At 37.4% G+C, this 72089-nt stretch overlaps 2 protein-coding genes across 5 annotated transcripts; one reads left to right on the forward strand and one right to left on the reverse strand.

The window, feature by feature from the left end:
• The first annotated feature begins 2266 nt into the window (after positions 1–2266).
• On the forward strand, positions 2267–44166 carry LOC110796354 (187-kDa microtubule-associated protein AIR9). 3 transcript variants are annotated; one of them, XM_022001420.2, is made up of 38 exons: positions 2267–2507; positions 3215–4110; positions 5695–5766; positions 6730–6795; positions 6956–7027; positions 7138–7203; positions 7304–7366; positions 7456–7521; positions 9909–10008; positions 10103–10204; positions 13498–13724; positions 13828–13942; positions 17011–17131; positions 17656–17831; positions 20533–20668; positions 22168–22268; positions 22357–22404; positions 24402–24586; positions 24683–24800; positions 25123–25250; positions 25350–25518; positions 25888–26006; positions 26224–26392; positions 27623–27707; positions 27799–27872; positions 27938–28057; positions 30047–30242; positions 30334–30455; positions 30921–31128; positions 31817–31890; positions 34804–34942; positions 35358–35539; positions 36890–37045; positions 37943–38074; positions 38460–38518; positions 41687–41719; positions 41806–41937; positions 43731–44166. In XM_022001420.2, the coding sequence occupies exons 2-38, from the start codon at positions 3256–3258 to the stop codon at positions 43905–43907; spliced, it is 5163 nt and encodes a 1720-aa protein (XP_021857112.1). In that variant the 5' UTR covers positions 2267–2507; positions 3215–3255; the 3' UTR covers positions 43908–44166. The 3 variants fall into 3 exon arrangements, 2 of the variants coding, with proteins under 2 accessions (XP_021857112.1, XP_021857111.1); XM_022001419.2 differs by having other exon boundaries at positions 2287–2507; positions 3212–4110; XR_008920922.1 differs by lacking the exons at positions 37943–38074; positions 38460–38518; positions 41687–41719; positions 41806–41937; positions 43731–44166 and having other exon boundaries at positions 2278–2507; positions 3212–4110; positions 35348–35539; positions 36890–37028.
• A 13391-nt stretch (positions 44167–57557) lies between these two features.
• On the reverse strand, positions 57558–67548 carry LOC110796353 (cationic amino acid transporter 1). 2 transcript variants are annotated; one of them, XM_056828416.1, is made up of 4 exons: positions 67056–67548; positions 58619–59232; positions 58390–58533; positions 57969–58139 (listed from the first exon to the last, which is right to left on the reverse strand). In XM_056828416.1, exons 1-4 carry the CDS (start codon positions 67474–67476, stop codon positions 58104–58106), a joined length of 1215 nt encoding a protein of 404 aa, XP_056684394.1. In that variant the 5' UTR covers positions 67477–67548; the 3' UTR covers positions 57969–58103. The 2 variants fall into 2 exon arrangements, with proteins under 2 accessions (XP_021857110.1, XP_056684394.1); XM_022001418.2 differs by having other exon boundaries at positions 57558–58533.
• Between the last annotated feature and the right edge of the window lie 4541 nt (positions 67549–72089).

A 72089-nucleotide genomic window follows, 5' to 3' on the forward strand; every position in this document is an offset into this window, starting at 1 on the left:
AAAAACTACAATTTCTAAGTATTTCCCACCGCATCCTAAGCAACCCAAAACACCTCTGCATTACTTTTGTAGCACCAGAGTGTTTCATGTTGAAATACTCCTCTAGAGTAGATGGTTGGTAGCCCTCCCTCCATTCCTTAAGATGATACCTTTGAATCCTATATGGGGCAAGAAAGCCTTCCCTATTCGTATATCCAGCATCAACCAAATAATGATTTCCTATAAATATTGTCAAACGTTTAATAAAAGTCAATTATTTTAAATGGAGCTTAAAGTCAAACTAAAGAGATAATATCTCACCACGGGGAAGTTTAATTGGATATCTTCTACTAATAGCGTCCCAAAGAATTCTACAGTCTGCAGCAGAACCTTCCCACTTAGGTAAAACATAAGTAAATTGCATATCAATGGAACAAGCGGCTAAAACATTTGTTGTTATATCCCCTTTCCTTGTTTCGATATCTAGGTTTGTCAATATCTGGAATCCTGAATTTGATGTATGTTCCATCTAAAATCCCTTTGCAGTTCTACAAGCAATCCGAAAAATAAAACAAAAATTAGCTAATGGAAGAAAAATATTACCTAAATAGAAACCTAACTAAAAAAATATTTATGTACCTTAAACCACTTCCATATCTCATTCGTGCAATCATTCTGGATAGGCTCTGGAGTCTTTATTAAGATTTTGGTGCAATCTCAAAAGTCAAAACACATCTTAACACTTCACGAAAGTTTCTGGTAATAGTTTCTTTTGACCTTCTTAAATTCAACCTTTGTTTTAAATCATGGCCCAATATATTCAAAAAAATTGCAACTCTCTCTTCCATAAACATGTTTCTTGATTCTTTTAAGCCACCATGGTAACGAAGCAACTGACATAATGTAAAATGTACGGCCATCCATTCCAAGTCGGTCAACACACCTAAGTACATCTCGAAGAAACTCCTTTACATTCTTTACTCTTAGAACAAGGGTTCTTTTAGCAGAATGCACATTTTTACGTGGTATTTTCATTGATTCAAGTATAGACATAACATAAAAATAAAAGACAATCATCATCACATCCCTCACCCTAATACATTAAATAAGAAAAACAATCACATTTTGACGTTTTGATAGTGGCATTCGAGCCATGGCTGCTTATAAGAAGAATGACATACCAAATAAATAAATAAATTAGTAGCACAATTTCACAAATACTAGCAAAGCAAAATGAGAGTAACATAAACTACATCTCTGATAAGGGTGAATCTCATAGTGTACCAAGCCTACTTGAATATACAATTTAGCAGGAAAAATAAGAACCAGAAGGGGAAGAAATAGAACAGAGAATGAGAGAATTTAGGGAAGAAGATTGTAACTCATTTCACATGCCTCAAACTACAACTTCAACGTATTAAATAGCATAGCAAGTAATTAACTTGTCAACTATTTTTGGTGTCATGTTTTCCACCTATATCAATCTGCTAGCTTCTTCAATAACACATATGTATGATCAGAAATTAAATCATGACTAGGATGAACAAGCTTAAATGTACAAGACTAAGAAGAAAATAAATGCAAATTAACAAAAATAATCACATACTAAATTAACATAAACCCAAAACCCTAGAAATTAAAATATTCACAAATTAACGAAAATAAATTATCGAAAATAATCACATGGTTAACGAAAATAGTCACAGATTAACTAAATTAATGTTAATGCAAATTGAAAGTAATTACCTAGATTAGTTGAAGGTAATTGTAGATCAAAAAGACCAAAACTGGGCTAAAATCTGCAATATAAGATTTATAAAAAGTTACCAGATTATAATGTTAAGAGATGCTTTCGAAGGAAGAGACAAATAGAAAGAGAGAAAGAGAGAGAAAACCTGATTAATCAAACCCTATGGATCTACAATTTCGAGAGAGGAGAAATTTACAATGTCGAGAGAGGAGATGGATGGAGTAGAGTGAGCGGCTGAACAAGATTCGAGAATAACAAAGAAAACCTAAAATTTGGAATGGGTAACTTTTATCCTGAAAACAATTACTCTAGAGGGACTAGGGTAACCCGTTACCCTCTTTTTAGGGAGAATTATTTTGGGCTCAATTTGTTAACCACATTCTAAACTTGATTTTTAACCTATAAAATTTACCCTTTGAATTATTCCGGCCCATTCCATCTCTACATCAAAACACAAACTCGCCTTGGGAACGCTGCCGACACATGGGTAAAGGTCCGATTTTCCCGCCCACTCGTCCGAGTCTTCAACTCGTTCCCATTTCAAACTTTTCAAAACACCGCAGTCCCACTCCCACCCTTTTTTTTAATATAATTTCCGCCAAATTCATTTTAATTAATCAACCAATAATTTCATCTTTCTTAGCGTCACTCTACTTTACTCGACTCACTACAATCCACTCTCTCTTACTCGCTCATCGATCTGCTTTTCGACACCATTTTCATGGCATCCTAGGAATTCCAGCATTTCCAGATCTATTTCTTCTATTTTTCATGTTTTGTAAGTTTCAATTTCTCAAATTTCCTCACTTTTCAATTGAAGTTCTGAATTGCGGTTTTTGTGTGTTGGTTTGAATTGTTTGTTCCACTTGAAGTTGTGTGTTTCTTTCTATTTTGGTAAAAGATACTGCACAATTGGCAGCGTGGTGGGTGTGACAATTCCGGGGAATCATTCTTATTTCTTAATTACGATTTTGATGTATGCAACCCTAGTACCCAAATATAAGCATTTATTATACCCCGTGTTTCCTAAAATTGTACTTATTGAGTTATTGTTGTAGGAGTTTACAAGTTATAGTCCTTACTCCTTAGGGCTGTGTACATCATTCTCGCCATTAATATTATATTTGAATAGTTTTATAAGCTGACATGTTTGTCCGAATGAGCAATACAAATTACTAACTGGGGAGGAGAGGTTCGAGCCTAACTTGTTGCGAATGATAGCCATGAGCTGTTTGGATTGTTGTTGTTATTAATTATGATTTGCTATACAATATTGAATTGGTGGGATTATCCTGTCTTTTTTTTCAAGTGTGGGACAGGGTTTATTAGAAATGACCTAACAGTGACAAATGTGGTGGGTTTGAAATGCATTACTCAAACTTGCCTAACTGGATAATGAATAATAGTGTGGGCAATGTATTGATTAATTTGGTGGCGAATAATGCTGTTTGAATAAGGCTATAACTTGTTTGTTTCTGCTAGAAGAATTGCTCGACGCGTTCTTGGAGGTTGTGTTCTGGGTCAAAATGGAAGAACCTGCTGTGCAATCTGAGCTTCTTATGTCTGAAATGCCAGAGGAATTGTGCAATGGTTCTGCTGGTGGCGGTGAAAAGGTCATGGCAGCAACGAGAGTAGCTGTTGGGTCTACTAATAGGAGAGCAGAATCAAGGAATGGTTTAACTTCGAAAACAGCTGTGGCTAAATCAGGAGTAAGCAGGAGTCCGCAGAGTCCAAATGTGGTACCTGTAAGTGCAAGAAGGATTAGCACTGGTGGGTTGGGTGAAAAACAGTCAATTACTGTGAAAAAACAGCAGACTGGTCCTGGTTTGGCGGAGAAAAAACCCGCTGGTCCTTCAGTTTCACAGCCGTTAAGGCGATCAATGCCAGATTTGAGGACGTCCAAGCTTTCTGATGGTGGTAGAAATTTAAGCACTGTGGGTGTCAGAGACATGAAAAGGTTAGGGACAGTTTCACCTGGGGCTGGAACTTTGAAGACGCCTACAAGCACGAGTTCAAATAAGAATGATTCTGCTAACAAGGTGGCATTTGTACGAGCTACAGGTTCCTCAACAAAGAAGGTTAATTCTTCTTCACCAGTAGATAGTACAGCAAGCAACATTACCAAAAAGTTAGTATCAAAGAGCTCCACGCCTTCAGTTCAATCCCCTTTGATTTCAAGTGGATTGAAGAAAAGCAACAAGCTTTCTTCGCCTGTAGCTCGGTCTCCATCTGTAAGTAGTGGTATCAGAAAGGGTACTGTGTCAGCATCACGGGACCAGAGTTCAAGTTTATCTGGTCGGAAGTCGGCAGCAACCCCTGAAGGCCAGGATTCTCGCTTCATAGTTCTGCCACAAGTGGAGACCAAAGCTGGGGATGATGTGGTAAGTTACTAAAGCGCTTATTTTCAATCTACTCACAAGTCAGCTTGCGTTACTTAGGTCTATTTGTAGAAGATATAAACATGATCATAGTCTGGGTCCTGTGATTGTTAGACTCTTTATTTATATACAAGGTTGCTGCTGTTTGGAATGGACAGTTCTTCTCAAAATGTTACCATATTACAGTTGATATTATATATATGGGGTACAGTGACCAAAATCATCATTTAGCATATGTAAAGGGTCATGTCGCTTACTGTGCCTACAAAGAAATGGACATTAAATTGACCCTGTACGAAAAATGGGCATTATATTGACACTGTACAGAAAATTACCTCATCCTACCACCACTACCACCAACAACGCAACAGTTTGCGTGATCTTACTTAGTCACCCACTTACCTACTTTATACAATTAGCTGTTTTACATTATTTGAAAACCAGAATTTGTGCCGGGGTTTCCCCCCTTTGGCTTTTAATCATTAGCTTTGTTTGGGATGAGCAAGGTTCAGCCTTGTGATATGAAGTTTCTCTCCTAGCTTAGAATAGAAGGATGAAGAAAGATTGGTTTAGTGAAGTGTGGTTTAATTAAAGATTTGGTGGTGCATTTGTTAAGGAAGAAACCAACGGTTTGGAGGGTATTAGACCCAATGTCAAGGTTTCAAGATCGGAAAACAATGACATAAAGTTTCCTTATAAGATGCTTAAAATCAACCTAATTGCACCCTCAATTAAAGTTGATCTCCTCAAAATTTGAAAGAAAATGAAGAGAAGTGACATAAACTAAATAAACAAATAGGAAAAGAAGAATATATATGGAGGTAAGCAAAGTAAGGGTTCTCATTGGTGACACAGAGAATGGGGACGAGTCATGAAGGAAGAAGGAACAACTTTGTGATCTAACACCTCCATGAGAGAATTGACGGCATTGAGAATTGGCTTAAAATGAGAAAAAAGGATTGTGGACATCATCAATGGTTTAGGTTATCTTCGGTTTGAGCTTAGGCCCGAGGTGGTCAATATTTTAAGATTGGTGGTTAATGTGCTAGGGTGGCGGTCAGGTTTGGTGGTGGAAAATTAGGGGGTGCTAAGCTAGGAGTTGATGGCTGTTCCTGGAGGCTTGATGGGTGGAGAATGGAGGTTTTCAGGAGGGAGAGAGCGATTGAGTGAGTCATTACGGAGGACTTAAGGGTAGATGGGTTATGTTGGTGGGTTCTTTGTGGTGTGGTTTGGATGGGCAAGAAAGGGGTAAAAGTTATGAGAAATAAATGGCAATGATCGGAAATATGGACTACATTCCGTTTGCCATCAATTTCTTTTGTCTAGAATAATGATTCCATTATTGTTTGCTATGTTGCATTACATGAGGTGTAATATTGTCTTGTGGTTATAAGTTATTTATATTTTATGGCTATCTGGTAATTTGTTTAAGTTCTAGTATTTCATTAAGTTGTTCAATTCTTCTCTGCTAACGTGCAGAAACTTGTACTTCTCACCTTTTTACTTGTCTGTCCCAATGCGTAACATTTCTCTTCTATTATGATGACATGTTTTCTGCTTGATGGTTGCTTCATGCTGTGGTTTCAGAGGCTAGATTTGAGAGGTCAGAAAATCCGTAATCTGAACGCTAGCGGGGTGAATTTGTCTCACAATTTAGAGGTACCTTTTCTTCATGTGATAAAACCCCTTCTAAGATTGCATGCATTTAAATTACATTTTTAATACTTAGATTTGAAATACTATTATAATCAAGAACTTTTTATATTGGATGCAAGCTCCAAGGGAAAGTTACAACTTATTGAATGTGGTGCTATTGGGGTAGATTATAATGCTACTTATCTTAGACATATCCTTAGAGAAATAAATGTGAAATCCTGTAGTATTTATGACTTATCAACTTGAAAGTCCACTTCCCCCTCTCTTATCCAATCAAGTACTATTTGTAAGACTTGTAAACTTGTTTTGTGATGTAAGTGACTATTAACCACCTTGACAGAATTTTGTATGGAGATGCAATTTCCTATCTTGTGCCTTTTTCTCTTAAAGATGGAGCGTTATATGGGATTTCTCCCCATGTCTTTCTGTACATGTATGCAAAATAAGCAATGACGATACTAAGTGTGCGAAATTCTCATGCTTATTATTCCATGAAAAATTCGCAGGTGCGGAGCCTTTGTTATAAAATATACAAATCTAAATGGTCTTCTTTTCTTTGTTGTGGATTAAGGTTGCTGCTGGTGGACTAAACGTTAATAGGAGAGTATGGTGTTATGCCATTAATGCTATTAAAAACATTTAGTTGGCTTCGTAAACAACATTATGATATTGCATTTGGTGCCGTCCGCTCATTAGTTCTTTTCTTCTGTTACCCTTTTATGTGAATTGCAATTGTTCAGATATGATCTGTGTGTTTTCATTATTATGCTTTTTAGTTTTGGTTCATTAAAACATTCTCCTCCGCAATGACAATTATGGACTGGTCTTGCACATTTAAACCTCCCTTGCCCCCTTTTAAGGCGGGACTTACAGGGGCAGTTATTTATGTATGAAATACAACATATGTACTTCCAAAAAGTATCTTAACATCTCAGTGATCTCACCCATTCATGTTATTTATGGCAGTTTGTTTATCTCCGGGACAATCGATTATCTTCACTAGAAGGCGCTGAAGTACTGAAGAGAGTTAAGGTCAGTATCCATTACGGACGCTGATATAGCTGTTATTGGTCCCTAGTAGGCTAGTACAACTCTGTTAACCATTTACTTCAGAAAGCATACTCGTGACATTTTTGCTGTGTCCATATGCAATTATTTAAGTAACTAATTTGATGCATCTTTTAATGACCAGGTTCTTGATTTGAGTTTTAATGATTTCAAAGGGCCATGTTTCGAACCACTTGGTAATTGCCAAGTCCTACAGGTCTGAAAATTCTTTTTTCTTTTTCAAATATAAATAAATCTTGCACTTGCTTTACACGAATACACAGATCTGTTTGGCATGGTATTGAAAAGTCTCTATGTTTCATGTAGCAACTTTATCTTGCTGGGAATCAGATTACATCACTTTCAAGCCTTCCTGAGCTTCCTAATTTGGAGGTTAGTAGTCTACTTGCCTTTGACCCAATATATTTGTTGCACGTGTTTTACACTTCACCGTCTATGAATTGTTTTTCTTGCTTTCTTTTTCTTTCTCCAGTTTCTTTCTGTTGCTCAAAATAAGTTGAAGTCTCTCTCTATGGCGAGTCAACCACGGCTGCAGGTTTTCTTTTGCTGGAATATGATAAAGTTAAGGCTTTCTATTGTTCTTGTATTTGTTTAGTTTCTAAAACTTCTTGGTACTCTCTTCAGGTGTTGGCTGCAAGCAAAAACAAAATCTCATCTCTAAAGGGTTTCCCATATTTACCAGTTCTTGAGGTTAGCTTTTCATCTTTTCCCCCACTTCATAAGAGCGTTATCTTTCTTTGTTAGTAACATTCAATATGTTAATGCCAAATTGGTTTTGTTTCCTTTTTTTTATAACATAAACAAGAAGTATTCGTTTTTCAAGTCCTAGACTCTTATGGAGAAATTAATCCTTGTGTAGAGCTTTATGACATCGAACCTCTAAAGATCTCAGTCTAAGTAGTTAGTGTATTACCAAGAATAACTCCATTTAACAACGTAGAACCACTATTCACAACGATCTTACGTAGATGCCAAAGAAAAACTCGTAGCCAAGTTAATTTTTTTTATAGCCAGAATAAGTTTTATAGTCTGTGACTCTGTGTAGATATCCTTGAGTCATTAACAATTACTTTGAAATTCAATCTTGATTATCAAACAATAAAATGAGTCCATATTATCTCCAATCTTGAGAAATCAGATTGATACATAAAAGGAGTTCCATGATTTGTAACCAACAACAATTCTTACCATACTACTTCCGCTACATAATTTTTTTCACACATTATCTATTCATGTGGTCAAAGTTTATTTTTTCTTTTATCTTAATGGGTAGTTTTGGTATTAGGAAAAAAGATTTTAGGGATTTTGTTGGATTCGTTTCAACGTAAGTTTCCAAATATCAAACTTTTATAATTTTTACTTACGTAATTAAATATATAAATGGTCAAAGAAGTTGTACCGGAGACCGCACAAATGTGAAAACTTTATGGAATGGAGTAGTATTCTACTAAAGCTGGCAATGTCTTGGGTTGGGTCGGAATTAGGTCTACCCATTTATAAACGAATTGAGATTTTCCCGACCTAACCCGAAGTAAACAGGTTGGGAACCCAACCTGAAGTTTGACCCTTAAGGTATTTTTCCCTTCAAGTGTAAATTGACTTGACTTTAAAACTAAACGGGTAATATTTTCAAGGCAAATCTCGTAGCAAAAATTAATACTATGGAGTACAATATGTTTTTGGCAGAAACCGAAACCTCAAACAAGTATTCAATATTGAAGGAAAAAATGAGAAATAAAATCTTTCAAATAACGTTTTATAGATCTATACTACATCAATTCTTGAATTTTGAATAATTGGTGAATTCATTGAGCAAATCAGCAATAAGAATTCTGAATAATGGAAGGAAAGTCATTTGAGTAAAATTGGTCATCCATGTCTAAGAGTAGGCGGCACACATAGGCTAAGAAGGGACACATTATTTACTTTTTCTTCTCGTCTTGCTTCGTTGTTATTTAGCAATTGACCATAAATTTGATGCTTTGTTTGTTGATGTAGAGAATACATAGAGAACAAATTTAGGTTGAAAATCTTTGAGATGAGGTAGAGAAGATAGATATTGAGAGAGAAGAGTAGGTAGTGGCGGCTACTAGGTGTTAGTTTAAGTTTTTCATATTTATAAGTTGTTAAAGCTAGAAAGACCCAAAATTAGATTCTTATACAGATTGAGTGGAATTAGTTATATGGGGTAGGCGGGTTATTTTCGGGTTGAAAATTTCAACATGATCTAACCCATTTATTCAAACGGGTTGGGTGGGGTTCACCCATTTAATTAAACGGTGAAAATCTTGACCCAACCCTTTATTATTTGGGTTGGGTTTGGGTTTGGTTGGTGAGTTGGGTTGGCTTTTGCCAGCTCTATATTCTACCATGCAGATAAGAAATACAATTGAGACAAGAAGTTATGTTAACCAACCAGTTCCCTCGAAAAAACAATTAAAAAAAACAAAAACCAACCAGTTGTCATTATAGTTTATCAATAAAGATATAATCAAATAGCTCTAACTAGTTTGCTTTTTACCCAGTGACAAGTTGTGTCTCAAATTGTACTTATCTCGACTGGGTAACTAATTTTTGTAGCATAGATATGGTTAAAAATTACTTGAATATTGAAGATAATACTAAGATCTTTGTCCTTAGTTTCATTGCACAATTAAATGGTCACGAACAAATACATTAAAGTGGACATCTTGAAGTCCAAGTTCTGATATGTAAGTGCCATACTCCCAAACCTTTTTCCCCTCATAAGTCATAACCATCAAAAGCAGAGATGTTTTTTTTTTCTTTGCAACATCAGTGTTTGGCAAAACCTTTTCTGCTGCCAAAACTAGCTTTGTGAGGAAGACTTCTGAATTAAGTTACAGATATGAGTAATAACCTGGCATGTATTCTTTTATGATCCTTGGCTTCTTTTTATGGGTTCTATGGCTTTTAGAATGTAAGTTCTTGAAACACTTTATTTCAGAAGTTCCATTAATCTGAATTGGTTGTTATTTTTTTAACCTGTGTTATCCTCCTTTTTTGACTCCCCATATCTTTGTAATGTGCCATGCCTTGGTGTCACTCACATGCTGCAGCATTTAAGAGTTGAGGAGAACCCGATTGTAAAGATTCCTCATTTAGAAGCAGCATCAATTTTGCTTGTAGGTCGTACGTTAAAGAAGTTCAATGACAGAGGTCAATATTTTCACTTCTTGGTTGATCCTAATGTATGAAATTGATTTCTATGGTTATAGAATCTCATTTCAATTATTTCTACTGGTTGTTTCAGACCTGTCTAAGGAAGAAGTCACTATTGCTAAGCAATACCCTGCTCATACTGCCCTCTGCATTAGGGATGGTTGGGAGTTCTCCTCCCCTGAGCGTGCTGCAGGTTGGTTTTCTAAGGTATATGATCAGTTATGGATTAATATCTGTAACCACTTTAGCATTACTGTAAAACTGATTGAATACCCCTGACGTGCTGCTGATTGGTTTTCTAAGATATATGATAACTTCTGGATTAATTTCTGTAAAACTTAGCTTGACTGTCAAACTAAGCATGGTCAAAGCCATTAGAAGGTGTTTGTTTTTTGGGAGATGATTTTTTTTTAAAAGGAATACAAAGATTTTATATGTAAAGAGAACTAATTCTCATAAATCTTTTTGGAAAAAGTATATGTGCCTATTGCAATAAATATTAGCCAAACTTAAGCCTAAAAAAACACCCGTAGAAAAGCCCCATAAACAAGTAAGCAAGCCAACTTTATCTCAGAAGACTCTTTAAGTAGGGATGGTAATGGGTCGGATCTTGATCGGGTTTGGCAAGATCTAGACCCATATCCGCCTTTTGGAGGTGGATCCAGATCCGACCCATATTCTTTGTGTCCAAAAAAATTATATCGGACCCAGATCCATTGTGTCCAAAAAAAATATATCCGGACCCACATCCACTAGGTCTAGCGAGTCTAGGGTCAGAAATGAGTCCAAAATGGGTCTAGGTGTATTTTTTTTCCTAAAAAGTATATCGTTCATTTTTCGTATTGTATGTATTTTATTGGCCCATTTTTGTTCAAAGCACTTCTTCTTCCAAGCCTTAGTCCCAAAATGATCGGGGTCATATAGAAAATTCCTAACGTTTGTTTAGAAAAAGAAAAAAACATACTAGCTATATTACAATAAAAATTAGAAGTTTCTAATATTACTACTTATATGTCATGTCAAACAAATTTTAAAAAGTATTTTTAAAGTAAAATTAATTCATTAATAAAGAGTCATATGACATCTGCAAGAGTAATATAGATCTAACAAATACATAACTAATGGAATCAAACAAAAATTTTCTTCATCAAAACTACCGTCGTTGAATAGATTTTGCATTGTAGACATTCCCGTATTAATTCTTGAACATGCAGCCTTTTGATTTCCACTTTCATCTGAGTGTCCTTGAAAAATTATTGTCTGTCGCAATCACGAATAAAACTTTATCAATAAACCAATTCCAAAGAAATCCAATATGAAGGAACGAGAAACCTAACATATTAAAACTAACTCCACCATAGGGAGACGAACGAACCAAGACGAACTCCGCCGTATTGTGAAGATTTATTGAATTTAAAAGACAATAGCTGAATAACCAAGGGAAAAGGTTGGAAATAGTTCAAAAATTAGACTATTTCCGCCTTGAAACGACCAAGAAAATGGAACCCTTGAAGAGAATGAGAGAGAAAATTTGGAGAGCAACAACAGTAAATTTTAAATAGTTTAGTATCATAAGAAGTTAAGAACTCAATATGGTTTAGCACGCAAAGATTGAAATAATTAAATTTTCAATAAAGGAGTTTTTTAAAGAATTGTATGTATGGGTCCATGGGTCGGATTTTTTTGGACTCGGACCTAGACCCGCCCCATTGTAGACCCAAATCCGCCTCAGATCCACTGGCTCTAACTTTTTTGGACCCAGCCCCTACCCTTAAAGATGGGTCAGTCTATGCGGATGTGGGTCGGGTCTTGGACCCATTGCCATCCCTACTTTTAAGTTGTTGACATACTTCAGAAAATATGGTCATTCTTTCCAACAACATCACCTAGGGGATAGCTATGCAAGGCTGAAAGAGATTTTGATTTCTTATTCCCATTATGTCCTCATAAACATTGACTGGTCTTCAAAATTTGAAACAACCTTTTCTACAAAAGAACATAGTTCACAATAAAGAGTGGAAAACTTGTTACTACAAAGGTATAAACAATGCACATTGGGGCTAAGCATTCGTCTTTATCATAAAAAGATTTATAGTTTATCGTAACTGTCAATCTATCCAATCCATGCATGAGTCCGCTTAAAATCCTTACTGTGCTTTCCTAAAAACCTTGAGTGTGGAAGGATGATGTTTTGGTTTTAAGGATATGAAAATAGTGCTAGGTTTAAATACACAACGGAACACCGTTTTTATAGTTTATCGTAAGAGTTAGTCTATCCAATCCATGCATGTGTCCACTTAAAATCCTTACCGTGCTTTGTAAAAGACCTTGAGTGTGGAAGGATGGTGTTTTGGTTTTAAGCATATGAAAATAGTGCTATAGGTTTATACACAACGGAACACTCTTCAATAATCCTGAACCAAATTTGTGAGTTTACCCAACTATGGATTCTAAAGGTTGTTTCTAAAGTTGATATCCTTTAATAAATGGACTCTCCACTTATTTGGCCTTGCATAAATTAGAAAGATGATTGCTGGTTTTGTGGTTTATGGATTAAGTTGTGAATCAAAATTTATGTTATTAACGTTGATTATGTATCTTGTCAGTTTTGTCTAACGGTACAATGTGTTGCATAACATTCAAATAGGTTTTAAAGAATATATTAAGGCCTTTAAAGGAATTAAGAAGAAGTCGACTCCCCAAAACAATAGGCCGGCTAGGGTTTTAATCCCCCAAGACAGTTACAAGTCGCCTTTTTCTTGAAAATATGTAGCCACTTCACTATTCTTCTTTCTATATAGAATTAAGCACGGGCTTATTTACAAAGTCATGTGTTGCTTTTGCTGAATTTCTTGATACAAGTCATCAATTATACAAGATCCTCAATAAGAATTCAAATGCTTTGAGTGATAAGGATTTCCTGTAAGAAATCCGTGGATAGTGGATTCTTCTCCCTTGCACACCACCAAATAATATAAGGAACTAGCCTCCACATTCTTGAACCTCCTCTTTCCAGTTTCCGGAATCTTTCTACCAGGTTGAACCCAATTAATTTCAAATAAAACTAGGGCCAAAAACATATCCCTTAAAGACAACAAAGATACAGGTTGTTCACTTACTCTTCTAGTTTTCTGAGACTAGGTTAGCAAGCCATGTGATTTTCTTGATTATGTAGTAAAGATTAAATGCGTGAGAGCATGGTTATGCTAATCTTTGGTTCTCTGGGTGATTCTGAAGTTTTAGAGCGTGATGATTTTGTCTGCTTACTTTTCTCCCCTTTCTATTAGGAAAATGGTTAAACGGCCGCTTCCAGTAATTTAAATTTTCGCACGTTCTTTGACAAGAAAATAAATTCTAGTAAAAGTCTGATGTAGAATTACAAAGTAATGGGACCAGTGCTCCGCCAATAAAAGGAAAAATTGTCATATTGATTTTCTTTGGTTGTCTACCATATAGTGATTTTAACGCTTTATGTTCACTTGCCAGACTCCACTTTTGACTTCCTCAATGAACAATGGAAGGATCAGCTGCCCCTAGGATTTCATCTCAAGGCAGCATCGATTGATCCGCCGTTTGAGGAAGATGCTTGCCGTTGCCACTTTATTTTTCTTCAAAACCATGGGAATGACTTGAACTTGGTTTTGAAGTATCAATGGTATTGCGGAGAGGGGATTCTTTCCCCTTTCAAGGCAATTCCTGATGCCATTTCTGAGGTAAAGAAATTTTGTTTCATCTTCAACTTTTTGGAGGATCCCAAAGAAATATTCACTGGTGTCTCGCTGCTTCTGTTTGATTGTTTGATCCTTCAACTGACAGGTTTATTGGCCAAAGCGTGGTGAAGTTGAGAAGTATTTGAAAGTTGAATGCATTCCTGTATTTGCGGAGACAGAATATCCACCAATTTTCGCAATTTCCTCACAAATCTCTCCTGGTGTGTTATTTAATTTCTAGCTTTACTCCGTGGCCATTGGCATAAATTCTAGAAATCTAATTGTAAATTTTGAAACCCGTATCTTCTTTTACAAAGTGAATGCTTTTAAGTTGAATTTTCCTCGTCTCCACATCAAGTTAGTGGTTAAATGACGAATTAGTTGGTGTAAAGAATTTTCTGTTGACCTAAGTTGGCGCAGCCTTGCTTATCAGTCATGATTAGTAGTTAGGTTCTTGACTTGCTGCAAAAAAGTTGAAGAAGATGGACTTCTGTGCATTCTATTTCACTCTTTTTTTTCCATCAATGAAATTGTTCCTAAAACTGGTTGCAGTGTTGATATTTTGTGTGATTTGATTGTCTCTAGTCCTTATATAGTTCTAGTAATTTTTCCACGATAGTAGGTTAACATACCTGTGTTTCTCAGACTTTTAATTTCACCTCAAGTACCGATATCGGATACTCAAGACTCAGACATGGGTATGACAATTGGACACTTCATTATTGGACCAAAATCATGCAAAATTTTAATAAGATGGCCCTGTCCTTTTTTGTTCATTCTAAGTCTTGTTTCACAGAAGAATGCATCTTTTGCAAAAACTGGTTTTTTTAGTAGTAAGCGGAATTCTTTAAAAAGCGCGCGTGGGCACGCCTAGGCTCCAGACGCAAGTCGTACTCGTAGCGCATCCCCCGCTAAGGCAAGGCACATTCCAAAAGCCTCCACAAGGCAGCGCGCTTCAGGCGCCTTGCCTAAGAGGCGAGGGATTGAGGATAACTCATTTAAAAATAAAAAAGACCAACCTTTTCCAAATTAACTCTTACGCATTCTTTATGATGCAAATTCGAGCAAAAGCCCTCAATTAATTGCATGAATCTACTCCATTTCAACCCCTAAATTGAAACCCCTAATTATAAAAGAGCCCTAATTTCAAAATTGGGTAGCAATTGTGGATGGTCACTCGCCGGTGATAACAGACAATGTCGGCGAGCGATATTTGCTGTTTTCCGACGTTAGATCTTCCGGTGTTCGACTCCAGTGATGCGTTGCGCTTTCAGGTTTGTGTCCTCTTCGATTGGTGTCCCTTGCCTCTTTTTTTCTTCGATCTTTCTTTCTTTCTTTCATCAACCATTTTTTTCATTTTTCTTTTTTACATTTACTTACTGATCCAGCTTCTAGCCTTTGCTTCAATCCTTTCTTTATTTTTCTTTTACCCTTTTGTTTATTTGTGGCAGGTAAGTAATCAAGGGGTCTCTCCCATCTATTCATAATTTTATCTTTAAAGGTTTTTAAGTACAATAGTTTTTTCCCTAACAAAAAGTATACTCCGGTGCGCCTCTTATCCAAAAGGCACGCGTGCCTTAGGCTCCATGGACCTTATGCCTCTTGGTGTGCCTTTTGCCTTTTAAAACTAAGGCCTCAACATGAAAGGATGAGCCTTGTCTCACACTTGGACATGTACCCGTGTCCAAATAACATAGAAGTATAGAACTACACAACTACAAAAGAAATAAAATTTGAATCTAAAGCAGGTCCAATGTCACACAAATCACTAACAATACAACTCCTTAAATTATCTGCAAATTCACATGCCCAAATTTTCCCAGTACTTGTTAAGATGCAGCAACAAAAGAGCAGCAAGTTTCAAATAGAAGCATTCTGTCTAAGGAACTAACACCAACAGGAAGAGATTATGTAACGATAATAAACCCAACTATTACTTTTCCAGCCAAACAACGTACTAAGCCAGTTATGGTAAAGTGTACTGCAGTGCAACAGATAAAAGGGAATTGACAAACTAATCCATCCCAAGTAACACTATAGTCACTATTTCCTAACTATGTCATGTAAGACTCACAAATAGCACCATATATATCTGTGACATTTTTCACACAATTGGATAGGAATATGAGAAGTGAGCATCACAATCCATTAACAATCAACATATAAGCACACAATAGTAGAAGCAACACTCAGGATGTAACTACAGCAAGAACAAGTCAAAGATCGAACTTTAGTCAAGGTTTGAATTGTGTTTAGACGCAATCGATATGACCAAAATGAGCAAAATTAACCAGTTTTTGCTGGTTGATGAGTCAAAAGAGTAAAGCTGCTTGTTTGGTGATTAGCTGACTGGAACAGTGGTTTGTATCCAATCTTCTAGTCTTTAAAACAATTAGTTTGGGTGTGATTTCTTGACAGATTGGCCCTGTGGATATGAATTGCCAAGTTTTCTCAAGTTTTAGATTTTAACACAATTTTCCTACTTTAATTACTCACGTTTTTGTGTTTCCTCTGTGGCTTTTGTGAATTCTCCGACTTCTCCCTTCCTCTACTTTTTCAAAGTTCCAACTAATCATGCGTTCTTACATCATATGATCTCTGGTAAATTATTTATTTGCTTTATCTGATTATTCACTTATCATTGTATATGTATATAATGTATTATGCTCTTTACCCCCCCCCCCTCCTCTCAAAAAGAAAAGCGAAAATAACATAGACCAAAATTTGAAAAGTGAAAATAACATAGACCACAATTTTCTCCGTGGTTCTGGGGTTTTCCAGAGAGTTGTTAGCTTGTTACACATTTGCACATCTTATATATCCTTGACTTCATGTAGGCTATGTTGTTCTTTTTTAATTGTAAGGGTAATAGTTGCATCTTACTTTGCTCTTCCCCTTTCTCTGTTTGTCTAAAACTGGGTTTCTGTGTTCTGGTTTTTGGGATTAACTTACACATGCTCTTCCGTCTGTATCAGTGGTGTTTGTGTTTACAGAGTGCATTTTATTGTATATTGTAAATTTCTTCTTTTCTGGATGGGATCTCGTATGTTAGACAGTTCCGAAGTGTAAAATTCCGGAGAGAACATGAGTGGTTGTCAAAAGATTGAAAGGCTTTTATGTAGCCTATTTTTGTTTTTTAAAGGCAAATGCATTAGTCTTTGAAGTGTGAATTGTAATAACATTTGTGCATCAACGAAGTAACCACCAGAAAATGGTATTTAAACAACTTAGAGCTTTCGTTAGTCTGATGTTATTACTGTTGCTCATTCACTTTATACTGTCCTCGAAGGAACTGGATGTCCAAAGGTCGTGAGCGTTGACGTGCGGGGTGACCTTGTGGAGGGAAATATCATTAGGGGCTGTGCTGAGGTTGCATGGTGCTGTGGGACTCCAGGAAAAGGTGTTTCCAGGTGAAATTCATTTGCATTTAGTTATAATATTCCATCCGTCATTACATCAATAGCTTTGATCTTTTAAATGTTTTTCTAAATATCATCTTGTATATCATGAAGGGGTTGTTTATGTTTGTATTACTTCGTCCGTTACTAATACCCGTAGCACTTGCCTCTTTCGGTCCTTTTTGAATACAAACAGAATTCCTGTTTTGGCATTCTTTATTATTTTCGTCTCCCACTAACTCCACTAACCCCATTTGTAACAATTATCTACTATTTCTCTCTCATAAACAACTAAAAATACTGTCATTAACTCCGGTTGCACATTAGTTATTCATTTCCATGTACTACCAACAAGCCTTCCTAAAACTAAGCGCAAATGCAAGTGTTGCGAGGTTTTAGGAATGGAGGGACTATATAAAAGGATTGTGGTCATTTTTGATCCTACACATGTGTGATTTCCTTATGAAGTTGATATTGAACCATTTAGAAAATTTTATTTGATTAAAAACTTGTATCACAAATTCACAATCCTGCAGTTGGTTAAGGAGAAAATGGAACAGCACCCCTGTGGTGATTCCTGGTGCTGAAGAAGATGAATATCAGTTGACTATAGATGATGTTGATTCAAGTTTAGTATTTATGTACACACCGGTATCAACTGAAGGTACCAAAGGAGAACCTCAGTATGCAATCACTGATTACGTAAAAGCAGGTGCGTCAGAGGTTTTTAATTTTTAATTTTTCTGTCTTTCATGACCTCTGTGACTTATACTCCTATTCTTCATGCTTCTTATATTTATTACTTCAAGTCTTCTCTTTGTTCTTTTAACAGAAACTTGAAGTGATAATAAAAAAAAAATCTACTTAGTTAGACATTGATCCATTGGTGGCTTGGTGCTTCACTTAAATTACAATTATTCTCAAACATCATTTCTTGCTAGTAGGGGTGAGCATAACAGGTACCCAGTCAGATTTTTCTAGAACTGAAGCGTTATGGAACCAGGGCCAAAACCTGTTGCGTGAAAATCGAAACCCGGATGCTGTTGTAATTAGGACTGTGCACTGGTCCAAATCTGGTCCGGTCCTGCCTGGTCCGCACTAGACCGGATCCGGAATCTAGTTTTTTTCATGTCCGTAGTCCTGCATTATTTCGGACAAGACCGAACCTGTCCTGAAAATTCCGGATCGGACCGCTTCTAGACCTGTTGGTCCGGTTTTTGTAATTTTGTAAATTAATTGACAAGTTTCACAGACAACTTATTTCAAACTGCTCCTCCTAGTAGGTTCGTTGATAAACTCAATGAATTATTATTTCATTTAACAGTGAATACCAACAATTCCATTTGAACAAATCAGCTGAGAAATTCAAAGAAAAATCAGTACATTTAACCCAGAATTCCAATGAAGTTATAATTTTTAGATATTCCCAATTCAATTCGAATAAGTTAGCAAGTAAACCAATGAAAAACCATTAAATTCAACCATGAATGCCAGTGTAGAAATGTAGTTTAAGAAATGCCCAATTCAGTTGTAACAAATAACAAAAATAAATAAATAAATTGTAGCAATTACAAAAGCTAACCCAATTATTTGTGCGGTATGAATAATTCTTATAGGAAGGGGTCATCAAATTTTGCATAGATTTGGCACTAAAATGTTCAATAAATCCCAAACAAATTAACCAAGAAATTAGAAAAATGAGGGGGGAGGGGCGGGAGGAGAGAGAATGAGGGAGGAGGGAGGAGAGAGAATGAGGGAAGAGGGAGGAGAGAAAATGAGGGAGGAGGGAGGAAAGAAGATGGGGGGAGGGCCGGGACTACGGGAGGCTGTCAACCCTAATTCTCTAATGTCGGACCTTTAGTTTCGATACAAGTAATACAACCCATGTGAAAAAAGGGATTTTCTAAAGTAACAGGGTTTCCGGACAATACCGGATATTTTTGGTTTTTATCCGGTCATGTCCTAAATTCGGAATGTGATATTTTTTATGTCCGGTGCCCAGTCCTGGATCCACCGGACCGGACCAGACCAGATTCAGGACCCGGTCAATTTCTACACACGCCTAGTTGTAACAGGTTGTGAAAATGAGAACGGGAATATGAACCTGTTACAACAAGTTCCGGTTCATTTTACAGACTTACCTAAATTGTTGCCAATTTATTATAAACAATCTAATACTCTCTCCGTTTATTTTCGGTGACATTCTTCTTTTATCATGTTTGCCATCATATAATTTCAACCATCAATAACTTTAATTATTAATCAACAAAAATTATAAAAAGTTGATAATTTGAAAATATACAATGAGAGCCAACTAACAAGATTCTACATGACTATATTTTTTCTAAGTGTATAAAAAAAAGAAGGTCAAACTAGAATACGAAGTATGTGAATATTGTCACTTGTCAACTAAAAAAAGAACGGTGAAGATATATCATTTAGGCTTTGATTGTTTTTTCGTTTGGGTTTAAATTGTTATTTTATATTGTTTTTTCATAAAATGAGCTTGAATTTGGTCTTTCGGCTTTCGGCTTTGGGATATAATGGATTAAATCCTTATGGCTCTCAAAACCTCTTCGCTTCTTTTCCATGAAGCAGAAGATGGCCGTCCTGTTATCGCTTATGGTCAAATGGAAACAGCCTCTCGGTTGCGTACGTCCGACCCCCCTACCACGCTTGTTGCGGGAGCCAGTTTGAAGGCGGCGAGGCGCTGGGGTAACGATAAAATGAACTTGAATTGTTTATGATTTGGGCTTATATTGCACCGTTATCCTGTCCCGGTTCTAGATTTCGTGTTCTCGATATTGTTCTTGTTGTTAACATGGTACTCAACAGGTTCCGCTTCTAAAAAGTTTGGAACTGGAATTACAACAGGTTCCCAAGTTTGTTAACCAAAATCGTAACCTGCCCGTTTTCGGAACCGTTTGTTCCCAGCAGGTTCCTTGCAGGGTACCTTGATTTCTCGCTCATCCTTACCTGCTACTAGAAGAGACTAATAACATTTTAGAAGCATCAAGCATTTACGAGCTGACTTGGAGGGAAAAAATGCTCAACTTGTGTTAAAGAAATTCATCAAGTACGAACATTATAATATATGTGCGCATCAAGTGGGGAGACACTATAGTCTCGAGGGAATACTTTCCTAACTTCCTTGTGTACCTTGTAAACAAAATTTGATAGAATAACTCGAAGATAAGAGGAAGTGTCGCGTGTGATGAGTTGGCTATAAGTCAAGTGTTAACGGAAATTAAGTTATGTTCTAGGATGCAGGATAAACGAAATGAGAGTAGGCACACAGTGTTACATTCATCTAGTTTTGGAATATCTTGTGATGTTGTTACCTATTACCTTCATGCTCCATATCTTCAGAGCAATTTAATTATTTTCTAACTGGGATCTTTTATGATGGTCAGCTCCTCCGTCGGTCTCCAATCTACGAATAATTGGAGATTATGTTGAAGGTAACACTATCAAGGGAGTTGGAGATTACTTTGGAGGACGAGAAGGTCCTAGCAAGTATGAATGGCTGCGTGTGGATAAGGATACAAGGTTAGTTTTTCTTGATTCTTTATTGTGCATGGACTCTTGAAACATAAAGTATAATAGTTTCTCTAGAAAGTGTCCTTAGTCTCCTTTATTACCATAATGTTGTGTCGTACCTATATCATATACGTTTGTTTGGGAAAGGGCCCAAAATTTTCTAGATACCGGGTTGGTCTAGTTCGTATTCTGGTGTGAAATAGGTACGTATATACTTCATTTGCTTAAATGGTGCATGCTACCTTCCCTGGAGTGAGTGTTTGATTTTATGGGACTTGTTAGAGAAAAGGACAAGGTGAGCGTCAGGATCAATATGTTATACCGGCTGATTTTTGCTGTCTTCATTGATAGACCCGAGTCCCGACAAACATAAACCAGACCTGAAAATGCCCAACCAAAACCTAATGGCTATCCGTAATTAGATATTGACCCAAGCTAAATCAACTTGTGTGGAAACACAATATGGCTTCTATTGTATCTGTTATTTTTTAAGTAACAGATTCACCATATCTTCACCAAACAGAAACCAAATAAAAATACTCAGCAGTCAGCATCAAAACACGACCCAAATCAAATTGACCTCAACTGAATTTCATCTCAACGAATTGTTTGTTACCTCTGTTCATTAAAACCTTAACTCCTTGCTCTCTGAATGATTAGTTTCATGAATTTTCCGAGTCAAGCAAGCTAGCAAAAATGTAATTGTTAGCAAAGTACTTTGGACTTGTCACGATGGTTAAGTGTCTACTTGCTGTCCGCTTGGTCACGGGTACGATCCCTGAAAAAAACCTATGAGGGTAAGGTTGCGGTACATTTGGACCTTCCTGTTAGGAATTCTAGAATTCTTAACACTTCCTCAGACCCTGCGCTAAATAGCGAGAGTCTTGTGCACTGGGTACGGCATTTTATTCTCTAAATCTCTAAGAACAATATAATATACACCATCTGTTTTTTTGTGTGTACCCAACTACCCTTGTCTTTTGTTTATAGGAGAGGTGAGTAGGTGTAAGAAAAAGATGGAAAAAGTAAAATAATAGTTAGTAGTGGGTAGGTGTAAGAAAAAGGTGGGCGAAGTAGGAGAGAGATGATGGAAATATGTAATTATTGTGGGGAAAAGGTGTAAGATGTTAATTTATGGTTGCCAAAAATAGAATAAGTTAAAAGTGGGTAGAACAAAAAAAACACCATTTTTTGGAAAGTGAGTACATTAAAAAATCAGAGGGAGTACTAGTTTTGAAATGTTGACACTTCTAGTATAAATTATTGTATTTGAATTTTCAAAATACCTTTTTATAAACCAAATAATTTGGGAGGAAAATTTGGTTAAAATTACGTCTTAATGGCTGGGGAAAAAAACTCAGCTGGTGTGGTTAATGTGTGATGCCGTCATGCAGGGAGTATTATTTTCTTAATCATTGTGGCATGCTTTTATATCTTGGCTTAGCTATGTTATTTTGGATACATCAAACAGTAAAAACTTCTCTTATTTCTTGGTTATTTGTTTCCAGAGTATCTGAATTGGTCTTAAGTGGAGCTGCTGAATATACCTTGACTCGGGAAGATGTTGGTAGCCGTGTGGTTTTTACATATATACCTATCAATTTTGAGGGTCTGCTATCTCTCTACAGTCTTTTGAAGATCAATTGATGTTTGTATGTTTGTGGTCATATGTTTCTAATATTTGTGTCAATTTGTAGGTAAAGAGGGTGAATCTGCATCTGCGTTTTCTGATATAGTTAGACAAGGTAATGGTCAAGGTTCTCCCTCATTCTGAACTTCTATTTAGGTCTAGCAGTTGATAAAGAATGCGGCTCATGGGAATATTTCTTTGTGCTATATTTAATTTATTTTGTTTGTTTGAAAAGTTGTCTTATACTTACTCCTTATTTGAATCATCTATATATGGTCTGGGGGTTGATGAAGACGGCAGCTCATGGGGGTATTTCTTCGTGCTATATTTGATATATTTTGTTTTTCTAACAGCTTATGTGGCCAACAATGCATTATGCATTGTCATCTGATGTATGTTAAATGTTATCCATATGATGAATTTGCTTAATGGAGCATGTTTTAGAGAGTTAGTAGTAGTATGTTGACTGTCTCTGAATATTGGGTCTGGTATTGCCAAGTCTCCTCGACCCATTGGAATTTATTTGACTGTTTGGTCTTTCTTGAAGTATATTCTTATTTTTGGAAATTTTATGAAAATTCCTATGGTTCTATTGATTTATAAGGAATTCGAGATTTTTGCATATATCATCCTTCAGTAGATGATTTATCATATAACAATTGGTGGTTACTGTTTTCAACAATGGAAGAGAAAGGAGTTGATGAAATTTCTGTTTTCCTACTAATTTTAATGTTCATAAATCTGAAATTATAAAACAATACCACTTCGTAAATAAATTAGTGCTGCTGGTCTCAAATGTCAGTTTTCTCTATACGCCTACTGTAGTTTCTAATAATTTTCAGGCTTTCCTATCAAAAAATGTCTGTCCATAGTCTTTTTCTTGGTTTGAATAGTTTTTTTCCACGATAATGTTTTTTAAATAATGTAGTAGCAGATTATACTTGCTTTATGTGGTTTACTCCGTAGTATTTAATTGCAATTTAGACTTTTATGCTCCATACCATGAGATATTATTAACACCTAAAGAAAAATTGGTGTTTCTTGTTTCCAGCTTTCCCTTTAGGTTTTTTTGCCAAAAAGGACCTTTTATAAACGTTTTTTTGCGAGAAAGGACCTTTTATGACGAAATTGGTGAAATGGGACCTAATACATAATTTTTTTTGTTGATTGGGACCTTTTACCGGTTTCTTGGAGTTGACCCAAGATTCCGGCAACGACTTTGACACGTGGCAACCGGAGAAGGCCACGTGTCCATTTAATGATTTAAAAAAAAAATATATCCCCCCCAAAAAAAAAAATTATCGATTTTTATTTTTTTGCCCCAAATCGATTTTTTTTTTGCCCCAAATCGAAATTGATTTTTGTGCCCCAAATCGATTTTTTTTTTTGCCCCAAATCGATTTTTTTTGCTCCAATTCTCCCTCCAAAATCCCAATTGCCTTAAAGTTCGTCACTGAAATTGTCTACCACGAATTGTTATTCATAGCCACACGAATGAGGTTTGCTAGTTTTCCCCCTCAATTGTTCTAATTTTGCGTCGAAAAAATTAGGGTTCTTCGCAAAATTGGGGCATAAAAAAAGAAATTCGATTTGGGGCCAAAAAAAAAAAAATCGATTTTTTTTTTTTTAGGCATTTTTTTTTTTGGGCAATTTTTTTTTAATCATTAAATGGACACGTGGCACTCTCCGGTTGCCACGTGTCAAAGTCGTTGCCTGAATCTTGGGTCAACTCCAAAAAACCGGTAAAAGATCCCAATCAACAAAAAAATTTATGTTTTAGGTCCCATTTCACCAATTTCGTCATAAAAGGTCCTTTCTCGCAAAAAACCGTTTATAAAAGGTCCTTTTTGGCAAAAAATCCTTCCCTTTATGCTTGGGAAGTTTTATAGTTTGAAGGTTCCATATTTCTGAATTAATCTTCTTCTTGAGTACGGGTAACACGACACTCTCTTGGTGTTACAGAGATAAACTTTCATTAGGAGCCATCAGAAACCTAAAAAAATGAATAAATGGGAATGATACCTGAAAGCTGGATGATTTTTGGATAAGATGAGTGAACTAGATTGTTATATGTGGAAAGTATATTTGCTCATGTTGTTTTACAAATTGCAGCACCTCCAAAGGTTACAAATACAAGAATAATTGGTGAACTAAGAGAGGGAAGTAAGATTGCGGTAAGTGGTACAGTCACTGGAGGAACAGAAGGGGCAAGCAGAGTTCAGTGGTTTAAAACAAGTTCTTTTACTTTATCTGGGGAGGACGGCCTAGAAGTTTTAAGCATGTCCAAAATTGCAAAGGTGGATATTTGTTTAATCATGGATAATGAGTTGCATGTAAAATGAGTGGTTTAAATCACGTGCTTATATCTTTTACCACTGGTTACACTTATGCAGGCATTTCGTATACCGTTGGGAGCCGTTGACCACTATATTGTTGCAAAATTTACTCCAATGACACCTGATGGTGAAGCCGGTGAACCAGCTTACGTAATATCCGAGAAGACTGTTGAGAGTATGTGTATCTTTACAAGCTTTATTAACTTTTGCACCTACTATTTTTACTCAGTGCGAATCTTGTCGACGGTTGGGAGGAGAATCTAAGTAGTAGCCTAATAGAAGAATGGTTTTGTAAAAGAACTGTAAGCTACATGGCGCTAAGGCGGGGAACCACATTATGAGCCAAAGTTGCTAAAGAAGAATACTCACATTTTATTTCAATACTGCAATGAAACTTTGATCTTCGTTCTTGAAAAATGTTAAGTGGAAAGTATTTCTTTTTTTCCCTAGCCAGTTACAGAAATCTCTATACCTAATGCCTGTACAACATCTTGCAGCTCTTCCTCCAAGCCTGAATTTCTTGTCAGTCACTGGTGATTATGCGGAAGGTGAATTGTTGACAGCATCCTATGGTTATATAGGCGGTCATGAAGGCAGAAGTATTTACAACTGGTATCTTCACAAGGTATGAGTTACCACTTAGGTTTCTATTACGAGTTTTCTTCTTTAATTTGACCTTTCCCCTAAGTTAACATGTCATAACTAACATTTTCTCTACCTGTAGGATGAAACTGCATTAGGCACTTTAATAAATAAGGCTTCGGGGCATCTTCAGTACCGAATTCCCAAGGAAGCTATCGGTAAATTTATCTCCTTCAGATGCACACCTGTTCGAGATGATGGTATGATTGGCGAAGCAAACATTTGCATGGGACAAGAGCGTGTTCGTGCTGGTGATTACATCTGTTTTTTCCCCTGTTTTGAAACTTTGTGTGTTTTTGTGGGGTGGGGGTGGGGGGTTCTTTCTCGTTTTCATCCCATATGATATAAGGTCATATTTAATTTATTGTCATAAACATTTTGGAACTAGCTATAACCTATAGGTGCATGTTGATTGTAATAATTGGTGCCTGCTTCTTAAATCACAAGGAAAGAAAATCTGTATCTGGTTGCCACCTTTGGAGGTAGTCAGGATTCTAGGGCAGTAAAGTACTCATTCTCAATCTTAAAGGGATTGTATTCCTAGAAAAAGGTTTAAAATCAAGACTTGTTGTCTAGTACAACTTTTTAATTAACAGTTGAAACTTGAAATTGTCTGGCAGGAAGCCCAAGGTTGATTTCATTGCAAATAACTGGCCAGTCTGTTGAAGGATCAGCATTGGTGGCTGAGAAATTATATTGGGGTGGTGAAGAGGGAGAGTCAGTGTTTTGCTGGTTTCGGGTACTGCATCTATTTTATTTTGCATCAGATGTAACTGATTTCACTCTTGCCGTAGATTATATTGTACTTTGAACCTTTTGAATCAACGTCTTATCTTAATTTTACTCTTCATCATGTTGTGGTCATAAGGTTTAGAGATATATGATCTAGTATTAATTGTGGCTTCATTTCATTAGATGCATCTACAGTGTCCTTAGCTTTTGACTTATGGTTGCAGACTGATTCGGGTGGGCAACAAGTTGAAATCAACGGTGCTGTCTCAGCATCATATACACTTTCGGTTGAAGATATTGGATGTTTGATATCAGTATCCTGTGAACCCATTAGAAGTGATTGGGCACGTGGTCCAGTAGTACTTTCTGAACAATTTGGTCCCATAGTACCTGGTAAATTTCAAGTAGTCTTATAATGTTTGGTATAGTAGGTTTCAGTTCATCTGATCTATGTAACATAATAAAAGAAATCTATGCTTCCTTTTTCATAGAATATTGAGTCGCATTTGTTTTTACGCTACTGTAGAACAAACTAAGGCTCTGTTTTCTCAGCATATGCTTATTTTGCTAAACTTATTTTTCTGAACTTATTTTTGCCGAGCTTATTTTTGTTGCGCGTTGCTTAACTTAAATTTTGTTTTTTTTGCTGAACTTAACATCTATTTGCTGACCTTAACTTTTTTTTTTGAAAAAACTTGTCTTTTCTAGACATATTTTTACTGAACTTATTTTTGCTGAGCTTATTTTAGTTTAGTTTATTTTTTTGCCAAGCTTGATTTAATTTTGCTGAACTCAACTCATTTTTCTTGATCTTAATTTTACTGAACAAGAATTATTTTGGTTGAAAAAACAGATTTTTGTTGTTAGAAACTTATTTTTGATGAAAGCCTAAAACCTTACTTAAGTTGAGGAGAACAACTTACTTAAAAAAGATGAGGCGAACTGCACTAATTTTCACCATTCAATTTAATGTATATGACTCTATATTACAGCTTCAGTCTAAATCTTGTTTGAAATTGCAATTTTCACGTTTTTCATAAAGAAATTGATATTTTTAAATTTTTTTTTCAATTTAATCTATTAATTAACAAACAATAATTAAATGATTTTCTTTGACTTAATCCATTAAAGGAATTGATATTTTTAGTATTAATTAATTTTTTTTTACATATTTCATCTGATACATCTGCTGAGAGAATTTGCAAGGTTCTTTGAAAATTTTGTGATTGTTATAATTATCCGGTTCATCCGGTACAAGATAAGCCTTTTCGGAACATGGTGTATGTATTTTGTTAATGGGTAATATCTGGTCTTTGTATTTATTTATTATTTGTCTTATTAGTTAGTGGGCCATTCCATTTTCCAGTTATTGTGCCAATTTTTTTTGTAGTGATGTAGTGTGTTTTATGAGCCTATAAATGGATTTGATGTAATATGTGATTATTTGAGAAAGAATAATAATGAGATTAATTTGTTGAACATGCCCTTCATTTCCTTCTTTCTAATCCATTTTCCAACAATGACGAATGAAAAGTGGCAACTTTTTTAAAATTATCTAATTGGGCCTAATGTTTTGAAAAGGAGGTATTCTTCTTCTGATTATATGAGATTATGATAATCTAGGTCTTCCATCCTGTGAGGCACTGAAGTTCTTTGGATCAATGATGGAAGGGGAACGATTGACCTTCATTGCATCATATAGTGGAGGGTGAGATGTTAAGCAGGAATATACCTGTGCGCTTTCTTCTCCCCTTCATTCAATCATTTGTACCTGAATTCACCTGTTTGATATGTTCTAGGGTGAAAGGCAACTGTTGCAGTGAGTGGTTTAGAGTACAAAACAATGGACATAAGGAGAAACTATGTGCTAATGGTGAGGAAGGGAATTTTATGCTTTAAAATGAGATGAATTATTATCTAAACATGTTATATTTGCAGATTTTCTGGATCTAGCTCTAGATGATGTGGGGAGCCGCATTGAAATTATTTTTGCACCTGTTCGGAGTGACGGAGCGAGAGGAATTCCTCGGAGTATTATATCTGATATTATCTTGCCTGGTAGGTGGTTTGAAGACACACAATTTTCATGGTTATCATTTCTTTCTAATTTATTGATTTGGTGTATTGATTTTAATGCATGTGAATGTTTTAATATGTGGTTGGAATGGAATGTAGAAGTTCTTGTGTATTTTGGCGGGCAGTTCTGGGTAGTCCACAGTCCACACCAGCAAATTTTGCACGACGCTGTTTTTTTCCTACTAAATTGATTGGGTTTTATAAAATCCTAGCCGAATGCATGCAGTTTTCTCTTTGACATTAACAGATTGACTACTTGGCTGAAAATTACCCCGCCTTCAAACGTAATAATTTATATTTATATATACCCTCCAATACAAGATAATATGATTATTGAATTCAAAAATTTTCCTTATCTACGAGGGAGTTAGCACGAGTGTGAGAACTAGTGTTGGTAAGACCGAAGAATTCCCCATTATGATTGGAGTGCATCAAAGTTCCACACTTAGCCCGTTTCTTTTTGCTATAGTCATGGACGAATTGAAGAGGTCAATTCAAGATGATATACCCTTGGTGCATGATGTTTGCAGATGATATTGTGTTGATTGATGAAACAAAAGAAGGAGTGGAAAGTAAGTTGGAGTTATGGAGTCAAACTTTGGAATCTCGGGGTTTTAGGCTGAGTAGAAACAAGACAGAATATATGGAGTGTAAGTTTAGTGGAGTCCAAGACAGAGATACAGGGGCGATTACCTTAGATGGGAAAATTGTCCAAGGCTCTTAAATGTTCCGTTATTTAGGATCTATTATCCAAAAGGATGGGGAATTGGATGGCGATGTGGCTCATAGAATCAAAGCAGGTTGGTTGAAGTGGAAAAGTTCCACGGGGTTCCTATGTGATCCAGGCATGCCCCAAAAGACTGAAGGGAAAATTTTACCGCACGGCTATTCCACCGGCGTTGTTATACGGCACGGAATGCTGGGTAGTGAAACATTGTCACGTGCATAAGATGAATGTGGTGGAGATGCGCATGTTACGTTGGATGTGTGGGCATACAAGAAAGGATCGTTTGAGGAATGAGATTATTAGGAAGAAAGTAGGAGTTGCATCGATTGAGTTTAAGATGATGGAAAATCGTTTAAGATGGTTTGGGCATGTAAGCAGAAGATCAAGTGATGCCCCGGTTAGGAGGCTAGAAGGGTGGCAAAGTGATAGAATTGCAAGGGGTAGGGGAAGACCTAAGAAAACTTGGAGGAAGGTGATTGAGCACGATATGAGCCTTCTTGGGATTGATGAAAATATGACGTTGTGAGGATAGAGTGGTGGGAGAGAATATACATTGATGACTTCATTTGACTTATAAAACTTCCATTTTGACTCTTCTTACTCTTTTTTTTTTCTTTTGAAATGTACGTATTTTACTTATTTATGTATTTTAAACTTTACTTATTTTTATTATCCCTTATACTATTTTTTGTGTAATATATTTATATTTTCCTCTTATCTTATTTTCATTAATTCCACTTTCTTCCTCTTCCTTGTTTATCCTTTTAACTTCCCGCTCCTTTCTGGTTTGATTGGTGACCATGACGATCTCCTACCACGATTCATGTTAGCCGACCCCAAAACATTTTGGGACTAAGGCTTTGTTGTTGTTGTTGTTGTTGTTGTTGTTGTTGTTGTTGTTGTTGTTGTTGTTGTTGTTGTTGTATCTATTGTCCATTATCATCCGATTCTCACCGGATATTCGATAGGAAATCAAACAACACTTTTGACCTATTTGTATGTTTCCCTGGCCTCATCATGTCTCTTATCAAGAACATTTGGAATTCCTTGGTTATAGGTGGATATCACCTTTTTTACAATATTGATTTAATAACACTTGGATAATTGGATTGCTGTCTTCATTAGGCAATGGTGTCTTCATGCTGACTTGTTGTCTTGTGTTGTTGGATGGATTTTGTAGTTTATCTATTATTCACTCGGTTTAATGATTATATTTTCTTCTTTCCATTTACTGTTTCAAACAGCTGATCCTGTGGGTTTGGAGCTTACAATTCCTTGTTGCTGTGAGGCTGAGGAGGTGCTTCCGCACAAGAGATATTTTGGTGGACATGAAGGTCTTGGCGAATGTATTTGGTATAGAACAAAGAATAAGCTTCATGGATCTGAATTGAGTTGCATTTCTGATGCATATGATAATATTGTTATCTGTGGTAGAGATGGGTGAGTTCTATATTTCTTGTGTCTCCACATAATTTGGCATATCCATCTTCGTGGTATAGTTATTTGTTCTGATAATGAATTGATGTTACAGAACATACACACCATTTCTTGATGACGTGGGGGCATATTTGGTGTTACATTGGGTTCCAATTCGCGAAGATGGGAAATCTGGGAAGGCATTGGTTTCAATTTGTAATGACCCAGTTTCCCCAGGTAATATACTGGTTCACTTTTTTTTATGCCTGCAGTTTTTCTTTAGGAAATTCTAATGGGAGAGGAACATGTGGCTAGGACTCTATGAGCTTATGTTGTATGTAGAGGATCTGTTGCTGACCTTTTTGTATAGTATTATTCCTTAGTAGCAGGAAGGGTGGGGTGTAAAGTTCTGAGTGCTATATTATGCTTTTCTGAATACAGTTTGATTGTAGATCATCATTAACTAAGTGCTGCTCGTACATGGTTCTGTTACATAAATCCAATTCAAAATTTTGCAGCTGATTACTTGTTTAGGAATTAGGTTGTTCAAAATTTGCAGCTGATTACTTGTTTAGGAATTAGGTTGTTCAAAATTTGCAGCTGATTACTTGTTTAAGCTTACATAAATCCAATTCAAAATTTTGCAACCTCCCAGTTTTCACTACTCACTAATACTGAAGTTGAACTGCTCGACTTTGTCAGCTCAACCAGTTGTCAGAAATATTTGTGTGAGAGCCTTGAATTTGAGCACTTATTCTGGTGAAGGAGAGTATTTTGGGGGATACGAAGGATCAAGTTTGTTTAGTTGGTATAGAGAAACGGCTGAGGGCACTATTACTTTGATAAATGGGGCTGATTCTCAAACTTATGAAGTCACTGAATCAGATTACAATTGCCGTTTGTTATTTGGGTAAGTAGTTATTTTATATGATGTATCTGCCTGATTTTTATATGAAACTAGCCTTGATTTTATATTTTTCTTTTTGAAATTATAATTGCGTGTTGATGAAATGCCTTTTTTCGTTAAGAAATATAATTTTACTTAGGGGATTAATTTAAATACAAGTATGTAAGCTTCACCATAAATGTTTTTGCTAACTGCAAGAATATTTATTTTTATTTAAAATAGTAATTTATAAACTAGGGTGAAATTTGAAGACAATAGGCTAAATTAGATTTTAGCTATCCTTCGGTATGTTTTACTTAACGAAGCACAAAGATAACTTCTAATTCAAAAAGAGTGCTGTTATATGGTATGTGGTTTTTATAACGTTAAGTTGCCTTTTCATAGGTTCCTAATGTTTGAAATTTTTTCCACCTCTCCCCCTTCTGTCCTGATCAAAGAAAATGGTGTAGGTTGTATCTAACCAAAAGTGAACTCTGCAATTATTTGTTGTTTTCAAATATTATTGCAAGGTACGGAACGCCAAAGGGTTGCTAAAAAGTTTGTTAGTCTTTTTACTTGTTTTAAAATCGAGCATATCTGCATAAATGATTTTTTTATCCAAAGTATTTTGCCGATGCTTGGTTATGTGGTTTGTGATCTTATAAACGACTGACAGTTGAACATGGCCTTTTTTCTTTAATCTGAGCAACAGTTATACACCAGTTCGTTCAGATTCAGTTGTTGGAGAACTCAGGCTTTCTGATCCGACAGACATTATTCTTCCTGGTAAGACTGCTTTTGAGGGATCTCCTTTGCATGTGTAATGACATAGTTTTGTAATTTATGTCAAGTTATCAGGACCTCTAGTCTCTTGTCTGTGTCCTCTTCATGTGTACTGAATTAGTCGTGCAATTTATCTCTAACTATCAGGATTCATGATCTCAAGTGCTGTATGAGCATGTGTATTCTAATACGAAGTAGTACATTAGGATGTAACATGGACTCAAATTTCGTCTTGATGTGTCACCAAATTGGACTATGTTGAAACACAATGCAGTAAGTCTAAGGCATGCATACCATGTATATGAAACATGCTCTATGCAAGTTGTCCAGGATCAGATACTTTAGAATAAGAGGAAAACAACCTTTGTCCTGGGAAAAGGAGAAGACTGAAATTGAAGTGCACAATTTCCGACTTTTACATTGCCATAACGTTACTCTGGATTTCTTCTTCACTACTGGTGTATTCTGTTCAGTGTCTTTATTTTTTTAATAAAAAAATTCTTATCAGAAAAAGGCAGCTGATGATCGGCTATGTTCTTAGATTCTGTCAAGTGTATTCACCTTTAATAAACATTTTCTTTATCCAAAATAGCCATTCTCGAACTTCGCCAAACCAACTTCTTCTCTTCTATATAAGGCCTTACCCAAGACTCTTCATAAACTGGAAAGAGTCAATTCCAAAGGTGGCGAACCATATCACAGAGATACCCTAAGTGATACCCAAAGGTCAAAGTCATTTCCTCTGACCCAAGACTCCTGATTAACTGCCAAGAGTCATTTCCAAAGGTAGAAAACCATATTATAGTGAAGGAAAAACCGCGCAGCGCAAGGCACCTACAAAAGGCGCACACCTTATGCGCCCTTTTTCCAGGCTCTAAGGCGCAGTGCTTTGTGCGCTTCATGGTATAAGGCTCCCATTGCAATTTCAAAACCTTCCCCAACTTTTGATGATATCGTACCAAACGTTCAAGAGAGAAATTGGGGAAGGTTAATCTTACCCGTTTTGACACAACTCGTACTTTTGTTGACATCGTACCAAACGTTCAAGAGCAAACCTTCCTCCAAAGCCACTTTTTGTAGAAATCACCCTTACGATTTCCAAACCTCAACCTTTTGTCTGATGTTGGATGACACCCAAAATCCCAGCTCACAAGATGATCCTTCTGGGCCTCCCATCCCACATTTACTACGTGCAATAGCAACCAAGATTTTGAAAAAAGAAAGATAGTTGAGAGGTATACTTTGACAAACAAGATTTCATAAGGGTAATCCTGTCACCGGGATAAAGCTACACCTTCGTCCAATGTAAACTTTTATGAAATCTAAGAAATCACTTTAGACTTCTGACTCCGGAATTCCCTCGACAGGCAAGCCCAAATAACTTAAAGGCCAACTTTTCCTTTGACATCCAACCAGAGTAGCATGGCTATCAAGTAGAGGTGATGCATGATTTATTCTTATCAGATTGCATTTCGAGATATTGATTCTTTAACCAGATACTACCTCAAACTAGGGGTAGTTTAGTCCGGTTTGGTACTAACCAAACCAAACCAGGTTTGACATTTTTTGAAACCAAACCAAACCGTATTATATGTCTAACCAGACCAAACCAAACCGCATAAAAGCGGTTTAGTGTGGTTCGGTTTGCGATTTAACTTCAATAACTTTTTTCAGCTATAGGAACCTAATAAGATAACAATTACTACTCTACCCATGTATTCTCCCTTATCAGGGTAAAGGTAGTAATAAAACTTTAGAGAAATAGTTTGTAGTATATGCCTAACTAAACACCTAATAAAGTATACTTGATAATTTCAATATACTAAAATAAATTATGTAAAAATAAATTCGTTATTATTATTTTACCTTTGTAAACATAGTTTTAGTATTTTTCAAATAAAAAAGCAATATTTTTAACGTAAAATGGTTTATATGGTTTGCGGTTTAGTTTCAAATTTTTAGTAAATCAAACCAAACCATAAATTACGGTTTGAATGTTTTTTCAAACTAAACCGTAAACCAAACCGCTAAAGTACGGTTTGGTGTATGTTTTGGTGCGGTTTAAACTAAACTCTGAACATTACACAGTCAACACTGGTTAAAAATTTTCCAATCCAGCTTTCAAGAACATAGTAGTGCTCAACATATTGCAAATAGGATACCAGAATCTACTCTCTTCCCACCTTAAAACCTCTTAGCAACCCTCCGGAAGCCCCTTCTCCAACAACCTTCTAAGGCCATCAATAACTGGAGTGAAAGAAAAGGTGATAGCAGATCTCCTTGTCTCAACCCTCAAGACGAATAAAACCAGTCCCAAGGGGCCCCATTGACCATGAATGAAAGTAAGAATTAGACAAGCACCCTTTTATCCAATGCCTACACCGCGCACTAAAACGCTTTTGGTAAAGGACGTCATCAAGAAAGTCTCAACTTACCCTATCATACGCCATTTTGAAATCTACTTAAAGATCACCCCCTCTTAGCCCTTTGTTTCTAATTAACGTACTTGTTTACTACTAAAAGAATAGCATAATACTCATTATTGTAAAGAATGATTATTTGCCGCCTTTCATATATTGTTAAAGTTAACCTTTGTTTTTTGTTTTACTTTTCCTTTGTTTTCTTTTTTTCTTTTTGTACAACTTACATGCAATAAATTGATTGCTGCTCTTTGCTTTTTCTTCTAGGAATTTATTTTCTGAGGTAGCCTTTTCTCTATATAATTTTGGAAATTTATCTTTTCTAAGAAATATGTCGGCATCAGTTATCATAATATTGACTCTTAAAGCGTCTTACCCTAGCTATCATCTCAGCATAACTTGTAATTTTTATGGTATTCTTTTACAAATTTGCACTCTACAATATGTCTTTTCCTCTTTGATTATGAAAATATATTGTCTTCTGTTCTACTTTTAGAACTGTTAAAAATTGAGATGCTTGCTCTCACTGGAAAAGCAATGGAAGGAGAGGTACTCACTGCTGTTGAAGTTATTCCAAATAGCGAGAGCCAACAAATTGTTTGGTGCAAGTACAAGCAAGATGTGAAATATCAATGGTGAGGGTTTAGTTAAATTTGTAACATGTTGGGTTCATGAACTTTACCTGCTTTCTAGTATGAAATGTGTTTGTTAAAATGCCAGTGAAACACAACTAGGGTAATTAACTGTGATCTGCAGCCATGTTTCATCAATTCCTTTTTGTTCATTCTATATGCATGATAACATTCCTTTTCTTTTCAACAGATATCTTTAAATTATCTGATATTAAGCATACCCTTTTAGTATTTCCCGTTAAAACCCAATGTTCCATCCCAATGATATATTTTGGTAGCCGAATTTTGCGAAGGAAAGAAATAAATGAGGTAGCCAGAAATTGTTGTCTTCCAAGTTCCAAACCATTCCTTTTCCTTTTTGATAGATTCCTTGAGGAGCCTTTGGTTTATCTGCGTCTTTATACACAGTTTGCTGCAGGTATTATTCTTCAGATTCTGGGGATGCCAGATCCTGGGAATTATTTTCTTCAGAAAGTTCCTGTTCTTACAGATTGCGCTTTGAAGATATCGATCGCTGCCTGAGATGTGAGTGCATTGTTACTGATATCTTTGGAAGATCAAGTGAGGCCGTATGTACTGAAAGTACTCCTATATTGGCAGGTAATTTCTCCCTCTTCCCTTCTTTTCCCAGGTCTTTTAATGATGAATTGAATTTGGTGGGTCAAGGCGCGTGTCTGCATAGAGAAGATAAGGAGTTCTCTCATCAAAATAAGTAATATAGAAAATAAAGGCGGAAAGAAGAGGGAGATACATGATGTATAATTGTATACATGGAAAATAATTACTTAACTCATAAGAGCCTCTCATAGTTTGCTGAATAGGTATGTAACAACCCTAAATAGTACTTCCTGCTCCCCATAGAGAAGCTGAAAAAGAGATTACCTTATCTATTGACTATGGTTTAAGAATTTTCATAAAGATAGACAATAACGCTTATTGTATACGACCGTGTGATGCTTGCTTTGTATGTTTTAGAGGTTGATCATCCATATTTATCTTTCTGATTTTCAGCTTTGTTTACATTGTAGTAATAGTTTCTCTATGGTATGATGTCAAGAATCTGCTTTAATTGTTACGTCTTTGATCATTTTGTATGCCATAACTTACGTCTTAAAATTGCCCTATCTTTAATGTTTCCTTTCTAATTCACGTATTTTTATACTTTTCTCTATGTTATATAGGCCCTTTAGGAAAACTTGTTGGGTGTGACCTGGTACTATTTTAGAGTCAATATTAAGATAAGACTATTTCAATGTTCACTGGAGATTTTAGCAATCTCCAAAATAAGCCTTTTTAAGGAGCAATAATTATTGAATAAAAATCAGAACTTCCTACCCAGTGTTGCCTACTTGCCTTGCTTGTGTTATGTTGTCACAATATAGATATTGTGTATCCACTTGCTTTAAAAAATCCTAAATCCACCAAACGTCCCGCAAACGAATTTTTCTAGTCATCCGCTCCGCTTGTGTTTAGCATGCCCTGATCGCCCCTATTCCCTTACACTTTTTGCCAATAGGCATGACTATCCCTTCTCAAATCAAAAGATTTTCGTGTGCCCGACACTCGTGGACAGGCCCTTTCCTCCCTTTGCTTGTACCCTTGCCATCCCAAGGCCAGAGTGTGCCGGATGATCTGGTGGCAAATCACCCAAACGGTGACACTACATCTGGAATTCCGTTTTTTCATGAAAGAAAATCTTCTTGCCACTGTTTTCACTTGAGAGCTACTCAAATGAATTGTACACCGTTTGTAGGGAACGCAATCATAACTAATTCAAATGTCTTTATTACGGAGAACTACTTTTCTTATTGCTGAGTTGAGGAGTCAGTCAAATTATGTTTCTGTTTACTTGCTTGAAGTGGCTGATGTTTCATTAATGCATTTCCTGCTTGACTCGGTCATGACATCCTGCTATGTTGTTCTAGCAAATTGAATTCTTGCATATTTCAGGAATACCTAGAATTGATAAACTGGAGATTGAGGGAAGAGGATTTCACACTAATTTGTATGCTGTTCGAGGAGTTTATAGTGGAGGAAAAGAAGGAAAAAGTAGAATACAGTGGCTTAGATCTATGGTCGGCAGTCCTGATCTCATCTCTATTCCAGGTACATTCTTCAGGCCTCCCCTATGTCTCCGATCTCGCCATCAACTTTGTTATTTGGTTTGGTAAAAAGTTCACTCTCTTTTTCTATGCATGTAAAAGTAAACTTTATTTAGCAATCCTTATATAGTGCCGTCATAGGCAAATGGCATATCCATAGTGATGATACATAAGTTCAAACATAAAATATGGTAATCCGAATATGTTGATGGTTTGTCATCCTTAAAGAACATATTTTTGGTTAGTTTTTCCTCATTTTATTTATTGTTTGGGGTTTTTCATCCTTAAAGAACATATATTGGATGTTCGGGAGGGTCTTGTGTCATCCAACTTATTGCTACTTTCCTGCTCCCTTCGACCCTTAAAGATTTCCCCATCCCCTACTTTTACGTTGTTAAGAGTTGTCTTCAGAAGTTTTGTAATTTGGCATTTAGCATGTGGGAATGTGGGGTAGTAAATGAAGTGGAGAGGACTGGGGACCATATTGACTAAAGAGGAAATGGAGCAATCTTCAAGGGAAGGCCCCAAAAGGAAAATGGGGCAATCTTTTAGGGACCGAGGGAGTATTATCTGGGGTGACGAGGCTGCTGGAAATATGTCAACCAGACAATGCATCTGTCAAATGTTTGCAATTTGCATTATTGCTGCTTGTGGGTACTTTAAACAATAACAAGATACCATATGTAATTTTCTCTTGAGTCTGTCATGTTTCATATCATCCTCATTGAAAGACTCTGACTTGTCAGAGGCTTTTTGAAATCTGCATTCGCCAATTTTTTGTATTATTGCTACTGTCTGGATACTATTATCAGTAACAAACTACCATAAGCATTTTGCTCATCCATATTCTCAGTTCATCATTTATTGTGACTGTTTAGGCTTACGATGTTTAATATTTTAGGGGAAGTGGGAAGAATGTATGAAGCTAATGTTGATGATGTGGGATATCGGCTAGTTGCAGTATACACCCCAGTGAGAGAAGATGGAGTTGAGGGATACCCGATCTCGGCCTCAACAGAACCAATAGCAGTCGGTAAACACATCTGCACAATGATATTAATTAACTACTGAAATTGTTTGCTTTTGTTTGATTTTCAGCATTCTTTCCCTGGTATTCATACAGAATAACATTCATCTTCTTTTTAGGCCACATGTCCTCAGTGTTTTTGCTTGCAAATCATATGGCTATCATGAGATTATGATGTCTCCTTTTGCTAAAATTCTGATTGTGGATCAAATTATTTCAACATCAGATCCTAATTGAACCCCATTAACTCCATTAATTCCCTTCCCCCCTCTTCCGGGTCTTGAATATTTTGTCAGTATTCAGTGTGAAATATTGTCATACATGATAAGACACTGTACCCTTGTAATAGTATCTAAGAGCTGATATTATTCTTTGCTGTTTTTACTTGCAGAGCCTGATGTTCTCGAAGAAGTGAAGAAAAAACTTGACCTTGGATCTGTGAAGTTCGAGGTACATATTGTGCTCAATATATTTTGTATCTTTTGATCTGAAAATAGTTCACAGGACAACTAATAAGCAAAAGCTGTGAAAAGGTCATGCATAAGTTCTTAGCCCATAATTATTTTAGTCTTTGTCCTTTCATCTGTGGGTTTTCTGAAGTATTATCTTTTCACCCTTTACTTTCCGTGATTTATGAGTCTTGCATGTTATTAAAGTTTTGTCTTGTAAAAGAAGTTAATTTTCACAAGACTTCAAGGTAGTCTTTGGAACTTGAATTTCATTTCAAATGTGGGAATTGAAATATTGAGATTCAATTCAAATTTTACTGTGTGGTAAATATGTGGTTTATTTTTTGGCAAGTTAATACTGGAATTTCAAATCCAATATTTCAATTACTTTGATGTTTGGGAACTGATTATAATATCGATTTTAGAATTGTAAATATTCCGCCAGAAGAATAACATCATGAGAGTGAAATTCAATATTTCAATTCAATCAAACAAATTTCTAACAAATAACCGATATTCCATTTCTTTCTCTCTCAAACTTCCAAAAAATTAAAAATTAATCAACGAACAAAATTATTGGGAAACAAAAATGGCGAGTGCGAAGAGTTAGGCGAGAGAGCGAGTAGCTATTGAGTCTTGAGCAATAATCCTATGTTCCGATTCAACCATCGCCGATGGAGATCGCCGCCGTTGCTAATGACTTCGGGGCGTGTCAAATTGTCAACTCGCTTAGACTGGCTTTGACGACACTAGCAGTTTCACAACGGATATTACTGTGGCAAAGAGTGGGTGGCACTGCAAGGTTACTTAGCGAGGACAAGAAAGACGTCGTTGTCGGTCGCACACGGTGCATGAAGATGTTGGAAGGACCTCTGAAAGGGAGGGATGCGATTTCAGAGGAGAGGAGAGATAGTGGTGGACCTGGTGGTGGTGGTTCAGACTTCAGACGGTGAGGTTAGTCGGAGGAGGGAGAGGGTTTCGGAGAGGAGAGAGAGGGTGAGTTTCATTTTGTGAAAGCAAAGCAGAAATAAGACAATTGGGCTTGCTGAAGAATTTGATTTGACAACCTAAATTGTGTCATTTTAAATTACACATGTATGAGCCTCTAACATTCATTAAAGGATTTGGGCCAAATTCAGCATTTCAAATTCTTGATTTCCTATGGCTACCATCTTTATCCAATTCCAGAATTTCAAATGAAATCCTTGAATCCAGACATAGCACAACTTTATTTTTGTGTTATTCAGTTCACTCGCTCTTTTATTAATTTTCAGTCCTTTAAAACTGCTTGTTCTAGAACAGATCAACGATATGATTGTCATAGCATTGAACCTGACTAGGATTGAGTCAAAGTAAGCAAGAGAATTCTCAAAAGTAGCCGGAGTCACGAGTTGCATTTTAGACTGCATCAAAACCAAATATAGGAAAGCTCATCATCTCTTAATTCCAACTCCATCTCAACAAAACGGTCCAGTCTACTTTGTTTAATAGGGCATTAGGATCCAGAAAAATCCTAAGTGTAACCTGAAGTTAATCTCCTAAAGCTATTCTAACTTTAGGCTATGTTTGGCAAAACTAATTGAAATAGAGCTGAAACTTGAAAGGTTGTAGCTGAAACTGGAAAGGTTGTAGCTGAAACTGATAAGGTGTTGAAACTAATAAGATACCTGATTAGATGAGTTGCTTGGTAGAACTAATGGTTTAAGGAGTTGAGATTTATAAAATAATTGTTTTAAATAAAAAGTTAAAGGTAAAATACATGAAATTTTAAGGACCTTAAATTGAAACGTTACTCAAAGTAACGTCTCAATTTAAGTCAATTTCAAGAGCTTTTTTAAGGTGCTTGACAAATCGCTCTAATCATTTAAGGTGACTTAAAATTTTAGCACCTTATCATTTAAGACGCCTGAAATGGCGTGACCCTTAATGTCCAACACTACTAATCAGAGTAAGAAAAACAAAATCAATCCTTGCTAAGAAAAAAAAAAATGCGTGACAAACTGTAGTGAACTAGCCTAATAGAAAGGCGTACTTTTTTATTGCATAATTAGTTGGTTAAGGTTTAGCTTGAGGAGTAAGATAGTCGGCTACAAGCAAGTGAGAGTAGGCAAAGAGAATGATATCCAGAATATTTTATTTTTCCTTCACTTTGCATTTTGGTAGTGAAACAAGCCACTAGAAGCTTGGATCTATGAAATCAACTGTTCTGCTTTCAGAATATTAATCACATTCTCTTTCTTCTTCCTTTAATTTCTGTTGTAGATATATTAATTTTGCAGATGGTAATAGAGTAGTTCCTTCTGGGAGATTTAATTCATAACACATACTCTATTACACTAAATACTAATCCTACTTGCATAAGGAATGCTAAAGTAGAAACCTCTTTGTACCGAGCATGCAGGGCCTTCCTTCTTCTCCTAATTAGTTTAAGGAACCAACTAACCTTAGAAAGTCTTCACCAATCCGCATGTAGCCTTGCTGGCCAAGTAGATCTCATGCTTTCCTTGCAAGAGCACAGAACAATGTGATTAGTCCACAGGAAAGTGTAAACAACCCTAACACATTAAAACTTGAATTATTTGAAACCTTTAAGGCCAGCTATTCAAATTAAATAACTGATATTGAAGCTAAATTGTAAAATCTCCTCTTAAAGAGTGATGCGAAACCACGTTGTTTTCAAGAAAGCAATTAAAGGTAGTTATGCATGTTCCAACATCTTAAAAAGATACAGCGATTGAAATAGCCTGAGACTTATATTAATATTAGCTACATCATGATAGGCTTTAGTATATCCTAGTTTTAAGGGTTGCTGAGATGTACCAAACCTTACCCGTGATCCTTGCGATGACAGAAAAACTGTTTTAGTTGATCCAATATGATAAACAACAGTTGTCTACTGCTCCACAATAAACTAGAAGGGCAAGCATTGCAATAAGCCAATTGAATTTAGTCCATTATTATTCAAAAGTCAAAGAACAATTATTCTCGGACTTCACTGGAATTGGGCATGATATTGTGCCTCAATTGGGAATATTGTTATCATTTTTCATCATCTCGGTGTATCATTTTGTCATTAATGATGTCAATACCATTCTATGAATTATATGGGCATGAGAATCTTTTACAGTATCTTCTGGTTACGCTTAATGACTTCTACTGCTTGCAACAGGTAATATGCAACAAGGCTCCATCCTCCAAAAAGGTTGCTACTTCTTCTGCCAAGTCTTTCTATTTCTTGTTGTCTTTTCGAATAACTATGAAAAATGTCTCACGTCTTTTACATCTCAGATTTTGGATACTGGGGGTCTTGAGAGGAGAATTCTTGAAATTAACAGAAAGAGAGCCAAGGTTGTGAAGCCTGGTTCTAAAACCTCTTTCCCGACTACAGAAATGCGCGGCAGTTATGCTCCCCCATTCCATGTAAGTAATTCTCAGCTAGCTAGGCAGATTTAATTCTATCCATCAGAGCATCATAACTAAAGTAAGGTTGGAAATTTTAAATATTTGAGCCTTGACCCATAAATTTTCTTATTCTCTTCGCTTGTTTCAGTTGACTTAGTGCAACATTAATATTGTCTCTATTTTGTTCCCCTACCTCAATTCCATATCTTAAGATATTCAGGAAACTAAAGATGTAGATTTACTTGAAAATTACAAATAGTACACCATATTCTTAGCATGATTAAAGGCAGAAAAGTCAAAATATACAGGATGCCACAACTAGATAGTATTTTTCTAGTAAAAGCGAATTAGTTGATTAGGTCTTTGCTAGTGTTGAAATGCAACCATTTATGCATAATAAAAAAATAAACCAACTTCATCTGAGTCAAATCAGTTTTTTGTCTTGCAAGAGAGTAATTAATTCTGTCAAGAACTGTGTGTTAATTAATAAGCTACTTGATGGTAATGACTCTAATAAGTCACTTTATTAGATATGATGGACATTATTTGAATTGACCTCATGTGGTGGTATTGGCTTGCTTTGTACTATTTGAAGCCCAGGAGAATGGTCTACTGTCCAAAGAAAAGCGTAGACTAATACTTTAGTAACTAAAACTTGTTCCCTTTCCTTGTCTATACAATTATGTATTCATCTTATATAGGTAATGGTGAAGAAAAGTACTGTGTGTGCAATTGAAACCGCTTTCCTACAATGGTACTTCAAAGTAAAAACTAAAACCTCAGATAGAAATAAAAAAATTCAACAGAAAATCATGTTTAATCTTATTCCTGACTGATTTAGATTATGATGATTTAGGCACAAGTCATCCACAATGAATAAACACAATCTGACTTGATAAATTTTTGGAATTTTTTGTCAGAAAGGACTTTTATAGTCCAAAAATTATGACAAAAGACCTTTTAAAAAAAATTGTAAGATAGGACCCAAATCAGGTTTTTTGTTGGGAATAGGGACCAAGACCCATTTTCTTGCGGTCAAACCCATTTCTCCGGCATTGACCACCACGTGTACAGCACATGACCCATTTTAACGAATAATTTTTTTTATTTAAATTTTTCCCTCCACATTTCCCCCCACCCTTAAGCCCCCTTGACTAACTTCAGAAACATTAAAAAAAAGTCGTTTTCTCTCTCCTCTTTACTCTATCCTCTTCGCCATTTTCGCGCTCCAATTTTTCATGGATTCGTTCTTTGTAGTTTTTTTAAAAAAATCGTCAATTTCCCTTTGATTGCCGTGGCAATTTGTACAAGGTAACAGTTAAAGCCCCAATTTTTTTTGTCCAATTTCTCCAATTTGTGAACTCTTTGATTGTCGAGGAGAGAGAAAACGTGTTTTTTTTTAGGTTTCTGAAGGTAGTTAAGGGGGGGGGGGGGGAGGGGAATGTTGGAGGGATTTTTTTTTTTTAAAGTTTTTCTTCATTAAAATGGGTCACGTGATGTGCACGTGGTGGTCAACGCTGGAGAAATGGGTTTAACTGTCGCAAAATGGATCTTGGTCCCTATTCCCAACAAAAAACCTGATTTGGGTCCTTTCTCACAACTTTTATTTTTTGAAAGGTCCTTTGTCTCAATTTTTGGACTATAAAAGGTCATTTCTGACCATAATTCCTAAATTTTTCAAGGACTGAAACCTGTTATAAACATGATTTGCCAATTGGTGTGATCCATTCTGAGCTTTAATTGCCTCAGTTTCTATTTGATTGGAAAAAAGGATTGATCATAACAGATTACTTTCATAATTGTTTGATCAGGTGGAGGTTTTTCGCAATGACCAACATCGGCTGAGGGTTGTGGTTGACAGCAAAAACGAAGTAGATATTATGGTGCATACACGCCACTTGAGGGATGTAATTGTGCTTGTTCTTCGAGGTTTGGCTCAAAAGTTCAACAGCACATCCCTAAATTCTTTGCTGAAAATAGAAACATAGGAATTTGTTCAGAGTGAATATGTGCAAAAGGTCATTTCTGTCATGTCCAGTGAGGTTTGTTTCATATCTGGTTTATTTTCCTTATTTGTATGGAAGTTGTCATTGTAGGCAATGGCAGATCGTGTATCTATAAGTTTGGGTGTCACATGTAAGTTTGTTATTTGTACAAGACAAAGAAATTAGAATTTAGAAGACCTTGAATCGTATTGTCATTTCTGAAAAGAATCTATCTTCTTCATCATGCAATATTTTCTTGGAAGAGTGTGCTAATCAGATTATCATGCAATATTCAAAGCACGACCTTAATTCTTGGAGTTCTCATTGACAAATGATGATATCTGAAACTTTTAAGATCAAACTCATTTACAGTTTCATTTACTTTATGCTGATGGTTTAGACCACCATAATGCAGGACACGAGCATTAAAAGAGGATTTTTACCGTACACCTGGTTGCACAAGGTACAACCGATTTTATATGGACAATTGTTGCATTTGTAACCACATATTTTAAGGTCCTTTTAATTAACGGTTCATCGGAATACGTTAAACTTTTGGAAATGACTATCTAATAAATTGGCAACTTCCAAAACCTCACTTACAGTTTGACGTTGAGCGAATAGTGAGTCTAAACAACTTTTGGGAGAGGTGTTACGGAGGTCTAACTTTAATTAATATATGATGTTAAATATTTTTTGTTTAGAAAATTAAATGAATCAACAAAGGGAAAGAAAGAGAATAGGAATGAAACCCTATGATTTAGAATATTGTTTGGGTGGAACAAAAAGAATGGAGAAGAATGAAGAGGAGAAAAACCAGATGAAGAAAACCAGCGACGGAGAAATCGAAGAAGAGAAATCGCGGCCTCGCCGCCACCTCTCCCTTCCGCCGCCACCTCCTTCCCCTCTTTTCTCCCTTCCGCCGCCTCCTTCCCCTTCTTTTTCTCCCTTCCGCCGCCTCTTCTCCTTCATCTTCTCACATTTTCATGGGTAAATTTGAGGTTTTAATGGTCTAATTCGACCATGAAAACTCCAGATCTGGAGTTTTAATGGTTGAATTTGACTATTTAAAGCCATGATTAAGAGTTGTGTAGATGATGCTCGAAGTCGCCATTAATGGTGAAGCTCGAGCGGCGATGGTGAAGCCGTTAATGGTGAAGTTCGGGCGGCGGCAGAGGTGGTGGATCTTTCGGAGCAGAAGTCGAAGCGGCGGTGGAAGGGGTGGCGGCGGTGGACGGACCGGCGACGGCGGTAGAGGTGGTAGTGGTCTGATTGTGGGGTTGAAGATCTAGGTTAGAGGAGGGAGAGAGGGGCTAGGGAAGTGAAGGGGGAAAGGAATGGGAAAGTGTAGGGGGGGTGGGGAATGAGTATAGAGGGTTTTAGGGTAAAGTCAATAATAAAAAGGGGTAAAGGGAATGAAGAAATAGACATAACAAACAACAACAAAGGGTATGATATCCTCCCATTCCCATTCCCTTTGATTACTACCCCCAACCAAACGCCCCCTAATTATAAGTAGATTCCATAATTTTTCGTCTATTTGAAAAGCGTAATTTTAAATTAACAAGACATTTTCAAATAGCTTTTGGGTTGTATCGTTATGAATTTCATGTCGCTTTCTCATATTGGCTTGTATCTTAAATTCTTAATATATTTGGTTGTACAATAGGCTAGGAAAGGGGAAAAAACCCTGCTACAGTACTAAAGAAATAAAACCAATTATGCTCCGTATGAATACAATAGTTGACTAATCAATCTGTTGTTGGATTAACTTCTCTTAGTTCTTATGAACCTATTGACATTTTATCCCAACTTGAAATGATTATTCTTGAAATATATCTTTTATGCATAATAAAAAGGTTTGAGATTTATTGGGGTTTTACACATTTCTTATAACATTTGAATCAAAGACTGTTTGGGCTCCCAATTGACTCTCAATTGGGCCACTAAGTCCAAAGCCCAATGGCTCTAAACAACAGCATCAAACCCACCAATGGCTAGTCAGCCATCCATCAAGGCCCAAGGCCCAAAAGCAATAAATGACCTATGGGCATTTATTATGCAAACACTATAAATAGGCCGCCAAGGCTCACACCTCAAGGTACGTCCAATTTACCGCCTTAAGACTACTCTTCTAGAGAACTTCTCTCTAGAATCCGAGCATCATTCTTACTTAGGCATCGGAGGGGCTTTCCTCGGAAACACCCCCGAGGCTAGTGACTTTGCTCTTGTGCAGGTGAATTCGGACTCCACTCATTCAAACAAGCAAGATCTTCAACACATACAAAAGGGCCTTCATTCGAAGCCCATTGTTTCCATCTTTACAACACCGGAACAATTTGGCGCCGTCTGTGGGGACGAACACTTCAAAGCCTTTGAAAGACATCAATCACCTCTTTCCGCGAAAATGGTGAATGATGTTGTTAACAACAATGACGGCGATATGATGGTGCGGTCAGATTCAGAATCTGACCAAGAGGGGCACCCTCAATCGATGGCGAGGTCACAGCCAAGCAGAGCTACGACCGCCACAAATGCAGGACCTCCGATTCCAACTAGGGAGGAGCTCACTGCGGCCATGACCATCATGCAAAACTTCCTCTTCAATGAGAAGCAGCAAGGACTGGCAAATGACCGCAGAGAAGAGAGGAGGACCAGGCGAAGGCTGAACGAGCCGCCCAGTGCGGAAGTGTCCAGACCCGAACGAGAACTCCTTCCCTTGACAGGTACACACTTAACGTCGAGGTGGATGGAAAGCACGTGGGACACCCAAAAAAGGGCACAACAGCAACCAGATTGGTTTGCGAGACCATCGCCCACTCCAACAGCTCTCCAAAGCGAATCAACTACTCGTAACACTCGGATCCGAAGCTCGGTGCTCAGCAGGTTGAGGCCCTCGGTCCACTCAAGGTTAAGACCTTCGATCCATACGAGACTCGGGGTAGGTGAGTCGAGCAGATCTGGCGAACGACCCGAGGTCAGTAGCCGAGAAAGAAGAAGAGACAGGAGGCATGATCGAACCCCTAGCCCCCATCGTACGCCCGAACGTTCTAATCACAGAACCTCGGCAAACGAAGGCATCAGGGCTAGACTCGGGAAAAGAATCATGACTCCTACGTCATCCCCTTTCTCGGACGAGCTGATCATGGAAGAAATACCGAAGGTAAGACTGCCAGCGCACCTAACCTACAGCGGAATCACAGATCCGAGGGATCATGTCATCTCCTACGAGCAGCAAATGTTCTTGAGTCCCTACTCCGAAGCATGTTGGTGTAAATACTTCCCAACCACGCTAACCGGAGTGGCGGGAGAGTGGTTTAGATCGCTGCCGAAAGGATCGATCAAGAGCTGGAAAAAGCTGAAAAAGAGATTCTGCACACAGTTCGTGAGCAACAATCGCCCCGAGCGAACCACAGCAGAACTGACCTCAATCCAACAAGAAAGAGACGAAAGTCTGAGAGAATTCATGGCCAGATTCATGAAGGAATCAACAAACATACCAAACTTGCAGCCAGACGTGGCCATCTTCGCCTTGAAGCACGCGCTCCAGGAAGGGAAGTTCCGTGACGAACTCTCAATGAAGAACCCCTCCAGAATAGCTGACGTGCTCCAAATGGCTGATGCGTTCATCAGAACCGAAGAGTTCAATAAGGCCGCTGCAAGATTGAAGGGATCGTCGGATCCGAGAGACACAAAGAATACCCAGAGCAAGCCCGAAGGCGGCTCAAGGAAGGGGAAAGAGAAAGTAGGAGCTAGAGAGATGAGCCCGAAGAAAGACGGGAGAAGGGGTGAACTTCAACCCAAATACACCAACTACACTCCACTAGCTCTGCCCCGAAAAGAGATATTTAGCCTCAACAGAAATGATGAAAAGTGGAAACTACCGGGGAAGCTCAAGTCCAACCCAGCTCGGAGAAACAAGAACAAGTGGTGCGAGTTCCATGATGACTTCGGTCACCACACCGAAGAGTGCAACTCACTGAAAGACAACATTGAGGACCTCGTTCGCCGAGGCTACCTGAAACAGTACTTGTTAGACCGAAGGGAGGAAAAAGAAAAGGCCGCCAGTGGCAAACAGCATGAGCAACCCCAGAAGAGGGTCTACGAAGCAACAGGACATAAGAAAAACGACATCCTGGTGGTGTTCGGGGGGCAGAAGTCTGGCCAGGCCAGCAAGAAACACCTAAGAGCCCTCTCCCATCGGGTCAACTTCAGCGCGGTTGGAGACAACCAGCCACACCCCCCGAACATGACCTTCACTGCTGATGATTGCTTCGGAGTCCAGTACAAACATGACGATCCTCTGGTCATTTCCATGGACCTCAACAACCACAACGTACATCGAGTGTTAGTCGACGGAGGAAGTGCCGTCAATATCATCTTCAGAAACTGCTTCGAGCAGCTGATCCTCGAAGAGCCAGAGGAAGCACTGACGAAAGTCAGTTATCCTCTGATCGGATTCAACGGATCCGCAGCTATCCCTCAAGGAAAGATCACCCTGCCAGTCACAGTGGGCGAAGGCCAGGCAGCAAAAACCCTTCGGGACGAATTTTTGGTGATGGACTGCGACTCCGTATACAACGTAATCATGGGGAGAACCATGATTCACAAGATGCAAGCAGTCCCCTCCACATACCACCAGCTGATGATATACGTCTCGGATGCAGGATTCGCCGAACGAATCAGAGGTGATCAAGAAGTGGCGAGAAGAACCTGCCACACTGCTGTCCGAAAGCCCAAACTAGGGGACGGCCCCGAGGAAGAAAAAGGAGCTACGGGAGAGGAAAGCGAGGCAAAAAGGAGAAGAGCAAGCACGAGCAGCTTGTCTCCCGCAGAAGTTGATGCCCGCCCCGAAACCCTATCTCCCGAACCAGATCAAGAAATGGAGGATATCTTCCTCGAAGAGGATTCAGACAGGAGCGTCCGAATAGGCAAGGGCCTAAGCTCGGGGCTCCGAATCGATTTGATCCGATTACTCAGGGATCATAAAGACATCTTTGCATGGTCAGCAGCAGATATGCCAGGGATAAATCCGAAGCTGATTTGTCACAAGCTGGACGTCAACGCTGAAGCTCGGCCAGTCAAGCAAAAAAAGAGGAACTACTCCTCGGAGAAAAACAAAGCCATCGCCGAGGAGGTGAAAAAGTTGCAGGAGGCCGGATTCATTGAGCCATGCATGTATCCGAAATGGCTGGCCAACGTGGTGATGGTCAAAAAAGCGAATGGCTCCTGGCGAATGTGCGTGGATTTCACAGACCTGAACCGAGCCTGCCCCAAAGACTGCTATCCCCTGCCAAGGATAGATCAATTGGTTGACTCCACCAGCGGCCATGCACTGCTCAGCTTCATGGATGCCTTTTCAGGCTACCACCAAGTATTCATGCACCCCGATGACAGAGCAAAGACAGCGTTCATCACAAGCGCAGGAGTGTTCAACTACAAAATGATGCCTTTCGGCTTGAAAAATGCCGGAGCCACCTACCAGAGGCTAGTTGATCACGTCTTCGCCGACCAGAAAGGGAGGAATGTGGAGGTCTATGTGGATGACTCCATCGTAAAAAGCATCAAGGAGGAAGACCACGTCAAAGACTTGGCAGAGACCTTCGGAAATCTGAGGAAATACAGCATGAAGCTGAACCCAAAAAAATGCGTCTTCGGGGTGAAGTCAGGGAAATTCCTCGGATTCATGGTGAGCGAAAGAGGAATTGATGCGAACCCAGACAAAGTCCAAGCGGCATTGGATTTACCCGAGCCGAAGACCAAGAGAGATGTGCAGAGGCTAACCGGCAGGTTAGCCGCACTAACAAGGTTCATATCAAAAGCCTCGGACAAGGGAGCCCCCTTCTTCAAAGCACTGAAACCAAAGAACCTCCCCGGAGGAGAAGCAGAACCAGTCAAGAAAAAAGGGGTCCCGAGGAAAGTGGATCCCGAACTGATATGGGAACAGGAGCAAAAAGAAGCTTTTCAGCAACTCAGAGCCCACCTAGCTCAACTGCCGACACTGGCCAGACCAAAGGAGGGGGAAACCCTGTACCTATATGTCGCAGTTAGCCCTGGAACCGTCAGCGCAGTGCTTCTTCGGGAAGAAGAAAAGAAGCAACAGCCAATCTACTTCACCAGCCGAACACTCACAGGGGCCGAAACCCGGTACCCACTCATCGAGAAAGTCGCATATGCAGTAGTGGTAGCTGCACGAAAACTGAGGCCATACTTCGACTCCCACCAGATCACAGTGCTAACTGACCAACCGCTCGAAAAAGTACTCGACAAAATAGAGAGGTCAGGAAGATTGGCTGCCTGGGCCTTCGAACTATCAGAGTTCGGCATCAAATATCAGCCGAGGACAGCAATCAAAGCACAAGCATTGGCAGACTTCTTGGCCGAGTGCTCATACCAGGAAATGTTGGATGATACGAAAAGCACTTGGGAGGTCTTCACTGACGGATCTTCCACAATAAACGGCTCAGGAGCAGGAGTTGTACTGATCCCCCCGACGGGGAAAAGCATAGAGTATGCATTGAAGTTCGGCTTCAAAGCAACCAACAACGAGGCCGAATACGAGGCCGCAATCGCAGGGATAGAGCTTTGTTTATCCCTGGAGGCCGAACATGTTTGCCTCAAAACTGATTCCCAGCTTGTAGCCAACCAGATCCGAGGGGAGTATGAGGCCAAATGGCCCAGCATGACAGCCTATTTAGCAAAAATTAAATCCTTAACGTCAAAGTTAAGATCCTTTGAAGTCATCCTCATCCCCCGAGGACAGAACACGCAAGCAGACGCACTGTCAAAACTCGCAAGCTCAACACTCATCGACCTAAACAGGTCGGTCCACGTGGAAGTTCACCAAGAGAGAAGCATCGACTTGCTACCCACCACAGTATGCAGCTTACGTACCGAACCTAGCTGGATGGACGCAGTAGTTGCATACAAAGAAAGGGGAGAACTTCCCGAAGATAAGCTGCAAGCGAGAAAACTGAAAAGATTCAACAAATGGTTCATCATCAGCGCCGAAGGAGAGCTCATGAGGAAATCATTCTCTGCTCCGCTGCTAAAATGTGTGGGTCCAACAGACGCTGACTACATCCTAAGGGAAATCCACCTCGGGATATGCGGAAACCACATTGGAGGTAGGACATTGGCACATAAAGCCCTTCGGGCTGGGTACTGGTGGCCCACTATGGTTTCCGAGGCAAAGCAGATGGCAAGGAAATGCGAGAAATGCCAAAAGTTCGCACCAGCCATCCATCAACCAGCTCAAACCCTACAATCAACACTGTATCCCTTACCATTCGCACAGTGGGGGTTAGACATCATTGGTCCCTTCCCCTCAGCGACGAACCAGAAGAAGTGGTTGATTGTAGGAGTCGACTATTTTAGCAAATGGATCGAAGCCGAAGCTGTCTCCTCCATCACCGAACCTCAGGTCCGCAAGTTCATATGGCAGAACATCATCACAAGGTTCGGCATACCAAGACTGATGGTCTTCGACCACGGGAAACAGTTCGACAACACCCCGTTGCAAAAGTGGTGCAAACAGTTCGGCATACACCTAGCGTACTCGGCAGTCTGTCACCCACAAAGCAACGGGCAAGCCGAAGCTGCTAACAAACTCATCCTCAACGCACTCAAGAAAAGAGTCGAGGATGACAAAAACAAATGGTTAGAAGAGCTACCCGGAACGCTATGGTCCCTTCGGACCACTGAGAAAGAAGCTACCGGACATACACCGTTCCACCTTGTATACGGATCCGAAGCTGTAATCCCTGTGGAAATCGGAACAGAAAGCCTGAGGATCCAGGCATACAACAGGTATGATGGGCTCCAAGGAGAAAGCAACAACCAACTTCTATCCGAAGCTCTCGATCTACTGGACGAAGCTCGGAACGATGCAAGGACACTCAACGCAGCCTATTTGCAGAGGGTCAACAAGCATTACAACCGAAGAGTCAACGCCAGACCCCTAAAAGTCGGTGATCTAGTACTCAGAAACGCCGCCTCGGTTCAGAAAGGACGGATCCATGGCAAACTCTCAGCCACTTGGGAAGGACCATACATCATCCATTCCGAAAAAAGGCCAGGCACGTATATGCTGAAACAGTTAGATGGAACAATTTTGAAGAACCATTGGAATACCGATGTTCTCAAGAAATATTTTGTATGATCTCTGTCTGAAAACCAAGTAAGTTGTTTAATGAGAAGAGGAAAGCCAGTGGCACCATGAGTTTCATTAAACTTATCTCTATATTTATCGTCCCTTTATATATACATGCGGCCTCGGATCTGATCAATCCGAGACTAAAAACAGGATTGACTTTGCCCATTCCTTGATAAAATGCAAGAAATGACCAAATCATACACTTCAGGGAATCGTCCAGAATCCTCGGATTCGCGGTACCCTAATAAAATTTCTTCGCAACAAACAGTCGCTCGAATCAAGTTATAAAACTCCGGCTCAGATCCACGGATCGCCGAAGGCATAACTAAAGAGGCAGACTAGCGATCTCTTGCCCAGGTTTCCGAACCACAAGAGATCGGAAGAACAATCCAAACCTCTGAGCAGATCGACGGATTTGAAGAGTCTGGAAACTAAAGAGTCTCTTAGCAGATCTACGGATTTGAAGAACTCGCAAAACTAAAGAGTCTCTTAGCAGATCTACGGATTTGAAGAACTCGCAAAACTAAAGAGTCTCTTAGCAGATCTACGGATTTGAAGAACTCGCAAAACTAAAGAGTCTCTTAGCAGATCTACGGATTTGAAGAACTCGCAAAACTAAAGAGTCTCTTAGCAGATCTACGGATTTGAAGAACTCGCAAAACTAAAGAGTCTCTTAGCAGATCTAAGGATTTGAAGAACTCACAAAGTCAAAGAGTCTCTTAGCAGACCTACGGATTTGAAGAACTCGCAAAAGTTAAAAAGTCTCTTAACAGATCTACGGATTTAAAGAGCTCGCAAGATCAAAAGGTTTTTAGCAAGTCTACAGAAAGAGGAGCTCGAGAAATCTACGGATTTAAAGACCTAAAATTGCGAAAGAACAAGTTGAAAAGAAGCAGCCAAGTAACAAACATTCATTTTTTATTCAATATTTGGGGAGAGTACAAATACATTGAAAACCTCAAAAATTGAAAACAAAATGAAACAGTTAAAATCGGCAGCCATCAACAGACAATACCGGCCTACCGAAGTACTAAAGAAAACAAAAAGAAATGAGTACAACGCAGCGCCGAGGCAAAAGGGGGAAAGGCAAGCACATGTTCGGAAGTCCTCAACTGGAACCGACCGACTCTGAAGAAGACGACTGCCCGAATCCCTAACTCTTGGGAGTCTCAGGAGCATCCCCCAGGGGAGCATCCTTCGAAGAACCCCCAGCAGTAGTATCACCTTCGGAAGTCGCCTTCTGGGCCCGAGCCTCTGCAAGAGCAGCTTGGCGTTCAGCTTCAGCTTCGTCTCGATCGGCCTGGCACTCCACCAAGTGATCCTGGGCCCTCATCCAGAGCGGAACCTTCTCATTCCAAGGGAAATGAGGCATATGCTTCGCGAACATCCGCCGAGCGCCCAGGATGCCATTCCAGTATTGCTCCCTACACTGATCAGCAGTGTAGAGGTCAACTCTCTCTTGCTCCAATTTCCGAATGGCAGCATCCTTCTCTCGGATCTTCAGCTGGAGAACGGGCACCTTGTCAGCTTGGTTCTGAACAATCTCCCGATGCTTGACAAACTGCTGAAGCCTCGCCTCCGCTTCCTGGCTCTGCTTAATGGCCGCCTCAAATTTAGAAGTCATCTCCTTGAGAAGACTGTCCTTTTCTTCAAGTTCGCTCGCAAACTTGGCGGCCATTTCTTTCCTCTCCTTGTCGAAGGAAGCTATCTTTTCAGCATCCTCCTCGACTCGGAAAGTAAGCTTCCCAACTTCGGCCCCGATCTGCTCAGCCGATTCCCTAGCCTCACGACTGTACTGAAGGTACAGTAGCTTGAGGTCCATCATCTCGGCCATGAGCTGCCCAGCCTTCTGGTCCAAGACAGGGATATCACGAGCATAAGCCTCCTGATACCTCGTCAACTGCCTCTCCTCAACCGAGCTACACTCGGAAGCGAACGAGGACCAGAAAACAGCCTGGGAAAGAAGAAAAGACGAGAAAAGATGAGGAAAGAAGAAAAGACGAGAAAAGATGAGGAAAGAAGAAAACAACAAACCAAAAACGGAACTCAAAACAAAATTTCCAACACTTACCTCATTCAGATAATATTGAGCCATCATAGCTGGGTTCCTCTCCTCAGCTCCAGGAACCCTCCACTGCGGGTTGGCCCGAAGAAGATTCTCCCGTGCAGCTTCGGGACCCACCAAAGATCCCACGTGAGCCATGGGGTTCTCCCCCAAAACCGGAGCTCTAGCATAGCGAGCCATCGCCTCCCTTACCTCCTCGGGGATCCGTTTCAGCGGAACATCCGAGCAAGGGTCAGCGTGGATCAGTCTATCCAGGGCCGAGGTCGAAGTAGAGCCCAAGGTCGAGTGGCGCCTCTTCCTCGTCAGACCCTGCTCGGGTTGCTCCTCCTCAGCAGAAGGGACCTCCTTCTCAGCTTCGGGAACCTCTATGTGAGCTTCGGTGAGATCCACCATCTCCTTATCTGGACTTCTCTCCCTTTCGAGAGAAACGTCAGCAGATTCTTCCTTCCGCTCGGCCACAGTAGGGACATCCGAGCCAGGAACAAGGTCGGCTTCAATTGCCTCCATCACCTTGGTTATATCCTGGATCTCGATCCCTAAAGCAGCAGACGGCTTCAGCGGAGAGGGGATGGTATCTTCCTCAGCCAACGGTTGGTCCACGGGCGGCGGTTCCGCAACCACCACACTCTTCAACTTCTGCCCTGGCAAGGGCATGAAGTGAAGGAGATTTTTGGGAGGAGGCATGACTTCCGAAACCTCTTCCTACAGGGCAAACGCTCAAAGGTCAGTTTCAGAAAAAGAGAGAACGGACCACAAAAGGTCCCAAGTCAGAACAAATACCTTCTCCGAAGACTGAGAAGCTTTCGCTTTCTTCGGATGCGCAGAAGGCCTCAAAAGAGTGCTGCCCTTCCTTTTGCGCTGATCCTAAACAGAGGAGACCAAGGGTCAATAAATGTAAAAGAAGACAAAGGAAGGAATAAAGAAAAATCGCGAAATACCCGGTTCCTAGATAAAGAGATATCTATCCGAGCCGGAGATGAAACCGAAGGAACGGCACGCGGCACAGCGTCAGTCCCAGGACCCTAAAAAGATGGTCCAGGACCAAGACGTTAGCCGACGGCCAACCAGAAAGAAGGACAAACCAAAGACTTCAAGATATAGAAACACTCACCGGATCTGAGGTTGTCCTCAAATCAGGGAGCACGACTTTCACTGGAACAGCTTCGGGAGAAGAGGCAGAATCCCACGGATCAGCTCGAACTTCAGATATCCGAGCGACACCCGACGGAGACAGCACGTAATCCTTCAAGCGAGGATTACGAGGATTCTCCTTCCCGAACTTGTAATCAGGGGACGAGTCGTGAATGGTCTTCAGATCCAAAGAAATGCCCAAGACCACAGGATCAACGCAGCTAAAGCCGTACTCTGCAGAAACAAAGCACAAAACAAAGTCAATAAAACGAGACAAAAAGGAGGAGGACAAACTTACTAAAGCACGGTCCCAGCCGAAAGACACCTACCCCTGTCAAAAATCCTACTGAGACCGGCAACAGCAAGAATGTCCTCCCGCAAGATATAGTTGAGGTTCGGGAGCCAGTTGGACGGCAGTTTGTAGTTGTCCTCCACGTAGTGGTGATGGTTCCGATCCGGAGCAGCCACGCTTCGCATATCAGGATCAGGAGTCACAAACCACTTCGGAGGGCGGTAAAAATGTGGATGCTTCGGATCTGTCGGCACACGAACAAACAACCACTCCGTCTTCCAATTATGATCAGAGCTGAGGTAAGGGTAGGCCGTAATGTAGTTCGGCTCCCCCTTCCTTCGGGATCTTTTGTTGATAATGGTCCACCAACCATACCCATCTCCCTTGGAAGCATGGTTGAAAGACAGATCGTGCAGATCCCGAAACACGGCAACAGAGCATGGAAAGTTAATAAAATCGCACACCCATCTAAATCCGATGATGTGCCTCATAGATTTGGGGGTAAGCTGGGCCAAACTGATGTTGTACGACACCAGGAGCTCGGAAACGAAGGGATCCAAAGGAAAGCGGAGACCGTTCTCCAAATGATGAGTATACACAGAGATGAACCCCCTCGGCGGATGAGTCACCCGAGGACGCTCCTGGTCGGGAAGCTCGCACCAGTACCCCAAGGCGTGCTGGATTCCGTATAACTCTTCGGCTCTCCGATGGTAGTTCCCCAGCTTCGCCTCCACCAACCAGTCACCACTGACCAATTTTTCCAAGGGACCATCGATCTTAGTGGTCTCATGCAGAATCGGGGCATACTTGCCCTGCGGATCAGCTTCAGTCCAATGAACTGGAAACTCAGGGTAAGAGCGGCGCACACCCGAAGAACCAGCTTTCTTACCAGAAGTTGCGCGTTCAGACACGCTAGACCCGCCAACAACATCATCTTTTGAAGCATCCCAACCAGTCGAACGCCTCTCCACCGGCCTCTCCGAAGGCCGACCCCTCGAAGTTTTCGGTAACCTTCCCGAAGGCACGTTCTCCCTCTCACTAGAGGAACCAACGACGAACTTGCTCTTGCCCCTATTCTTTGCCATGGCCGCGAATTCTCGGTCTAGGGTTGAGATTGAGGGGTAGAAGGAAAAACGAAGAAAAAAAGGAGAATTCAGAAACAAATTACCTTTTTCCGAAGCGGAATTCGCTGATAAAACGAACAACACAAGTTCCCGAAGTCTAAAGTTGGCCGAATTTCGTAGATCTGAAGAAACAAATTGCACTGCGATCGCCGGAATTTAGAGAGAGAATGGGTTTGAAAGAAGGAGTAAAAAGTTCGAAAAGAGCAAAGCACCCCGTATTTATAGAAAAGAAAAGGGGCGCACCAACTTCCTCAACCCACGATCTCCACAACACAACACAACTCCCAACACTTGTCATCAATGCAAATCATCTCTTTTCAAAAAAGAGAGGGAACTTTCGGGCTTCTGACAGCTGGAAACCCACCCATTTAATTCTAAATGGACCGGGTCTGGGGGGCATGTTGTTTGGGCTCCCAATTGACTCTCAATTGGGCCACTAAGTCCAAAGCCCAATGGCTCTAAACAACAGCATCAAACCCACCAATGGCTAGTCAGCCATCCATCAAGGCCCAAGGCCCAAAAGCAATAAATGACCTATGGGCATTTATTATGCAAACACTATAAATAGGCCGCCAAGGCTCACACCTCAAGGTACGTCCAATTTACCGCCTTAAGACTACTCTTCTAGAGAACTTCTCTCTAGAATCCGAGCATCATTCTTACTTAGGCATCGGAGGGGCTTTCCTCGGAAACACCCCCGAGGCTAGTGACTTTGCTCTTGTGCAGGTGAATTCGGACTCCACTCATTCAAACAAGCAAGATCTTCAACACATACAAAAGGGCCTTCATTCGAAGCCCATTGTTTCCATCTTTACAACACCGGAACAAAGACTAATTTATTTTACGATTGAAAATCAGATCTAAACGTTTAAAATAAAATAAAATGTAGTGAGAAAATGGAAAGCAAGACAATATGTTCGTCTTGGTATCATCAAAGCTAAATGAAAACTAGAGGTTCACAAAAGAAAACAACTAAAAAAAATGAATAGGAAACAATATTATCTCTTATTGTGACTTATATACACACGTACGATTTGAAACTATAACTAACTTAAATCGTCATTATTCCCACTGCTACCTTGTGCCTCTCCATGGTTAGTATTAGAAGTAGTAGGAGTGTTCTGTTGTTCAAGTTTACCTAATTCCATGGCATTCTCTGGCGCATTCAACTTCCTCATCTCCATGGCAGTATCATACGATGCATGCAAGCCAAAGAATAGATAATAGACCATTAGAATGCATGTCCATATTGCAAACCTAATGAAGGAGTCTTTGTCAATTGAGCCAAGAAGGAAGATGTTAACTGCAATAGACGCAGATGGTAGCCATGGAACCAATGGGACACCCCATAGTTTAGGTTTTTTTGCTTGTGGGACAAATAGTTGTAATCCCAATGTGGATAAAAACCAAACTGGTCCTGTAATTGTGTATGCTATCCAACCTGTTTGTGTAATTCCCCAGTAAGCAGCTGTTGCAATTGAGGAGCCAAGAATGAGTGATACGAAAGTGATGAACTTGTTGCGATCATTTGTTGTTGTTATACCACTTGCATAGTACCTTCGTACCAATAAAGCTAAAGCTACTAACATGAAGATGAATAAGGTTGAGATTGATAGGAGGTTAGATAAGATGTCAAGGTTTGTGAAGAAGGCTATTACAGCTGTAGCAACCATCATAACAATGGTAGCGTTTTTAGGTGTGCCTGACTTGTCACTTACCTGAGCAAGCCATGGTGGCATCATATGAGTTCTAGCAATGTGAGTTAAGTACCGAGCTTGGCCTATGGCACTCACTAGTAACACGGTTGTCATGCCTTTTAGAGCCCCAATCGCCACTAGATACTTAGCCCACCTCATTCCTACCTGCGAACAATCAGTCAATCGATTAGTGTGATTCAAAGGAACCAAATGCAAAATAAAAATATATATATGTACGTACGGTACGTACCTTCTCAAACGCCATAGTAAAAGGAGCATCCCTGTCAATTTGATGGTAGGGTTGCATGAGGCAGAGAGTAAGAGACATCAAGCAATAAGCAATAGTAACAATAGCCATAGAACCAATCAAACCAATAGGAATATCTCTTCCAGGATTCTTAGTCTCTTCAGCCATGGTTGATACTGCATCAAACCCAACATATGCAAAGAAAAGGACAGCTGAAGCCTGAAATATACCACGAGGTCCAAAGGGAGTAAAAGGTGCCAAGTTATTTGTATCAGCATGAGTTAATCCTGCTATAACGATGAAGATGATGATACAAATGTGGACTATTGATGAAAAGTAGTTTAGCCTTGAAGATCCTTTTACGCTAATGACTGCAACAACACAGATTATTCCAATTACTACAACTGCAATTGGGTCCAGATGGTTGTAGTTAGCACTTAAATTGTGAGCAATGATACGAAAATCATCTGGTTTGTGATTGCAGAGGGTGGCGAAATAAGATGTCCATGAACGTGCTACTGCTGCTCCACTAATAACATACTCCAGGATAATGTTTCCTGCTGCGATGAAGGCCATGAAATCTCCTAACTCCACCCTTAGATACGCGAATGAACCACCTTCTCAATCCACCATGGAAATGTTAGTATTCTTGCACCAAATAACTTACAAATTTACCTTACATCGTTTTAAATACACAATAATTAATACTTGTAGGGCCCATTCCGTATTACTTTTTCGTTTTTATGATTACTATGTCATAAAAAAGCTGAAATGTACAATAAGGTACAAATAAGGCAAATTTGTCAAAACTACCATATAAAATCGTTCCGTCTTTGTGTAACGGATGAAATAATGGACAATTTTATACAAGATCGGTAAAGTTTCGCGTGCGTTACCATACCTATTCATCATTTATGGTAGTTGAGATAAATAACCAAATACTCCCTCCGTCCCATAATATAGTGCCCGTTTGACCAAAATCACGGTTATTAAGGTAAAGGATAACATTGATAATAAAAACAATAATGATTTGTACTTTCAAGATAAAGTACATGTTAGTTGTCAAAAATGGAGAGATAAATTATAGATTAAAGGTGTGTACATAATAAATAGGCCTAAAAAGGACAAAAATCAAGCACATGGGTTGAATAAAAGTCAAAAAGTACAATTTTCAAAGTAAAAATTAATGGTTTAAAATAGAAATAGGCACATCATTTAGGGACACCATTTTAGGAAAACAGGCACTATATTATGGGACGGAGGGAGTAAAACTTTACTGCCAAACAAACAAATTTATTATTAAGTCGTCGCAATTGGTACTGATGCAGGAAAGTCCAAATATGGCCAACGCGTTTTAACGACTAATTAATGTACATTGAAATTCTTCTATTTTATTCATTTAAATAAAGAAAATTACGTTTATTTATAATGTTTTCACTTTTATCAAAATTCAGATATTGGGAAATTGAGAAAAATTTAATGTCCCAATGAAAAAGTGTGATAGATTAAATGACCAAACGAATTTAATTGGGTCAAACTTTGAAATATTTGACCATGAATTATCATTAACTTATAAGCTTGTTAAATTTGTTTCAATATATATTTTCGAAATATCAACTTTTTATAATTTTTACACATGTAAAATTAGAGTGATTTACGTTTTAAGTCAATTATTAAAGTTCGTGAAAAATCAAATGGGGTAATGTTTCATGGAAGAATTTACGAGTGATATTTTTGATAGGATAGCAATCAAGAATATCAATTTAAGTGTATTTACACTAATATAAACCTGGTCCATGCTAACTTAGCGTGGACCAGGGCAACGGAGTAATTTTTATGGGTAACATATGTAACTGTCACGTGACAATTATTTTGTAATTTTAAATAGTAACTATATGCGTATTACAGTAACTATGTGTTTTAAAGAGTTACTATGTGTTTTGAAGAGTTTAATGCGATTTGTGTATAGCCCACTTTATATACGTTTTAAACTTTTTTATTTTTCAAAATTTCAGATCTACATTCTGTTCATTCTCTTTCGTTTTCTCTCTCTTCATTTTCTCTCTATGCTTTTCAAAATTTAGCCCAAATTTATAGGTTTTGTTCGATTTTTTTCGTAATTATCTTATAATTCTTATGATTGGATCTATTTGATGAGGAAAAATTGGAGGAAGTAGTAGATCAATAAGGAGGTTCATCGTTGCCGAAATCGAATCGAAGAATTTGCGCTCGCCTACAAATCTTCGTAAGAATTTTTAGAGATCACATCTCGGTTTGTTGTTTTTTAAAGAATTTTAAGTCTATTTTTATTTAAAATTGAAAATATTTGTTGTTTTGAAGAAATTAATGTTTGTGTTTTACCGAAGTATCGTTTTCACTTCGCGAATTCGATCAGTGACTTCACGATTTTAAATAGTAACTATATGAGTAATACAGTAACTATATGGTTTAAAGAGGTACTATGTAATTTTAATGGTTACTATATGTGTACAATAGTTACTATATTATTTTAATGGTTACTATATGTGTACAACAGTTACTATATTATTATATTAGTTACTATATGTTTGAAATAGGTACTATGTTTATTTTATCATGATGTGTTACCATATGTTTATTTTCTTCAATAGTTACTATATTATTTATATAGTTACTATATTATTTATATAGTTACTATATGTTTGAAATAGATATTATGTTTATTTTATCATGACTTGTTACCATATGTTTATTTTTTCTTTAATAGTTATTGTACGTTTTATATAGTTACTATATTTTTGAAATAGGTACTATGTTAGTTTATTATGTTATGTGCATGTTTTTATGTTATTCTATATTTTTAATGATATAGTTACTGTATTATGGATAGAGTTACTATATTATTATCACATCAACTATGTCTGCAACTCTGTGACTAAATGACCATCAATAATATTTATAGGTATTATATCTTGTATTATAGTAACTATATGTTTGGTATAGTTTTTTTATGTATATTATAATGTTCTTTTCATGTTCTTTGTTGTCTTCTATGTTATTAGTAATAAGAGTTACTATGTTATGATCACAACAACTATATGATCATAACAATAACTATATCTACAACCTTACTCGTATATGACTATCATTAATATTAAGAGTTACTATATCATGTATAATAGTAACTATATATTTTTAATAGTTATTATCTTATCATTATGTTCTTTTTATGATCTTTCTTTGTACTCCATGTTATTATTAATAAAAGTGACTATATTATTTTGACAGTAACTATATGACTATAACAATAACAATAACTATATATGCAATTTAGCAAGTATTTTACCATCGTTAATTGTAAGAGTTACTATATGATGCATAATAGAAACTACACGTTTTACATAGTTACTATGTTATTTTTTCATATTTAAATGTTAAATTATTAACTTAGTTTAAATATTATTGATTCAGAAATACAATGATGATGCACCCAGAATTGAAAACGTGCAAAGAATAAATTCTGCAAGGAAAACAAAAGCAGGAGGAGAAGAAGAAAATCCTGACAACAATTGAGACCAAGAACGTGGTAGAGGAAGGACATGATGTGTTGGTGGAAAAAAGAGACGTGGTCCACGTGGACGTGTCGATTAGTATTTTTTAGTTCAAAAAACATTTGAGTTTAACATGGTTTATTTAATAGATGCAAAGAATTAGAATGTCGTAGCTAAAACAACTGACCAAGTAGTTAATGTTTTCTTTTTTATTGTTCAAGAGTTATAATTACTGTTACTTTTGATATAGTTACTCTTTTATATTTCAGTAATTATGTGATATATAATAGAAAAAATTATTATATGACCTCTAAACCATCTATATCATATTGTTTATTTTTATAATATAGTAATTGTTTTACAGCTAAAGTTATTTTTCTATATAATATAGTTAATCTTTGGATAAAATAATTGTTCTCATCGAAATTACTATATTATTATTATTATTTATTTCATAGTTACTATTCTGAAAATATAGTTACTTTACAGAACCTATAGTTTCTATAATTTACTCTTTTTGTCTGCAAGAATGAATATATAGTAGTAATTGTTTTACAGTTAAAATTACTTTTCTATATAATATAGTTACTCTTTGGATAGAATAGTTATTCTTATCATTATTATGTTCATAGTTATTATTCTGGAGATATAGTTACTTTACAGAACCTACAGTTTCTATAATTACTCACTGTTAAAATTACCTAATTACCCTGGTCCATGGTAATCTTATGGTGGACCGGGTCCATGCAAGTGGAATTGATTTAAATGGGGGGGAAGGAATCTTGAAGAATCTCTATCTTTTTGGAATTTGACAAAATCTAGATCTTCTTGTTGATAGGTTCACACTTTTAATTAATTAATTAATTAAGGAAAAATTTCACCAAAATAGGACTCATTTTTTAATATTTTAATAAATATTAATAGTATTAGTCTCTTCCTAATGTTGACTTACAAAAGCGATTTTCCATACAAAAGTAATCGCACACTTTAAAATAAAACTCTAAGAAATCGGAGAATTTTTCTTTTTCTTTTTGTAATTTTCCTGAAATTTTGTGAAGTTGTTATTTTCAAAGAGATTTTATTTGCATTGTCCTTTTCAAACGCCTTAAATTGTGCAATTTCTTGTTTGTAAAGTGGAGCGCTAAAAGCCGTCCCACATTACTCAAAACCGCCCCATTATTTTACTTTAATATCCTTATATAATGAAACTTTTCTTCCAAATTAATTACCCCATCTATTTTGAAGAGAGAAAGTATCTTCATCCAAACCACCACCATACACCCATAAAAAAAAATTATTTAAACCAAGCAATTTTATTTGTCAATAAGTACATTAATCAATAAATTAAAAAAATACTAATTTAATTTTGATTCCACAAACTTATGCATTTTAAGTTTACGCCATGGTAGAGACTTATGCATTTTAAGCTCACACCATGGCATAGACTTATGCATTTTAAGCTCACACCATGGCATAGACTTATGCATTTTAAGCTCCTGCCATGGTACGAGCTTAAAATTCATAAGTCTGTACCATGGTACAAGCTTAAGATGCATAAGTCTCTTAATCTTTTCTCCGAAACAAATTACATCAAATTCAACAACAAATCAAAACATTAAATAGTATAGACTTATGAGTTTTGAGCTCCGACCATGGTATACACTTATGAAGTTTAAGCTCCTTCCATGGTACGAGCTTAAACTACATAAGTCTATACCATGGTCGGAGCTCAAAACTCATAAGTCTGTACCATGGTACAGGCTTAAACTTCATAAGTCTGTACCATGGTACAAACTAGAAATGCATAAGTTTCTGAATATTTTTTTCCGAAAAAAAGTCCTCTTGTGAATTTGATGTTCCACCGGTAGTCTCGGCCATGTAAAAATTATTTCACATTATGTTTAGGGTGGGCGGTAAAAAGGGAAAAGGTAAAGGATAATGGTAAATGCTAAAATGAGGGGGTAAATAAAGGGGGTATATGTGTAAAATATTAGGGCGGTTTTGAGTAATATGGGGCGGTAAATAGTAAGCCCCTTTGTAAATTTAATTTATTTGTTCAATGAAAGTACAAATCATTATTCTAACAACTAAACGTATTAAATATATTATGCGTTCACATAAATCCAATAATTAAATTATGCGTTAATCTCCAAACAACCAAATTTATTATTAAGTCGTCGTAATTGGTACTGATGCAGGAAAGTCCAAATATGAGAAATATCGTTTTTTCCACCCGAAGGAATGGGAAAAGCAAAAAAGAAGAATATCTCTAATTGAACGAATTATAGTTTTGACCAAGCTTATCTTTCACTAACGCTCCGTCGTTACAAAATACTCCCTCCGTCCCGGAATACTTGACCTGTTTTCCTTATCGGGCCGTCCCTTAATACTTGACCTGTTTCTAAAAATGGAAATATTCTAACAATATTATATTATTTCTCACTCCACCCTTATTAACCCACCTGCCACCTACCCCCTACTCTATACAAAAAATAATTAAAAATTCAACCCCTACTCTCCCCCAACCCCACCTCTTAACCCACCTCTCACTAACTACATTAAAATAATACTCCACTAGAGTATTCCGGAGACGGAGGGAGTATATTCCATTGTGGTCCTCTGTTTCAATTTATCGAAACAATTGGATTTTACAGCATTAGCTATTGCCGTAGATTTTAATACCAAAAATACAAATTGAATAACTAAAATCTTGTTATATTAATCAATATATACTTTTAAACTATATATATAAAACAATTAAACATAATAGTGATCGAAGTTGTATGTTGTATTGATAAATATTAAAGCCAAACAACTTTTAAGAGAACATATACTTGTAAATAATTTATCATTAGAAAACTGTTTCCTACCTCTTTCAAACCAAACAAAAGAATTACCAAAAAATAATCAAACAAAAGAATTTTTTTTTAAAAAAATAATAAAATAAAATAAAAAATTAAGTTGTGAATTTTTTTTGACGCCCAAACAAATCAAACCCTGCCCAGGACGAGAAAGTCTTAATCTATACTAGGTATACCATTGAAATGGTGTACTAATATTCTGCATTTTTATTTACTACCAAACCACATAGTTTGGTACAAGAAAAATAGTTGTATTTTCTCATGTGATACCAAATAACATAGTTTGGTAACGTGGTTTTATTTTTTTTGGTTCTAAACAACATAGTTTGGTACTAACAAGTCAAAGATAAATGTTATTTTTCGTAGGCCAGACTTAATTTATTACATGAACTTACCATTTAGCCCTTAATATACCAAATGAAGTTACTGTTTTACCCTTAGTATACCATTTTAATGATATACCCAGTATAGATTCAGAAAACCTCGCCCAGAACATCTTAATTTTCATACTCCGTAGAAAATTCCAACATTCGTAGCTGGCGTTCTAATTGGCCATTAATTTTCTCTATTTTCTATTAATAAAAATAATGATATGATTGGAGCGTAGCATTTGACTATTGACCTAAGATGCCAGCACAAGTTTGACTGTTTGACTTCGTTTCATATGCAACAAGTCTCTAAATACAATCCTTAATTTACGGATATTCGTATTAGTAACCGCAATTTAAAATAATCACATTATAATTATATTTACATATTTGAAAATAAACATGATTACTGTGAATAGTATATAAATAATTAAATAAAGACGCATCTATTAAAAAACGGAAGGGTAGGAGCAGTAATTAAATACATTGCATTCAGCACTATAATTTTTGGGTTAAATTTAGGAAAATTTGACCATAAATTCTCATTAACCTATAAACTTGTTAGATTCATTTCAATATATAAAATTAGGATTATTTACATTTTAAGTTATTTTTTAAAGATCATGAAAAATCAAATGGGGACAATAAGAAACGGAGGGAGTATGAGCTATAGTTTAGATAGGAATCAAGAATATCAATTTAAGTGGGGAAAGGAATCTCGAAGAATCTCCGACATTTATGGAATTTTGACAGAATCTAGATCTTCTTGTTGATAGGTTCACAGTTTTAAACTTTTAAAGGTTAACACTTTTAATTAATTAAGGCAAAATTTCACCAAAATAAGACTCATTTTTTAATATTTAAAAAAAATAATACTTCGTAATAGTATTTGTCTCTTTCTAATTTTGACTTACGAAACCGATTTTCCATACAAAAGTAAGCGCACACTTTAAAATAAAACTCTAAGAAATTGGAGTGTTTTTTTTTTTTTTTTTTTAATTTTCCTGAAATTTTGTAAAGTTGTTACTTTTCAAAGAGAGATTTTATTTGCGTTGTCCTTTTCAAAGGCCTTAAATTTTGCGATTTCTTGTTTTTAAATTTAATTTATTTGGTCAATGAAAATACAAATCATTATTCTAAAACCAAACATATTAAATTATGCGTTCACATAAACCCAATAATTTCATAAAAAATCAGGATACAATTATTGTCTTTAATCTCCTTATAAAGAATTTATAAATCAAATAAAAATCACAAGAAAACTTAACATTAGACTTGCATGTTAACTATTCATGTATTTTGAGAAACAATTGAGGCACAATATTATTTGTCTCTTATTCTTTTCAAATTCAAACTTTAGATTATGATCATTAAATTCCTTAAAAAGAAATTACAAATCAAACAAAAAAACCAGATGAACGAACAAGTAAACTTCGAAATAAAAGGTTTAATACTCTGTATTCCATTAGTGGCAATTTTAGTAGTGTGTAATAAATATTGATTCCGAGTTCGTTGCTGCCTAGGTTAATTCAAGGGGCAGAGAGCCGTCAGGGATATTCCATTGTGTTATTATAATCTCAAAAGATAAAAAAAAACGCAGTTACGTTGACTAAAATAATTCCAAACTAGAAACAATCACTATAAAAAAACAAAAACAAAAAAGAAAAAAAGAAAAAAGTACCTGCAACAGGGATCTCAACAGCAAACTCGGTGTAACATAAAACAGAGAGCATAGCAGAGACACCAGAAACAGCAAAAGATAAAATAACAGCAGGACCAGCATCTTGATTAGCCTCTTGACCAGTAAGTACAAAGATACCAGCACCAATTACAGCACCAATACCAAACCAAGTAAGATCCCACCAAGTTAATGATTTCTTCATATCATGGTTGCTTTCAGCCTTCACTTGGTTGAGTTCTGTATCATCTAGAGACCGTGTCGTAAGCCTATTCATGAATCTTGCTGGAGTCTCTTTAAGGGCAGACATATAGTTAGACCAACTTTGGAATGATTCTTCTGGTAAGAAGTCATTCTTGCTGCATCCACGGAATCTCCTTCTCCGCATTCTTGTTGTTGTTGATCCTTCGCTTTGGGTTACCATCTTTCTGGAGAAAGCAGAAACCAGAAAGCAGAATCTATGTTACTTATGCGTTATGTACCCTTTGTGGCTTTTGTGTCAACTGCTATTATATATTTATATGTGCGTTTATATGGGCTTCAATTCTTAAACTTTTTAATTATTTCATGGGCTTCTACACCTCCACAAACATATGCCCCACTATAATTCCGTCTTTTTTCTATAGGATTTTAACTAGTACTCGTATTATTACCCATCTAAATATAAATTTGTATGAAATTTGGTAGACGATAATTATCAAAATTGAGTTTATTGATATATATTTTCTAAATTAAAATTAATTAATGATGGATAAATTTATTATTACTCATTCGGTGTCTTACGTATTAAAACCATTAAAATAACATCGATAAAATTATTTTCATTTTCATTCACCACTTGTGTCAAACATAAAGTTATCTCACCCACCCTTCACTTCGATTCCAATACTCACTTAATACTTGCACAGTCGTCTATCAACCTTATTACCCGATCACTTATCACCTATCTAGACCATTTATTTTATTTAGTTAGAGATGATTTTGAGGCAAGGCAGGGCCTGCAGACCCGCACCCGCCTACAATTCTCATCTTCATCCCCCCATCCATGATAGGAAAGACACCCACCCCTCCCAACCCCTGTCTCGAGAGGTACAAAACAAAATTCATCCCCTCTTCATCACCTCCCTTCCCATGTATCCACACCCACCACCCACCCCTAGGCCCTAGCCTCAACTTTTTTTTTTGATAAGAGAGTTTTGAATTTTAAAACTCTATTATAGAGTATCTGAAAATTCGTTTGTGTGATTAGAGTTATTGAGTAAATAATCAAAATATTATAATATGTAAGTTAGTAATAGTTTTTTTTTTATATATTCACAATCAATCAGATGAAGGATTAACGACTCGAGCGGGTCCAATCTAAAATCCATCATGAAGAAAATAATGCCCTTGGTCCAAGTATGCATTTAATGATAAGTCTAATAAATGAGGTTCAGTATTAATTAACAAGTTAATAATTCAGTGAGATCAAGTGAGCTGAATGCCTAGCTAGAGGCCGCTTCAGTTCAAGTGGAATTAATGATATTAATCCACAGCTTACTCTTGACTGAACCCGTAGGGTCACACAAATAGTACGTAAACGGATCAAGTATTTAATGGCATTAAATACTCCATCTATGGATATTCGGAATCCACGGATATTGGTTTCAGTGGGAGCTAAGATCGTCAAAGGCAAGCAAGTGAATACTCCGGAAACGATGATATTGCTGGAAACGGAAATATGGATCGTGTCGGAAATATAAATATTATCCAAGTCGTAGATGTTGCCGGAAAAGGAAACATGGTACGTATCGGAAATATTATTGGACACAGCACGAGGCTGCGCGCAGCGTGGCCAGCGATGGCTGCGTGTGCGTGTGGCCTGTGGCTGCGTGTTGCGTGGAGCTATGCGTGCCTTGTGCAGCGACCAAGTCGTGCACACGATGAGGCTTGGGCGCAAGCTCAAGTGCTCGTCGTGTTACGATTGAATCGTTTTGAATTTTAATTTGAGATTTTCAGTTCGGAAATAATTATAATTAATTTTAAAATTAATAATTTAAATTGTTTTCTTGGATTTTAATTTTGAATATTATAATTATTATAAAATTTAATTTATACTAATTATTTTACTAAAATTAAACCTTGAATTAATTTAAATTCGTTTAATTCAACTGAAATAAATTAAATTAATGGATTCGATTATAATTTTATATGAGCTTTAAATTTTAATTAAACTTGTATGTTTCCGGTTAGACTAGAAATACATTTTTATGTTATAAATTAGTAAAGCATATAAAGTTATTGGTTTAAGTGGGAGCAATTTTAATTAAACTTATATGTTTCCGGTTAGACTAAACTCTTAATTAGGTCTACAAATCCTTTAAGGTTAAACAACTTGATTAGAATTAATAAGGACTGAATAATTGGTAGATTATTGTTGCCCTTGATTAATTGCTGCAAACATTTATGTGATGCATACAATGTGTTTTCACTAACCAATTATGTGGGCCATTCATGATAATGAATGGGTGAATGGTATATATTGTATATGTACTGTTTTGCAGGTTATGAAGTGACTAGAATGGCCCAAATAGGATAGAAAATATGGTATGCGTACCATTAATTTGAATGTAATTGGTCTAAAGCACCAAATTTATTTTTCAATTCAAATATGGTCTGCGTACCATCAAATAGTTGTAATTAGTTTAATTATAGCTTATCCTATTTGAAGAAAATGGCGCCTCCCACGGTGAAATTTAAGACGGAGTTTCCAATCCATTTTCAAGACGGACTTTGAAGTTGAAGCTTCAAGATGAAGTCGGGCCATACTAGATCACAATTATATTATGCATGCTTTAAGTTATTTATTGCTTTTAAATATGTCTTAAATATGCATGAGATTGTGGCTTGATTATGTTGCATGATTAAGGATTTTAGTTCACTTAAAATCTAACCAACATAGTAAGAGCCTTAAGTTCCAAACTTAAAAATTGAGTTAAAAGGTGCCATGCCAAAATAACACTTACTTGGATATCCTTTACATCGATCTTAGTAATAGGTTTCCGCCATAGCGAGGTGTTACTTATCGATACTAAAGGGGTAAGGTACACAAATAATTGTGAGTACATGATAGTTTTGGTGAAACTCAACGATATAAGTAAGGAGTCCTTTTATGTCGTGACAAAATCGATAGGTTTACCTAATAAGTTCTTAGACGTACCTATCAACCAAGAGTAGTTTCTAGACTATTAGCAAAAGGATTTTGCTTACCTAAAATGTTTTAGAATTGAGTCAAAATACATAATGTGCTTAATTCTTCAATGGTTTTAGGGTCTTGGAATCATTTTATTCACACCTGCCGGAACAATAAATTCGAATAAAATGCCAATGACTTGTTTAAATTGCATGATTGCTTTAATTTTCAAGTTATTACTCATGATAAATGTTTAGACTTTGCATGCTTCAATGTATGTTTTAATTATTGTTTATAATTAAATATCTTGCACTGCAATAAATCCTTTTAGAAAGGTAACAGTAAATTTCCTCGATTGGCAGTGAATCCAAGAATGATTCACGGAAATGAGAGAAAATGAGCAATTTAAAATGTACGTTTCTTTTAGCGACTTTTATGGTTGTTTTCGAGTATCAAAGTCGAATGGCGAACCGATTGGTGCTTGTAGACTCAAAATACAATGTAGTTTTGAGATCATAAAGCATTGAGTTTAAACGCTCAGCCTTACCAATGGTTAACAACCTAATATCTTTGTCCATTTAATTCTCGAATGAGTCTAGTCCCTAGACATTCGAATAGATCGATGCTTAGAGAACTTTAGAAGCTTCTGGTAAGATCATCTAGTTGAAACAGAATATTCAACACAAATTAAATGGTAATAACCTTGTTGGAGTGACATTGGACATGTCTAACAAAGTATAAAAGTCAACACTAAAGAATTCAATTATTAAAACTATAAGAAAGGGTACAAGAAATAGGAAAACAAGGAACAAATGAAAGGAATTTACAATTCCGTTTCTACCTATAAGTTTATGTTTAAAGAGCAATGACCTAGCAATCAAACTTCCTTGGTATCATATACCGCTTGAGGATTCTTACTTCGGTAATAACTCAAACAATGGAAGCTAGGTTACACTAATGACCTACAAGTGGGAAATAAAGCATGACATTGCTACATTAGTTGTAGGGTCATCTAGTTTGTTTTAAGTCCTTTCAAGGCTGGAACTTAATGGCTATTTTGTTTCATAATCAGCATACCTAAATTTCTGCTTCAAACACAGAAAGACTCACATTTAGAAGAACAAAAACAATGCTTGTTTGTTTGTTTATATGAACGAAATGGCCATTTACGGGTTGAGTCAATATGCTTGATTAAAAACAAATAACTCTTAAACAATAAGAACTTTACTAGGTTCAAATCAACCTCTTGATTTGAAGTTCCACTAATCTTTGGCATTGTTGCTTAGACCATATCAACAAGCTAAGTTAACATTCAAAAGCTCTATTTTAATGGACTTCTGAAAGTTGGTTGATTTCTAGATCAATTTAAGACAAGCAAGTCTTACTTGTTGAAAGTAGCAAAAGATATGAACTATTGTTAGAACACCTAGACAATGGAGTTCAAAGCTAAAGAAAGATTTTATGACTTTATTATTTCACATAGATTTGAGTGAATATAGGTTTATTTACTCAAAGTGATATAAGTTTGAATCTGTTTGGCTAGTTCAAAGATTCAGAAATATAAAATCACTTAGCAAGAAATCATAAAGATCTAGGTTAGATCATGTTGATGATTACTTGAGACAAAAAATGATCATCAATGATTGTGCATTGTAATTTCACGATCTAGCTCCATAAGATATGGCATATCTAAGTTGGAATGATCGAAGTCAATTAATACTTGATTCGATCAAATGATGAATCATAAAGAATTTTCCTATAATATCTAAACAAAATGCTCAACTACCACCAAACTAAACCAAATTCGTCAAAGCTATTGAAAAGTAATTTCAGAATATTTTTTCATAATATATCTAAAGAGTTCC

This window comes from Spinacia oleracea, chromosome 5, assembly GCF_020520425.1.
Source record: "Spinacia oleracea cultivar Varoflay chromosome 5, BTI_SOV_V1, whole genome shotgun sequence".
In the NCBI taxonomy this organism is placed as follows: Eukaryota; Viridiplantae; Streptophyta; class Magnoliopsida; order Caryophyllales; family Amaranthaceae; genus Spinacia; species Spinacia oleracea.

Bases quoted from the DNA above. Each gene is read 5' to 3' on its own strand.
- LOC110796354 (XM_022001420.2), top strand. From the start codon at position 3,256: ATGGAAGAACCTGCTGTGCAATCTGAGCTTCTTATGTCTGAAATGCCA. The intron at 25,251-25,349 runs GTATGAGTTACC...CTCTACCTGTAG, and splicing joins ACAACTGGTATCTTCACAAG to GATGAAACTGCATTAGGCAC. The intron at 26,393-27,622 runs GTAAATTTCAAG...ATGATAATCTAG, and splicing joins ATTTGGTCCCATAGTACCTG to GTCTTCCATCCTGTGAGGCA.
- LOC110796353 (XM_022001418.2), bottom strand. From the start codon at position 67,476: ATGGTAACCCAAAGCGAAGGATCAACAACAACAAGAATGCGGAGAAGG. The intron at 59,233-67,055 runs GTACTTTTTTCT...TGGATTGAGAAG, and splicing joins TGTTGAGATCCCTGTTGCAG to GTGGTTCATTCGCGTATCTA. The intron at 58,534-58,618 runs GTACGTACCGTA...GATTGTTCGCAG, and splicing joins TTACTATGGCGTTTGAGAAG to GTAGGAATGAGGTGGGCTAA.